The sequence below is a fragment of the Mytilus trossulus genome, chromosome 11 (genome assembly GCF_036588685.1).
Source record: "Mytilus trossulus isolate FHL-02 chromosome 11, PNRI_Mtr1.1.1.hap1, whole genome shotgun sequence".
Classification (NCBI taxonomy): Eukaryota; Metazoa; Mollusca; class Bivalvia; order Mytilida; family Mytilidae; genus Mytilus; species Mytilus trossulus.
In genome coordinates this window covers 9,949,645-10,021,733 of record NC_086383.1, presented here as the reverse complement: position 1 = coordinate 10,021,733, position 72,089 = coordinate 9,949,645, and the positions used below count along the sequence as shown (strand labels likewise).

The 72,089-nt window shown below is 32.1% G+C and overlaps 1 protein-coding gene across 1 annotated transcript; it reads right to left on the bottom strand.

The window, feature by feature from the left end:
* Positions 1-26,512: 26,512 nt before the first annotated feature.
* Positions 26,513-48,019, bottom strand: LOC134691698 (uncharacterized). Its single transcript, XM_063552258.1, has 12 exons — positions 47,981-48,019; positions 42,975-43,039; positions 39,022-39,255; positions 37,337-37,648; positions 35,322-35,431; positions 34,745-34,946; positions 33,423-33,644; positions 31,195-31,401; positions 30,091-30,402; positions 29,279-29,379; positions 27,372-27,573; positions 26,513-26,592 (listed from the first exon to the last, which is right to left on the bottom strand). Exons 2-12 carry the CDS (start codon positions 43,024-43,026, stop codon positions 26,588-26,590), a joined length of 1,959 nt encoding a protein of 652 aa, XP_063408328.1. The 5' UTR covers positions 43,027-43,039; positions 47,981-48,019; the 3' UTR covers positions 26,513-26,587.
* Positions 48,020-72,089: the final 24,070 nt, after the last annotated feature.

Sequence of the window (72,089 nt, the reverse complement as noted above, 5' to 3'; positions counted from 1 at the left end):
AGTCTCTCGAATCTCTCTAATATAAGTTTTAAGAACATATCATTATCTCTATTTGGTATTATGTATACAAAAATGTATATACGAATTAAAATACATAGGTTATTTAACTAACACCAAAGTTGAAATTCCCTTAAATATCACTGACATAACACGAGTACGATAGATCCAGTTTGTTAAAAAAAATTCTACTCGGACCAAGTGTAGTATATTAAATGTATTGGACCTAACGCGGTTATATTCTGAATCGTACACATGCCATGTATACTGAAATTGTTATCAAATATTTCATCATTTTGTGTCTATTAATATGAGGCAGGCATTACCTGTAAATGGGGACGAAGTCTGTATGAATTATTTTTCTGTAACTTAAATATTTGTTAAAAAAAGAAACGGAAATAAACCGTAACTTTTCCGATATTGGTTCTGTTGTTAGGGAGTTTAGTTGTGCGTAAGTTATGACGTCATATGAAATGTAAACAAAGAAACGCTTTCATTAGGTAACGTTTTTTCATATAAAAATGAAATTGATATTGCGTTCGTTCCTATTTATAATAGACTGGTAAATATATATATATTTTACTGAAAGATTCATACAAACAAAACCGGAAAAGGGAAGTACATTGTAGATTTCTGCGCAGGTCCGGGATTTCAAAACATGACATAAAAAAAAAATTGAATGATTTTGAGTTCATGAGTACAATGAAAAATTCGGGAAATTTTCCGTTTTTTTTTATTGAATTTTCTACTGTTATTGGGGACTTCGTCCCCATATAAATTGTCAAACCATGCAGCAAAACGATTCGATCCATTTAAAATTTATACTTTAATCTTACTGATGACCTTTAATGATAAAAGATTTGGCAAACAAGCAAAGTTAAATCGCAGTTTGAATAATACCTTTGAATTCAGATCCATTATTTAAATTTATTTATATATATGCTTACGAGTGAGGTAATATAAAACAATAAACGGCTAATTTAAATTAAAAGGAATCCTTTTTTTCATAAATATCTATTTGTGTACATCTTATTTTGTTTTGTTAAAAAACCGCAGTACACTGGTACGTTGTACATACTATGTTAATTTGATACTCCAGTCGGTGGTGATCAGTATGGAAAAGAGTGCTTAAGTGTTCGATGGCTTTTTGTTATTGATATTGATCTGTATTTCAAAATATCTGATTTGTTGCTATAGTTAAATATAGTACCATAGACTTTATTCTTGGCTAGACATTCCGGTAACATATATATTATATACTGTATAGCGGGTTATTTTCGCTGGGTGCAAATTTTCGCTTATTTTCGCGGATAGAACAAAATCGCCAAAATAATTTCCGCCAAATTAAAGGTGTTTATACAAAGGTATTAATAAAAGATTTTAATCCGCCGAAATAATAACCGCCAAAATATTTCGTATACCGTGGTCAATTAAAATCGTGAAATTTTACACCCGCGAAAATATTCCGCTATACGGTATTCTTAAAAAAAGGTGAAAGATGTTTAATTTGTTTGGTTACATATAATATTCAGATGCATCATAATTTAATGACAGACATGTTAGTTATTTCATTTTTTGTTTTTCTCTAACCATATTGATTGTTGAACTCTAATTTATTTATGCACGTTTAACATTATCACATGGTTATATAAATTCACGTCTTATACCTACCAATTAAACAAAGAAATTTATTTTTAAAAGACAATGACACAATAGTTTAGTCAAGAGCCACAACGGATATCACTTAACAATTGTATCACTATAATACTTGGTTTTTTTTAACATTAAACGATGTGTTTGAGCTTCTGATTTTGACCTTTGTTTATGGACTTTCCGTTTTGAATTTTTGTCGGAGTTCTGTGTTTTTAGTGATTTTACTTGCTTCCTCTGTATGATAATAGGAACATATCAGTGTTCATATGAGACATTTCAAATACTAAATTGATGAATGAACAATGACGAAAATTCAAATACTCTTTCCAAACGTGTTAAACATTTTACAACATTTAAAAAAACAATTACGTCCTTCATGTCTTCAATAATAAGTTAAATTATCTGAAAAAATGGACGACGTTGACTGGAATGCAATGCTTCCTGATAATAAAGACGTGGATGAAGTATCTAGAATATTTACTGAAACATTCTTTAATATCGCGAGGGAGTGCATTCCCACTAAATTAGTTACTATACGTAGCTCTAATAAACCATGGTTTAATGGTGAATTAAAAAGAGAAATTCGAAAACGAGACCGTTTTAGAAAATATGCCCTGAAATCAAAAAACAAATCGGATATTGCGAAGTACAAGAAACAGAGAAAGAGAGTTAACAATTTAAAAAAACTTGCTAAGGAAAGATTTGAAACTAATTTAGATAATATCCTATTGAGTAATGCCCCAAATTCAAAAAAATTTTGGATAATAATGAAAATGCTGATAAAGTAGAATAACAGTTCTGATAGTATTCCTCCTCTACAAAACATAATAAAAGATGAGAATTTCAGTGACATAGTTTACGAGGATAGCGAGAAGTGCGATTTGTTGAACAAATACTTTGGTTTGATATCCAAACTCGAGGAAAAAAATGCTCCTATTCCAGAGTTTGAAGAAAAACTAATAATTATATTCAAGATAGATACATACATGTACATTGTAAGTCAAAATGAAATAATTGATATAATCAAAACTATTAATCCAAATAAGGCATCAGGACCAGATTTGATTAGTCATAGAATGCTGAAAATTTGCCCTAAGAAAGTGGCGGTACCTTGACAAATAATATTAAATAAATCTCTTCAACAATGAAAGTATCCTTTCAGCTGGAAGATTGCAAATGTTATTGCTATTTTTATAAAGGGTGATTCGTCATTACCTTCAAACTATAGACCAATTTCGTTAATAAGCTGTGTAGGTAAAATCGTGGAACGAATTGTCTTTAAACATGTATATAATCATTTACATATGCATAAACTAATTTATGAATATCAGTCTGGATTTTTGTCAAAAAAATCAACTGTACATAAGCCACTAGAAAAGAAGGAAATAAATTGTTTAGTCTTTTGTGAGCTTTTGACAAGGTTTGACATTGAGGACTCTTGCCTAAAATGAAAGCTTACGGAATACATGGTAATTTACTTAACTGGTTTGAAAGTTATCTTTGTGATAGGCAACAAAAAGTTGTGATCAATACATCATCATTCTCATTTTGCAGTCTTTCAGCTGGAGTACCTCAAGGCTCAGTACTTGGTCCCTTATTTTTCATAATATATATAAATGACATAGCATAGAAACTTACATATCTAACTAGACACTATGTGGATGACACTTCTTTTAATTACTCGGGGAACGACCAAGAACAAAAAAAACTATTATTAATCGTGACCTCGAAGAGCTAAACGAATGGTCACGAACACAGAAAAAAATGATTTTTTCAAATAAAGATGCACCCGTTCTAAAATTCTGCTTAAACGATAAAGAAATCCCTATCACAAAATAACACGAACACCTTGAGGTAACGTTTTGCTCTGATGCTCGGTGGATCAGTCATATAGACAACCTGTTTATCAGTGTTACGAAACATTTAAATATCCAGAGAAAAATCAAGTATCAGCTTTGTAGGAAAAACTTAGAAAAACTCTATTTAGTATTTTTAAGAACAATTTTTGAATATGCATCTGAAGTTTGGGATAATTGCGGGATAGGATATGTTTATAAACTTGAAAGTATGCAGCTAGAAGCTGCTAGAATAGTTACTGGTCTGCCTATATTTACAAAATCGGAAATTCTGTATGAGAATATTGGGTTGGAAACTTTAGTACAGGAGGAAAAGACGAGAATTACAAATGCTTTATAACATTAAACATAACCAAGCTCCGAATTATCTATGCAAACTTGTTCCACCTAGTGTACAGAGCACAACTGCATATCCCTTTAGAAATGGCAATGACATCATTGTTCCTTTTAGTAGATTATCTTTTACTAAAGAATCTTTTATACCATCAACTATTAACCTATGGTATCATATCGATTTGTCCCTTCGAAAATCAGACTCTATATCAAAGTTGAAAATTCAATTAAAAAGGTTAAATACAACAATTAAGATGTAACTAAGCAGTATATGTATGGACCGAGGAAACTAAATATGATTCTAACACAATTCAGATGCTACTCATATTTTTTAACTATGACTTTTTAGAGTCAATTTGCTGAGCTATCTTGCTTTTTGTGAGTGTAACATTGAGACTGTTCACCATTTCCTTTTCGACTGTTCTTCATATACACAGCAGAGAGAAATTCTGATGAACAATCTAAGATGGCTTCCTGATGACCTTATACTGAATGTTAAGTTACTTACATCTGGTAATCCGAATCTCTCATATGAACAAAACGTGAAAATATTCAAACACGTATTCGAATTTATCAAAAGGTCTGAGGGATTTTTTGTTATGTGGAAAAATGTATTTACGGTACATCCACGTCATCATTATCATCATCATCATCGTTTTCAATGTTTACATGTATTTCTGTTTCTTTTTTTTTCTCATTTGATAGACTCATAAATCATTGTTTATTTTGATATTGCATGCTCATATTAATATTGTATTGTAAATTATTGTCATTCGGAGATGACTTCATAAGTATGGCTTACTTGTGTCCAATCCTTATTACTTTGAGTAAATAAAATATGTTTAAACTAAACTAATAACAAATTTATTACTAATACACTTAGGCAAATATTGTGTAACAACATCAACATTATAAATTATACAAAATAATAAATTGTTCAATATAAAAAAGACGGTAAAAGTTTTAAGACTTTGTGAAATAGATTCATGATATTAATACTGAGTTTTGGACAGGTGTTTTGAATCCTTGTTACTATTATTTGTATGTTATGTTCCGCATGTCAAATGTGTTTCTTCGTTTTTTTGTATTATATTTGTTTTAATCAATACCTTTAAAACATCAACAATCGGCACTTTGTCTCGGTCTCGGTAAAATAAGTAAATAACATATATTTATATGTTTACAAGTCTAAATTGAAAACATATGCAGCAAATTTACAGAACTAACATGTTTGTGCTTTTATTTATGCTGTTAGTATTGGTTAGTAATATATATATGTGAAAAATGTAAAAAAAATCTTTTCTTTTCATTTGTACCTTTCTTGGTTAAAATCAACTAAACTAGTCCGTTAATGACCTCCTTAAAATCCCAAGATTCGTCTTGCAGAAAACAAAAGTACTTCTATACTTCCCCTTGGAAGGATGCATCGCCGATTAAATCATATATATCTCCCTTGGAAGGCAGGAAACACGAAAGAGGAGGTGTTGCATAGCTAATGATGATTTGTGGTCTTTTAGGATCGATCTTTCATTTGCCTGGTGTTCTTTCGAATGGATTAAAATTTATCTCACCATGTATATGTCTATAGCAGAACCTCACCTTGTCTTTTATGTCAGTCTTCTTATAATTTTCGGCATTTGGTCCGAATCGTTTTGCATTTATTTGGTAGTGAATTTCACTGAACACACGAGAACTTGATCCCTACTGATCTATCCATTTATCATCGCAACTGATGTCGCTGGTGACGGTGACATCTATTGGAATCAAAAGTTTTTAAAGACGGTGAATACCTAAATTTGTTTTCTAGACGTTTCATCTTTAATGAGATATATTCAACAAAGTTACGCATGGTTTGGTCATAACAATGTTTTAGAATATCAAAGATTTCTATTACGCGTGTGCTGAAATGACTGTCCGACCAACTGGAATCATCTGGATAAAAATGTATCATATAAAAAAGGATATTTGTGTGTAAGATCCAACTATCGATTCTTTGCATCGTCTACAATGTTCGCGAACCTCCATATGATTGTGGGTCGAAATGTCTTTACAATTGCTACAGCGTAAACCCTTTGTCTGCTTTCATTCTTCAAAAAAGCTTTCTGGAGATGAGCTTTGCTTGGGCGAAATGCATGGTTTTCATATCTGAAAATTGTATTATATTTTACGATTAATAATTATTTTATTTATTATCTCACCATAATAAAAAAAAAATTGCACAGATAACTCCCTTGCTGTTAGCTAACTTATCTATATAGTACTATATTGTTTTATATTCAGGTTATCTGCATATGGGGAGAGTGTGGCTTTTTCAAAAGGAATCAAAATTGTAACATCGATATCTACTTCAAAGCCGTCTGCGTAACGAACCTAATAGAAGGTTACAGCAGTTTTTCGAGTGAAGAATTCAATTGCCTATCACACTACTGCACTTTTACACGAATGATTATGTTATTTATTAGTGTTCAAATGTTGTTTTTTGATTTGCATATGTACTGTTCAACTATTTTTGTATTAAACATATTCTTAAAGATGTTAAAAATAAGAATGCAAAATCTGTGATACACACTTATTACTTATCACATGGATAAATACACATGCAGTACTTTGAATATTGATTGCATTTTTATACTGAATTAACTAAATATTCACTACTTATTCAATTTGCATGGCGGTCAGAATATATTTTTCTAACAAGGATCAAACATGTTATAAACATTTTGATTGGTTCAATCTAAAATGCACCACTGCTGATTTACGGTTAATTTCGATGGAGATTCAGCAGTTTAACACCCTTGTCATGGTTGATTTACATTAATTTTCAAAGGATACAAATCAAAATTTGTGTTTATGTTAGTTTAAAGTTGCTTTATCACGATTTTTCAAGGATATGTTGTATGCATGTACTTTGATAAGACTGATTTTCGGTTTGTGTACTTTTTCGTGTTTTATTTCTCTATATTATGTTTTGTGTACTGCTATTTGGCCTTTGGTCGATATTAGCTGTGGCCATTGCATTATCAGTTTGATTTCGACTTTTTTTTATATTCAACAACAAATTGCACTTTCTACTGTTAACATTATACCTCATTAGTCCAACAGACTTATACGTACACGTTTTAATTATCATTCGGTATATTTCGCCTTTCTTTTATCAAATTATCTGAAATTAATGAAAAACAGTTTATACCGGTTTGACAATAACATTTAATCTAATTTAGACATATCATTTGGAGGCGGCTTTAATTATGAAGGTTTACGCAATGGGTATTAAAACATCATTAAGTTTAAAACAAATATTGTAAGACAAAGTTAAGAAAAAGGAAAAAATGTACCACTAACACTCAACCAGCAAGGTACTCCCCTATGTGCAGTTAAATTATGACAAAGCTATTGTTTCGTATGTTATGATATTGTCAAATAGATTAAATATGCTCTCAAAGTACTGAAATGATTGCCAGTTCAGTACGAAAAATATATCCTCGTAAGGACTGTATAAATATATAGATTATTCAAGTGATTAAAAGGTAAAGATCACATATATTTTATTCAAATCAACCATTCTTATAAGGCCTTTTCACAATTTTAATTACGAAGTAAACATGAAAATTAAAAAGACACATTGTCCCGCACACACTCATGAACTATTCTTTTGTGTTAAAGAATGTAACGTATCTTATTTCAGTTAAAAGAATAATCTAAAGAAAGATGCCTTTATAACATTGAAGTAAATAATAACTATCAGATACTATATACGATGACAGAGTTATTCAAAGTCGTAAATGGAAATACCTGTGACGAAGTAGGCGGCCATTATTGTTTTAATCAACGAGAAAGACGTACTTTTTCCAATGGTAAGTCTTAATATTTAAGATCGAGTACAACTTGCTCTTACACATTAATTCTGAATATGTAAGACAGTGATGGAAACAAACTCATCATAGATACCAGGATTGAAATTTTATACTTATGCCAGACGCGCGTTTCGTCTACATATTATAAAGGTATCTTTATTTATCTTGTTATTGATAAATGCTGCATTTTAACGTGAAATTATTATGATGCAGAAATTTAAATCTTACACAGAAAAGAATAAATCTAACTATATTGAACTTTACTAGCATGCGCCAAATTTCATAACTTTCAGTCTATATTAATTTTCAAGTATAATGTTTACCTAAAAGTACCCTTTTATTTGCCCATATTCTGTTTCATTTCATCTTTGAACAGATTTTTTTCAGTGATTTATTACGCATTTGATAATGCTTCTAGTATGTTTTTTTTATATATTGTCAACACATTGTTCAAATTAATTTCAAAGATGTAGACATTTTGTACTGTTCGTTTATGTTAACAGTATCTCCATTGGTAATAACATAATGTGATATAAAAACCGGGAGTTAAAGATTGATTCGCTCAATAGGTGTTTAGGTCAAGTTAGATTAGATCAAATTGATGTATACTCAGTTCCGTGTTGACAGCACTTTTATAAGTGTTTGATAAACTAGTAGTTTTATTATTATTGTTATAATTTAGAAATAATACGGTGTTACAGAGCTGACAATTTATCTTATTTTTAAAAAGGTATTGTATTCGTTGTGGTCCTTAATGTTTTTAGTTCAATCACAAATACCTCCTTATTTCAACGATAAGTCTGTACCAATCATTTCTTATACCGATACCTATACCAAACTTATTTCAAATACAAACACGTTTCACAGGATCTCAATATTGACGAATTCAAGTCTAATTAGTTATCAAGTCTAAACCTCTTGATTGCACTTTATCTAGTTCAAAATTCACATATAATCTGACTGGCAACGTTATTACCGGTGACCACAACGTTGTCAGTAACACTTCACTGCAAAATATCGTTAGTCTAAATCCATCAGTACAACGATGTAAATGTAGATACAAGTATCTTTTCTAAGGAAGGAATAAATCCTTCTTTATACAGGATAACTCAGATTCAAACAAAAAAAAACTCTGAAACTGACATTATCAATATGCTTTAAATTTTTGATTGACAACATATTTGTTACGTTCATAGTACTTGTTTTTCAACAGACTGTCGGCTTTGCAATGGGAATCAATCATGCCCCTCTCCTTGCAGAATTGTTTCTCTATTATTATCAGGCTGACTTCATTCAGGAAACTTCTTATGAAAAAAAAAGAAGTTAGCAATATCCTTTAATTCTACTTTCCGCTATATAGATGATGTTTTGATGTTTATTCACTTAAATAATTCAAAATATGGTGACAATGTTGGACGCATCTATCCCATCGAACTAGAGATAAAGGATAAAGGATACAACAGATACAGTTAAGTCGGCCTCATAACTTGACTTACATCTAGAAACTGACAATGAGGGTCAGTTGACAACAAACCTTCATGAAAAAAGAGATGATTTCAGATTTACAATTGCGAACTTCATTTCTAGGTTGCATCAATCCAGCAGCACCTACATACGGGGTATAAATCTCGCAATTGATACGATTTTCTCGTGCTTGCATTTCCGATTATGATTTTCTTGATAGAGGTTTGCTGCTCAAAGAGGGCAGCTATTATACCAAGGGTTCAAAATGGTGAAGTAGAAATCATCTTTTCGTAAATTTTACAGACGCCATCACGAATTGGTTGACTGTTATGAAATAACCGTTATCGAATATGTTCCTTACTTCGTAACTACAACCTCTTCCCTTTCATAATGTGACTTATCGAATTAGACTATTTATCCGATTTGTAATAACATGAGCAACTCGACGGTTGTCACATGTGGAACAGGAGCTGCTTTCCCTTCCAGACCACCTGATATTACCCTAGTTTTTGGTGGGGTTCGTGTTGCATATTATTTAGTTTTCTATGTTGCGTCAAGTGTTCTGTTTGTATTTTTTTCTTTTTTATAGCCATGGCGTTGTCAGTTTATTTTCAATTGATGAGTTTGACTGACCCTATGCTATCTTTCGTTCCTCTTATAAAATGTTTATGTCATTGCAAAAGCTCCAAATTATTTCCGTTCGATGAATAAATGTGATTTTTTTTGCATTGAAATTAAAATATCTTTTTCAATTCACCGGCGACCTATATTTTTTTATTTTTTGTTTCTTTTGTAAAATTTAAGCGATTCTGTAATTAGGTTTATTTATTCGATATTACTTTTTTTCAACAGAATAAGAGTACCTTAACAAAATTCCATGCTTCTTTTGAAATCCGAATTTGGGTTCATTTAATATTATTGGCTTAAATGAACGGTCAACTCAGATTTTTATTTTCTTTTTCCTTTAAGTATAGGATAAAGTTTATTTATAGAAAAAGTAGCGAAATCCTATATTTCAAAAACCAGAAAGACAAACTCATGTGTACCATTTACAGTCGTTTCATTGAGCCTACAATAAATTCAAATAAAGTAACTTTTATTTCAGCAATAATGGATTCACGCTGTTCCGCCACACATAGCAATTTACTGAAATGGCCATATGAGAGCCAACCAAGAGATCACGAACATACTGTTGAAAGCATAACGAATAGTAGCTGGGCTGCTGAAATGATGCCAGATTTATTCCATATCAACCAACATATTTCCCATTTAGAAACACAAGCAGGAAAGATGTTACAAACACATAGTAGACATCTGTCCCCGTTTTTGACAAAACTGTATTCAAAAGAAAATGCTAAAAAAGGGGAACATGGAGATGTTCAAAATGTTCAAACTGATATAGAAAAACTATTAGACAATACTTTAAAATTACTACAAAAAAAGTATTTAGTGTTTCGAAACAGTGAACTACGTCTAGCTGGCAGCATGAGCGAACAAACCAAAGTTGGAAGACCAGATGAATTTGATTTTGTCATTATTTTACCACAGCTATCAGAGATAGATATATTTTGGCCAAACCTAATGTCGAAAAATAAAAATATTCGGAAATATGTCAGGGATTTCAAATTTGGAACCCGAAATGCATCTTCAATTCATATTAGATATTACATACACGAACTCCTGCTAGCAGCGTTGGTTGACAATTTGCCTGATTATTGGAAAATTCAGCTGACTGGTTGCAATTTCTATGTTAGGAAAACTGCTGCCACCTTCCATTTGATACGTACCCTAAACAATTTCAAAGTAGACATTGATGTTACCATTTTGATACCTTTTGAAAAGGACACACTCTCTCCACACGCAAAGGAATTGGAAATAAAGCGGTACTATATAAATAAGTTGGCTAACGAAGAAGGAATAGTCTTTGCCATTTTCAGATATGAAAATCATGCATTTCGACCAAGCAAAGCTCATCTTGAAAAAGCTCTTTTGAAAACAGAAAGCCGAAAAAGGGTTTACACTTTAGCAAAACTCATTGTTAAGACATTTCTTCCAATGATCGAAGTTCGCGAACATTGTACACGATGCATTGAATCGATAGTTAGCTCATATTCACTAAAAAATATACTTTTGTATATGATGGACTTTTATCCAGATGATTCTTATTGGACAGACAGTATCGACACACGCGTAATTGAGCTATTTGTTATACTAAAACATTGTTATGATCAAATCGACTTTAACTTTGTTGAATACGTCTCGATGAAAACTAAACATCTACAAAACAAATTGAAGTATTCACCATCTTTAAAACGTTTGATTCCAAAAGATGCCACTGTCACCAGCGACATCAGAGAAGACGATGAATTTATCATTCAGGAAATAGAGAGGTCAACATTGTGGGAGTTGAGCGAAATTTACTTCCAAATGATCAATGCAAAACGATTTGACTCCGTAGGATGTTGCTCACTGAAGAAGATAAACATGCAAACCATAAATGACAAAGTATTGTTTTCCAATCGACCTGTTGATGTTAAAGACATATATTTTAATCCATCCGACAGTAAACCAGGCAAACGGAGAACCAATCCAAAAGTACCTAAAATTCATCATGACGATACACGTTCTCTCTTATGTTTCCTTCCGTCCGTAAATTCAATACTGGATATTATTGAGGATGATTTATTCAGAAAAGAAGTAGACGAGTACTTTAATTTTCTACAAACAAAACATTGGGATTTTAAGGAAGTCATTACAAGATTAGTTCACTTGCTTTCAACCGAAAAGATGCAAATTGACGCCAATCAACCATCAACCAATCAATCTTCAAACGAGGAGTTGACACTCAATGTCGAAGAACCACGAATCAGTTCAAATTCAAGATGGAGTATTGTTGATTGGTGTTCAATTTTATAGTTTTAAAACCTAATTTCGACAAGAAAGACGATTCAAACATTTTTTTTTCTAAAAATCTTGGAAGATTTGAACATAGAAACATTATTTGAAATGTCTGTCCTTATTCATTTATCAAAATGTTTACCATCATTAGTTCTATATCAAAATGTTTTCATATATACGTATACATTTTTAATTTACGTCGTAAACTAACGACTCGCTGTATTCCTTCAGAAAACAAACAAACATCGACACTTCATTTTACAAAACATAGAAGCTTTGTGGTGTTATGGGAAAATGCTGATATAGTTTAAAGTGTGCAGTCACTTTTTCTGGCAGATAGTGCTGCATTTAGGGCCTAGGTTCTGAACAAATTTTTCAAGAAAATATATCTACATTTCTTGTTTTCAGTTTATCACCAAAAATGCAGGTGTATACATAAAAAGACATAATGAAAACTAACTTCCAAATGGATATTTATATCTAAAACTATCAAATTATGACATAGTGACAAAATCCAATGTTGAGCACAGAAGGTTATTATGTTCAAAAGATAATAGAAATCAAATATTTTGACTTGTTTGAATAAACATGATGTTTTTTTTTCTAAACGTCTGACAAGGACTATAATAGTATTTATTATATTAATTCTCAATAATTTTCTATGTTTTGATGTTATGCTTTTGTTTCAGAAAAAAAAGGAGAAGGCTTGGTACCATTAAAACGTTTAATCCCGCTGCAAATAATTGCGCCTGTCCTTGTTTCTCGTTTCTCGTTTTTTTATATAGATTAGACCGTTGGTTTTCCTGTTTAAATGGTTTTACACGTCTAGTAATTTTGTGGCAATGTATAGCTTATTGTGAGCCAAGGCTCCGTATTGAAGGCCGAACGTTGACCTATATTGGTTTACTTTATTAATTGTTATTTGAATGGAGAGTTGTTTCGTTGGCACTCATACCACATCTTCCTTTATCTATGAAAAGAACATTAAGCTAAGCAGATGATTTAACGCATAGCATGCATCGTCATGAATTATGCAACCTATAATCAACGAACTTATTCATTTCATTTTCATGTCTATAAAGCAACTTTTCACCAGCGCCTGCATACGGAGTTGATATCTCTATCTCTATTGAAACGATAGATTAGGACTTATATATCCTATCCTGATTTCCTTGATAGAGGGTTTCTGTTCACAATGAAACTTTTTAACCAAGAGTTCCTTTTGATGAAGATGAAGTCATACCTACGTAAAAAGCAAGATCATAATAAAACAAAACTCCGAGAATAATTCAAAAAAAGAAAAGCCCCATATAAATTAACAAAATCTAACGCTCAAACACACCAAACGAATGTATAAACAACTGTTATATTCTTGACTTGGTACAGGCATTAGCTATGTTGAAAATGGTAGATTTTACCTGGTTTTATAGGTAGCAAAACTTCTCACTTTTAAGACAGTTGGCATCAAATACCTTTATATTCAAAATGAGGTGTGAACAAAAATAGGGGTACAACAGTCATCATTATAGTATCATCTTAATCACTATAAAAAAAATATACGAATTAAACAACGAAGCACAAAAAGGCAGATAAATAAAGCCAATTAGCATAAAAATAAGGACACGATGACCATAATTTGCAGTAGCACAATAACACAATGACGGAAAAGATACGTAAAGCGCCACGCCATATGTATCAAAGAAACACGTAAACAGGTATATAGAAATCATCAAAAATGAAAGACAAGTTTACAAGTGAGGTTCACGGACGCCATGACGAGTTTGTTGAATGTTATAGAATATCCGTTCATTGGTTGATAATAAATAAGTTCCATACAACGTAACTACATTCCTGTACTTTTTTATAGAATGGAACCAAGCAAATTAGATTTAGAATCGGTTTGTAATAATATGAGCAACACTATGGGTGCCACATGGAAACCATGTTTCGGTTACCCTTTAGTTATTCCTGAGGTCAACACCCTCATTCCTATTACCGGGATTTTTTCCTTTGATGGAGTTTAAGTTCTGTGTACTGTGTTTTGTCATTTCATTGACGATTTGAGGTCCTGATCCAAGGTTATAATCCAGTGAATTTCAATTAATTTGTATTTTTTAATGGTAGGGTTTTTTGCTTAAGTTTGTTAAATCTGTAACGTTGCAATACTATCAATACAATTTAGTTTGACGACTATGTGAGGACCTGTAGCTTATGACATATTGACTTAGCTATTTGTGATATTAAATATTATCCTTATGTTAAATTGATAGGAATTTCTTACAAGACAATAACAATCAAAACCCGGGAGTAAACAGAGACTTGTAAATCCAAAAGACATATACACCAACAGGTATAATTAATACATAAGAAGCAATACGAACTACACTATAAACCGGGAGTGAAATCTGGTGCTCCGGATGAGTAAGCATTTCCTGCACCGTATACGGCACCCGTCGTGTTATTTATTTGTCCATAGATATTTCTATAAACTCTCAGATTTACGTCCATGGTCCAGTGACTGATATAAAAAAAACAATGATGTTGTCCATCAGAATGTTTTTTTTTTTATTTTATGTGTCGACAGGATATTTTTTATCATATGCAAAGATGATCTGAATAATACAAATTTTAAAAGTTAATGCTTTATGTTTGAATGACAGCAATTCCAATTATATCACCTTACATATGTAACAAACCATTATATAAGGTAACACTTTATCGCATGACCCTGATCAATTCAATTAATTTTCATTTGGTTGCAAGGATGGACGAAAAACCCCAAAAAATATACACAAGACGAGAAAATAAGACTTTGGACATGCATCAAGTGCCGTTGATACCTCTTATAAACAATCCTTTTCAGGGCAATCAATATTTAACAAGAAGATACTAACTTTTGTGTATCTCGTGATAATGGTACTTTTTTCTCATATCTTTTCTGTAAACTCAGCTTTTTTTTTTTTTTATTACTGTGTATTTTCAAACCTGGCTACTCATAATTGTTTCTCAGTCATTGAATGTACAATATTGTTCAATACTGGAGCAGCTGACCCTGGTTGTTTACATTCAAATTATAGTGACGTCAAATTAAAACCTCATGACGCATTTAGTCGGAATATCCAATCAAATTGCTGTATGGTCAATTGACTTATTTTGTAGTCTAAGGCAGTTATATTATTTGTTTGCATGATAATACTTAGAAATAATTTGCATTAAATTGGGGGTTTATTCAATAGAAGTATAAGCCAAGAAAAATTAAGTTCACACTTGTTCTGAAATTTACAGCCTTTAATCTTGGGACAGATAAAGATTTCGTAAAGGTAATTTGATATCATTTATACTATAAATAACGTACGATGTAAATGAATCTATGAGTATCATGATATACGATAAAATTGAAAATGAAAATGGGGAATGTGTCAAAGAGACGACAATACGACCGTAGAGCAGACAACAGCCGAATTATATGAGCAATTTTCGTAGATATAAGACTCGTTTGCTACTATTGACTATCATGGTGACATCTTGTGCAACAAAACATTGGTTTTGAAAAATCAGTAAAATGTTTTTATTATATAGTCGCACACGCTTAATAGAGGTTTCCAGATTTGCTACGTATCAGGTACGGTTGGTACGTAACACAACCGTTGGTGCTGTTTTGGAGAAATAATTTAATGAATGAGATCATGTTATTCATCATAATAAAATCTAAAGAATTGAAATGCATATCAGTCAAAAACTAGCTAAACGTTTTATTTGATAACGGCTTGAACGTTTCTATAACACTTTGTTTATGATTCCTTATGAAATTATTTAGTTGTGCATAAGAGCATGAATCAAACAGACCTGAAACGAGTTGACATGACCTTGATATTCTAAATATAGATTTGCGTTCGTTATTGGTATTGTTTTTGTTTCGTGTATTTATAGAAAGAAAAATATTTTGTTTCTTATTTCTATTCGTTAACGTGTTGAAATTGTATTAATTTCATTGCATAATTAGTTTTTGCATGAAATAAGACATTAATATTAAAAATAATAAATTTCGATCGTTTCATCAAAAGATTTTCTTTTAGACGATTGGAAACCCGAGATCTTGCATAGAGTGAGAAAAGGCATATTTTTTATCAACAACTTGAGATATTTTTCTTGAAATGCATTCTGAAAAAGTAACTGAAAACGTATTGATAAATAAGACGTATTTCCCTATTATGTTGTCGATGAAAAACACCAATATAAAAAGGCAGATATGATATGTTTGCCAATGAGACAACTCTCCACCACAGGCACTTTTCTAAAATCCCCCCTCCCCCCATTTATATCTTAATATATATAAAGGTATATAGGGGGAAAACATTCTGAGACAAGTGCATGTGCTCTCCACAGAGACCAAATATTACAGAAATAAACAATTATAATAAATCACCGTACGGTCTTCAACAATGAGCAACGTCCATCCCGCAGAGTCCGCTTTAAAAGTCTCATAAATGTCAAATGCTAAAAAATTTCAAACAAGAAAACTGACGGCATAATTTATTTTAAAAAAAAGAAAAACAAATATGTAACACAGCAACAAACGAAAACCACCGAATTACAGGCTCCTGGCTTGGGATAGGCTCCTAATACGGCGGGGTTAAATATATAAACTTGACAGTGGTGTTACAGTTCAACATAAGAGCATACTATAGAAATCAGTTGAAAAAGACTTAACTCAGATAGATTCAAATAGAAATACACCTTACTAAAACACAGAGTGTACGTGACCTGGTACTTGTACATGTATATCTGAGAGTTCACACAGTTATTACCCGCTAGTTCAAAGCAAGGATTTGTATTCAAACTGTCTCAAAAACAAATAATAATCAAATTCTTGCATCTTAGACTTAATTATTAATCATCATAGAATTAATAAGTCTAAAATAATTATTATATAACAAGTAAACTGTTCTGACATTGTATTCTTTAGATATCTTATAAATGTATTTTTTAATTGACACGTTCCTTTCACTTTTATTGGTAAAATGTCGCATACGTGTATTACAATTTATTTTGAAAAAGCAGAAAATAAGAATTAAATTATTGATTGATTGCTTGTTGGTTGCTTAATGTCCAGTGGTTAGTATTTCATGCATATTCAAGGCGAGAACAAGTTAACAATAAATCAATATGTCTTGAAATAATAGAGGCCATCCGGAATGTTTGTGGGGGAAATTTTGACTGCCTCAGGAAAATGAGGGTATATTGGATAGGGACAGTAATTTTGCTTTGCAAAAAGCCACCTACGGACCCCTCAAAGAGTTGTTGCAAGGGTCTTAATTTATCAGCGGCGTGACACTCTCTTTGCACGAGGCATCGGATTTAACGTCCCAATTCTGTACGGACGTGAATGCATACTTGATACATCCTGCACAGTCAAACGGACGCCCCACTTTGGCAAGCGTTTACTGCCGGTCGGGAGAAGAATAAGTGACCCTGCATATTTGTATTCTCCAGTCACCCCTTGGGTCAGAAAATATACGAAAGGTAGAGACAATGAACTTCAATTCTTAAATAACTTACAATATTAAATTAAACAAAAAAAGAATGCGAAGAATTGATACTCATCATACGATTAAAAGACATTCTATTAAAGTTGTGTAGCTGAATATTTCTTTCTTCAATTATTATTTGTTTTTAACATATAAGTATAGTTTTTTTCACAAGTGAAAACACCGACGCTCTCATGATTTAAAGTTGAATCTGAAAAATGGCTTATGAATTTTACAGTCGTTGATATCCATTGCCCATCCAATAACGAAAGATTGTAAAGGTTTTGCATTTATCATTATCATTCATACATTTTCAATTAGGTGAATTTTGCATGTTAAAATAGCTCTTTTTCTATCATGGTTATGAAAGCCAACCCCCCAAAAATGTCAACCTATTCAATCTATACTATCTTTATAACAAGAGATTATTAGAAAAAAATATGAATGTGTTTTATTTTTAGCTTATTTTTGCCTGTGCAATTTCAAGGGAAATAAAATCTTAATCACAAACCGTTCGTTGCAACGGTTACTTGCAACGGTTGGTTGAAATCATAATCGAGTACACACAATATCGTTTGTCATGATAAGGGAACACATCTACATGAAATTTATATAAAGTAGTAGCTAAAAATCCTCCAAATACTTTTGTTAACAATTCATTAAACATAAGTTGACATTAAGTGCATAAATGCATTCTTTTAAAAAGTTCAATGACGGCTCCCAGTTCGTACTACGGTTGGTACGGTCGCAAATCTGGAAACCTCTAATAGCCTTGAAACAGGTGACGCACACCAAATAAATACTAGTGTATCTTTAACCTGCTTTAATCCTATCTACACACATGCTTTTTGTCATTAACAGGTTAAGTTTTTTGCGAACTTTACGACTAAGCATTTTCGCAAACCGGTGTTCCAGTGATTGAATAGTTTGTATTTTGCTACTGACTGTTATTTAAAATACTTTCTATTTAACAATTTTAGATGTTTGACAGACAAGGGGAACAGAGCTGTACAGTTTGACAGGATACTATCTTCCAGATGATATTTGGTCAACAGACAGTGCTTTCTTTCTCAACTTCACTACTGATTAGTCAATTAATTGCACTGGTTTCTCAATTGGTGTATATAAAACTACATGATCAACGGCTCTCACCGTCTATGAAACAAAGTATCAGCAATAACGTCTCATACATTCCTTGTTATGTAGTTGTTTTTTTCTTTTTTTTACATTGCTTAACCTTAATTCTAATTGATAAAGCATTTTATGTCTGATTAATATGTTTTGATTAAATTGCTTAACCTTTATTCTAATTGTTGTCAAATTTCTTTTTTGTTAGTCGCCGGGATGAAAACATTTTTCGTTAATGCGGCCTTTCTTGGTCAAAAAATCATATTGTTTAGTATGGTTTCTGGGGAAAAAAAGATAAACATTAAAAATAACTTTCGGTTCGAAGGATTTCATTCCAACTATCAAAGACTAAGCCCGTGATAATTCTGGTGAAATAACCTCATCATAGATACCAGGACTAAATTTTGTATATACGCCAGACGCGCGTTTTGGTCTACAACAGACTCATCAGTGACGCTTGAATCTAAAAAAGTTAAAAAGTCCAAACAATTTACGAAGTAGAAAAGCATTGAGGACCAAAATGCCTAAAAGTCTTGCCAAATACAGCTCAGGTAATATATGCCTGATGTAGAAAAGCCTAAGTATTTCATGTCAAACGAATCGTGTTTCTGTATTCATCTTCGCAAGAAACACTCAAACACAAAGCCTATGAAAGCCGTGGAGTGCAAATGTATACATATCTATAAACAGAAGGAGTTTTTTTTAATTCAAACCACAAAGAATAGAACTGTCAATTAAATGTCAACTTCCGCTGATGGAGTTAGAACCAGAGTCGTGTGAAATTCATGAACATCGCACAAAGAAGTCATAGCTTAAAAAATCGGAACATAGAAAAAAAAAGATGTGGTATTAGGGCAAATGTTGGGGGGTTTTTAAAGAGAAAAGAGAAACACTTATAAACTTCATAACCAAAAGATAACTGCCGAACAATAGGTTTCCGAATTAGGACAGTCTTTAAACATGCAGCAGGTTTAAACATTTTGACAGGCGTCAACCTTCCCTTTAACATGAAACAATAGTGTAATATTTCAACATCGAGACAATTAAAAATAGCAATAATAATAGCTCAACTCATTCACCAAATAAATATTTTTTTTATATTTTACACAATAAGCTAAAAACGCCTTAGCTTTAAAAAAAAATCACCACCAGACCCACAATAGAACACACAACACAGAGGAAACTAAAGACTGAGCAACTTGAACACAACCGTAAACAGAAGTAATATCCTGTCTTCCGGAAGGTAGATCAAGATTCACATGTGACAACCTTCGTGTAGATCGTGTTAGAACAAACCCGTTAATAAGTCATATTCGTAAGTAGCTTTAACTATAAGCTTAAACTTTATACCAACCGTGCAAGGGCTGTATAGCCAGTCAAGGTCGTTCAAAACTTCCATTTGTTTGTTTAACTATATCTCTTTGAAATACCATTTTGAATGGTAATTGTTCTATTGTCTAAAATGGAAACGTTTGCTGTTAAATGTAGAAAATATAAAAGTATGTTTATGTAGTGTGTTTACAATTTACACCGACAAACGAAAAAAATAAACCAAATAACGATAAATGCTTTTTAGCATAAAAAAAATGCTGCGAACGCTACAAATATTTGTTTTTGGGATAAATTAATTTATAAAAATTGAAAGATGTGGTTTGATTGCAAATGACATAATTCTACACCAAAGACCAAATGACACAGATCTTAACATTATTTTACAGTATGGCTTTCAACAAAGAACTATTTAATACGACATAGTGAGTAAACACCCAGAAATGGCAAATGTGTAACATGTTAAACATTTCAAACAGCCTGAATAAGGTTCAAAACAATATCCTTAAAACATACGATTTACAGCAGTAAACGACAACCACTGAATAACAGGCTGATGACTTGGACAGCACTAGCAGAATGGTTCAAACTTTCTTCTAAATAAAGGCAACAGTATTATACCGCTGCTCGAAATTCATAAATCGATTGAAAAAAAATCCGGGTTACAAACTTAAATTGAGGGAAATGCATCAAATAAAAGAAGAGAACTACGACACAACAGAAACACAACACTAAAATGTAACACATACAGAAACGAACTATAATATAACAATGGCCATTTTTCTGACTTAATACATGTACAGGAAATTTTAGGAAAAAATGGTGGGTTGAACCTGGTTTTGTGGCATGCCAAACCTCCCGCTTTTATGGCAATCTTAAATTTAACAGTAAAATGACAACATTCCATGACAGGACTACACTATAATAATAGGAGAACATATAGGACAGAGAAACACACGAATTATAACTAACAAAAGGTACCAGGTTCAATTTTCTGTTTACAAAACTTTATTTTTTTCAAAAAACTAAGGATTGTCTTATCCCAGGCATAGATTACCTTAGACGTATTTGGCACAATCTTTTGAAAATTTTGGACCCTCAATGCACTTTAACTTTATATTTGTTTGGGTTTATAAATATTTTGATATAAGCGTCACTGATGAGTCTTCTGTAGAGTCTGACGTACTAAATGATAATCCTGGTACCTTTGATAACTATTTAACGCCAGACGTGCGTTTTGTTCACACAAGACAAGCCAGTGACTCTCAGATGAAAAAAAGGTTCGAAATCCAAAACAAGTTGTGACCAATACGGGTAGGGTTTTCTGCCTTGGATACGCACATCCTTATTATTTGGAATAATTCATACGTTTGCTAACAGTAAATTCTAATAATTGTTGTGTTGACCAACAACAGAATAAAAACGGATACATTACATAAAACAACCTTAAGCAGCATAAAGCAGCATAAGAAATGCACAGCTGAGTAAGCCAAAGCCATCAACGCACAAAGTAACGTCACATTTGAATTTCTAAAAAGATTTTCCAAAAATAAGATAGAATTCGGATAGAATAAAAGATAAGATTGGTGAGATTGATATAACATTTATTAATAACAAATTAAAAATTACAAACCTGATAAATTTGTGAATAAAATGATTCATAAGAAACAAACTGCTACAACGAAATCCCGTAAGCATCTTGATGAGTTTTTCAATTATAATACATTCGTTGGATTTGGAGAACTTTCCAACAGGTTATCCATCGCTTATTCTCTGGGAGTCCGATGTGTGCCCTTCCCTGTTCACATTGTAATATTTCCTTATCACAAATTTCTATAAGGCACTTATAAATCAAGAAGATCAACTAATCTATATCGATTAGTTATTGATGGATTGATAATGTAATTTCCATGAAAAATCCAATCGTGTTTTTTTCTCTGTCCCATTAATATATATTCTTCTGTTGGTTTTGAGTTATATAAATAATGTGCTGACGTTGTGAATTATTCTATCTATCTCTTTTTGGGGGGAGGGCGGTATAAATTATTTATACTGTTTGCCTGCTGTTAGCTTTGTCCCAATTATTGTCACAATAACAACCTGGGTTTATATTGTTTATCCCATTAAAGTGGGAGGTTAAGCTTGCTATAATAAAAAGCTACCCCACATGCATGATAGCCCTTCTTCTTGTTAGTGAGGTTTTATGCAAAAATCATAAATAGTTTCTGAGATACGGCGCGAAATGTGAATAAATTTTTTTACAAAAATCTCAATAACTCTAAAAGAAAACTTTGAATCATTACCAAAAAGTATACAGATCTTAAGATTAGTATAACTAAGAAGTGTGTAAAGTTAATAGCAAGCAATAGTCATAAATGGTATTGAAATACGGTACTACATGTGAACAAGGCCCCCCCCCTTCTTTTACAAAAAAAAATAACTTTAAAAGGAAATTTGAATCAGAACCGAAAAATATACATATTTGAAGATTAATATAACTAAGAAGTGTGTAAAGTTTTAAGCAACAATCAGAGATCGTTTTTGAGATACGGCGAGACCTGTGAAACTGCTGCCCTTTTTTTACAAAAAAATCAATACCTCTAAAATCAAACTATGAATTATCACCAAAAAAATAAAAAAACTTTAAATTAATATAACTAATAAGTATGTAATATTTTAAACAATAATCATAAACCGTTTTTGAGATACGGCAAGACATGTTAAAAAAAACACACCCCTGTTTTAATTATTAAGTCCCGCAACTCAAAAAGTATAAATCTTATTTTCACCAAAAAGTACAATGTAAAAAAAGATCGTTTGACCATTATAAGAAATTTAAATAGGTGTTTCACAAGTAACGGTGCGACATGTGGGCGCCGCACAAACAGACGAACAGACGCCGAACATTTGTTTACCATAATACGTCCCGTCAAATTATAAAGCATACCATTTTTTGGTCTATTGTGGAGATTTGTCTGATTGGCAATTATATCACATCTTCCTAATTTCAAATTGAATTAGAATGATAAAAATAATAACTAGATATTTCGATTTAGACAAAGTTTTATTTCGTTCAGAAAATTAAATATTGTATGAAGCAAAATAACCTTTTTTGTGTTTGTCCTTATCAGATCTCATTTTCGATTTTAACAAATAATTACAATGTATCTAATTCCTGAAGGAGCATTTGTTAGTTTGTGTCGTTGATGTCACTGAACACTTGTTTGATATTCATTTGACATGGAAAACAATCAACTAGTTAGTTTTCAAATATGTGTACTTTTATTTAACCAGTCTTCATAATAAAAAAAAACGTAAAAGTCATTCTTGACATTTTATTAAAAAAGTGATTCGTTGGGAAATCTACTATATAAACTATAAAGAGAAAGTAAATTTTGATTTGTGACTTTTAAACTATCAAAAAATGTAAATGCTAAAGTTGTGGTTTGGACATGTTTATGTCGTTGTTGTATGAAATTTTCTCACTGACTTTGAATTAGGTAAATCAAAACAAACGACCGATGCTAGAAAAAAAAATAACCATCAAACGAATTTTATTTTCTTAAGGAAGGTTTTAAATTTTAGCATTTGTTGTAATCGCATTATATACGTAGCTAAATACTACAGCTGCCAGATGTGTACGTACTAAGAGGGTACTAACAACAGCGAGAGGTATGTTCATTCGAACATACCGAAACTTTTATCTATCTGTTTTCAGACCTTCGCATTAATGTTTGACTAAAATTTGCATTGTTGTATTTAGAATTTGGTAATAAAATATCAACAATGCAATGTTGTGACAGCTTTTAATATATACAAATGGCAACTGTACTCATACATAGGAAGAAAATCGTGCTTGAAATAGGCTTAAGTTCTGTTAATACAAATAGGTCAGGTACCAGAAATATAATTTTATACGCCAGACGCGCGTTTCGTCTACATACGACTCATCAGTGACGCTCAGATCAAAACAATTAAAAAGCCAAACAAGTCTAAAGTTGAAGAGCATTCTAGACAAAGTTCATATACACTTTTAGCACTAAAGAGAAATCCATTGACTACAGTTTTATACAAGGATGTTAACATTTTTCAATTCAGGTTAACATTTCAAACCCTTAATTGCTTCAATCATATGTTTATCTGGAATCAAATATTAATGTATCACAATCAGTTAACTCCATCTCCGTTATTATTTCAATACTTGCAATAGGTTGTTACGAGAATGTTACTAAGATAACAGAAACAAATTATCAGATTACACTTTATTAGTCACGTAGTAACTTTTGTTGCTCTCATCCTGTGAGACATGTTAAAAATACAACCCTGTATGCTGGCGTAAAATAAACCAATAATAGTGAAAAAGTACAATGCATGACAAATGAACAAGTTTAATTATAATTGTAAGTTGGAATTCAGTTAACCAAATGAATGTTTTAATAAAGTATGCAATACAATTGAAATCATTCAGGGAAAATATCCATGTACTTTACGTTTATCGTTATCCTATTACAATAACGTTTATTTCTGGATTCTACTTTCAATTTTTCACAGTTCTTCATAAATATATATTATCAAAAGAAGGTTTATGTTTAAAATCATAAATGATAGCAAATAATTGAAATCAAAATATTTCCCCTCTCTAATTCTGTAGAATCGTATCCCTTTCCGAACCAATTGTATAAAAAAAAAATCAACGTCAGGTTGCCGGTAATCTCAGGGGATTATTGGCTTAGTCAAAGGTTCATAACCTTTTTCAGCTCTCTGAATTAATCACAATGTTCTAACAGGTGTTAGGAAGTAGAAGGCACTCGAAGGGATTTTGTTAAAGAAAAGAAGAAAGTTTATCGTTCAACTATTAGAGAGAATTTATAATTTAACTATCTCCATTGGATAAATCCGATAATCCACTTGTAGCAATGTAATAATCTATATGTATATGTTTCTAGTTTTTCTATTTTTTCTAAGATGCATCAACAAAAGTGGTTTTTTTTCAAAAAAACTGAAGATGATTCTCCATTTGTAAATAACAGTTATTAAAATGAAGTAAATATCAAGAGACACAGATGTTTCAATCATGTAAATACCTTTATAATGACAACTTTACATAACAGGAATACAGTACAAATAAAAGCACGTGTAAGATTTCAATCACTCTGTTCATTTTGTTTTATATATTTTGTGAACAAAACAAGAACAGATACATAAGAGATATTCACAACTCTTGAGTCAAACAGAAACTGACGCAAATATGCATCTAATATGATGATTTCAGAGAGGATGTCGGTTTCTGTGCTTGCTGCATTGTCCTCTTTAACTATTGGTCATATTGTGATTTTCGAACGTTGATTTAACTCTTATCTGTGTATTTTTCCTACCTTTTTACACACAAAGAGGAATATTTCTCGCAAAACTTATTATATGATATGAGTTTTGCTTTAAGATAATAGATGGTAACAAAATAATGCAAAACTAGACAATAGATCATAAAAGTTTTGAAAACTTCGTTAGACCTTGAACTTATAAAATCGAATACTACTATAACCGCATTACAAAAAAATGCAGGTTAAAAACTACAAAACTTGCTAAAATGTCGATTTCAGCGACGCTTACTTCCGAATGTGTTGTTTGGTTTTTCTAAAAACTATACGGACATTGACCCTGGCCTGCAAATAATGTTATTGGCACACCAACCACATCTTTTAATTTACACCATTTTTGCTCTAGATGTAGATCTATGTCAAAAATGCTAGTTAAACCTTCAGTTTTATTGTCAGCAACAGTTGTTATGTGTGTTGACATATAAAGAATAATTTGAAATACAGATTTCGTAACAAACAAGAAAGGACAGTTTTGTAAAAATGTCAAAATCTAAATCTGTCGAGAAGGTAACTTTGTTTATCTCTTAAAAACTCGTTTACATTCCATGATGACGATAGAAACAATACAGCTGCCAACAACGGCTACAAAGATTATCATGAATATCACAAGTCCAACAACTCCAATAGTCTGATCCTTGTCTTTACCCTGGAGTCCTAAACATAAATACAGTTTATTAGAGTATGGTACGATGTTCAAGTATTAATAAATAAATTTGGTGTTTTTACTGTCTTCTGATTGGTTAAAAATATTAGTTTTATTTTCAATGTTGTCAATTTTGATGGCGACACGCCCACTCTGACGTTGTGTATTCATACGCCAACATGTGTGTACGTTGTTATTGTTAATATAAACAATATAAAATGTTCTTTGAGCCTTATTTTTGATAGAAATTTATTTATAATGAATGGCAATAATATATTTTGATTTTATTGAACCATAAAACTAATTTTTGACTCTTCACATTTTACATAATCCGCTTCGCGGATTATTCAATGTGAAGAGTCAAAAATTAGTTTTATGGTTCAATAAATTCAAAATAGATAATAGCCATTCATTAAATAATATTTTTTATACAATCTTTGTAACATTCCTTCTTTGAGTTTATGTTTGACTTATAATCCTATGATAGCTCTGTGTGCTGGTATTTGTTACATCAGCTAGGGAAACGTCAACCTATATAAAGTGTTTATAATTATGATAAAACATGAACTCTACACATTTTTAAACAGAACGTAGAACAGGGTGTTGTTAGATCACTGAAAGACATGCGTGAACATATGATTTAAGATTTAATCATACTGAAAAAAAACAGCTATATACGTTATGATACATTTATTGCCAGCGCAATATTTTCCCACGAACATAAATTTCTTTTGTAACTTTTTCTTTGAGAATATTGAGAATAAAACATGAAGAGCGCATATATTTGTAAAAAATCACTTAACATGATATAAAAATTAAAGTATTCATCAAAGGTTGTTGAAATCAACAAAGAAATAAACCTTATTGTTGAACTTTTTCTTCATAAATATTATGATATGCTTAGGCTACAGCGTGTACTGACGTCAACCCTAGATACTGTAGGTAAAACGTGACGTCGTAACTTCCGTATTTTTGTTTCAAAACTCTCCAATCCCGTAGTTGCTTTTTTAAAATTCGGCAAAACAAAATGACGATTGCGGTCAAATAGTTTGGAAATAATGTTCCGGTCAAACAGTGCAACGATTGCAATTTAAAAAATTGTCTAAATATTATGTACTTTTATATAGAATATAATAATTGAAGTATGATATTGATATATATTCGAAATCACTGAAAAGGTCATTTTGAGCAACGTTTGACGTACTATTGACTTACCATTTATCACATTTTGTTTACTTTTTTTTCGCCTAGATGTTATTCATTTTGCTTGTTTTTGTTTGTTTTTGATACATAACATGTACATGGCTTACCTTGCGTTTGTTTTAATATGGAATGCAGACAATCCGCATTATCTGGTTTCAGGGTGTTGACTATACTTCTCTCTCCTATATTACACGTAACTATCAGTGTCTGCAAACACTTAAATTTGATGGCTGTTCCGAGAAGATATATTCTGTAAGTTTGATTCCGTGAATCAGATGTTGATTGAAGTTCTTTTGAATAGTCTGCTTGCTGAAAAAGTAAAGGATACTGTATAAAAATCACTTAACATGATATAAAAGGATAATGGTACCTTTGATAACTATTTACACCACTGGGTCGATGCCACTGATGTTGGGCGTTTCGTCCCCGAGGGTATCACTTGCCCAGTAGTCAGCACTTTGGTGTTGACATGAATATCAATTAAATGGTCATTTTTATAATTTTTCTGTTTACAAAACTTTGAATTTTTCAAAAATCTAAGGATTGTCTTACGCCCAGGATTACCTTAGCCGTGTTTGGCACAACTTTTTGGAATTTTGGGTCCTCAATGCTCTTCAACTTTGTATTTGTTTAGCTTTTTAACTGTTTTGATCTGAGCGTCACTGATGAGTCTTATGTAGAAAAAAACGCGCGTCTGACGTATTGAATTATAATCCTGGTACCTTTGAAAACTTTAGTATTCATATCTCAGCTAATTTACCATTACACAGACATATTGGCGTTAAGGTTCTGTTCGAATCATGAGTTTTGAATGTTTCCTACGTATCAAGTTCTTGGCTTTTTTATTACAAAATATAAGAAAAGAATGGATTGACCAAAATCTTACACGTGTATTTGTTTGGACTGAATTTTTGTTACGTTATGTTGTCATATTAACATTCCTTACATGGTCATATACCCGGGAGATTTGCTATCCATAACATCAGGTTGAACCAAGCATTCCTCTTAAAATGTCCTGTACCAAGTCAGGAATATTGTAGAAATAGCAAGTTTTTTTTTTCTGATAACAATTCATCGGTTCATAGATAAGTATGACGACTAAACCCAATATCAAACAAACAAGAAAAGTGCATGTTAATTCATTTGAAACATTTATTTTGCCTTCGGCAATGGTATAAGCATGTGCTCTCTCATAAAACATGTTTTTTTTGGCGTCTTTGTCATTTGCTTCTAGAAGCATTGGATAGTGATCGATGGTTGGGAATCTTCCAAGTTATTTGTTTGATACACTTGAAACAATTTTCAGAGCGTTACTTACGCATGAATAGAGTTCAAGAACGTATCTTGTTTTTTGTTGTTTGTGACGTTAGGTTGATGTGGGTTTTTTTTTCATTCATCATTAACGTTACTAAATGTATAATTGGAGTCTTCCGCCTTTTTTCAATGATTAAATATCAAACATAACATGGTGGGACGGCTTAGTACCCAAATTTGACAAAATCTTGCAAATAGGCATATAATTTCAATTAATCAAAAAGTAAAATCACAAAAAAATACTTAACTCCGAGGAAACTTCGAACGGAAAGTCCATAACCAAATGGCAACGTCAAAAGATAAAACACATCAAACGAATGAACAACAACTGTCATATTCCTGATTTGGTACAAGCATTTTCAAAAGTAAAAATTTCAAAAAATTTGAACTAACCATTTTATCATAAAAACTAAACTGGTTATATAGTAGTTTGGTAAACACTAATGTTGATCATTGAGAAGCATCATATTCCATTAACACCACAACGTAATTAAAACGTTTAGCTGAATTTAAAGCGTTATCTCCCTGTAGTTTTAGGTACATCGTTACTCAGAGTTTTACTAGAGTGGATTATGTTTTCTTATTGGGCTCATTTTTTTTTAAAAAGACGGACGAACGATCGAACGAACGGACGGACGAACGCACAGACCAGAAAACATAATGCCCATAAATAGGGCATAAAATAGTTATTAATATTTACCCCATAAACCACTGAACACTGTGGAATCTGTGTAAAGTTTTTAAATGTAATCGAAAACAGATCGTCTTCATGGTTGAGTAACTGGTGGACATTGTCGATATCTGAAAGAGATGCAGATAAAGGTTTAACTATAAATGAGATAACATAACGAAAACTATATTGATTTACTAAAATGTTAAATAACAAAAGTAACTACCTCTGAGGAAAATCAAAACGAACAGTCCATAAGAAAATGGCAAAATTGAAAGCTCAAACAAATAAAACAAACGAGTAACGAATGATATATTCCTGACTTGGTACAGTCATTTTTCTATGTAGAAAAAAGAAAGATAAACCCTGGCCAGAAAAAAACATTAACTTCCATGACAGTCACAATAAATTTCATCATCTTTACAACGATATGTAAACAAAACAAATAGACACAATTAATTGAAACGTCAGAAATGGGTTTAAAGCAGTCAACATTGGCTATAATCTGTATCACTATAAAAACAATCAAATATGTCAGCAAAGCTTAACAACAAATTGCAGAGACATGATAAAAAACGAAAAACTACAAAAATTAACATAACACAAAAACACGATGATGGATTATACAAGTATCAAACCACGTCAAAGGGATATCGCCAAAATTACACGAAACACTGAAATTATATTTAAGACAAAAACAAATGAAAGAATACTTTCACACGTAGTTTTGTTGATGTATTTATTCAGTTCTGTTTAAATTTAATGAATTTTAAAATTTAACGAAGCTTCAGAAAAGCTAAAATTCAAGCTGATACTGTAATATTGTTCTATTTTTAACTTACACTCATATGATTCAATTGTCATATTCAATAAATGCCCATATCTTGTGTTACCATGGCCACACTCGTACTGGACATTGTTTCCATCGTTATTGTAAACAGAAGTTGTTAATGTATACATGCGGTGAAATGTATGCCGCTCTCCTAATTGATTTTTATCGTTTACAGGTTCACCGTCTAAGACATTAATGACAATGCTACCATCTATGTTTGATTGGCTGTTCTCGTGTCTCCCCGTGGAAGATATTGAACAAGTCAGATTAAAAATTTTGCCGAAAAGTTTTGGATTTGAAGAAAAACTCCATGATGGTAAACCTGTAAGGAAATAGTACGCTTTTATACATGTACATATAACATATTCGCTTAAATCTGAATTGTGATTTATTGATTAAAAAGCATCAATTTGTCAATATTGTGATTATTATATCATTGCTAATAAATGTGACATCTGTCAACGCAATAAATATGTATCGATCGGCAATCCTCGACAGATTCCAGTATGCTACATCAAAATTATTTTGCATTATTTGTTGAAGTGTGCCAAATGACAAACGAAATACTAGTTGCAAAATACAACAAATTCAACACATTCACTGATGTATAATGAAAGCGTAGTTCTTTCTTATAAGGATAAATGTGCATTTTATTGGATATAAAGTAGATTTTTTCTCTGCAATGTTATTGATTTGGTTTTTTTTTCTTCTAAGGTTTTGACAAATATATTTATTATATATGTAATAGAGTACATTTAATATTAAAACATGAAGAAATCGATCTGTTACAGTTTTAAAATTGCCAAAACAAAAAGTAAGCTGGTAACCATGTGACCTGAATTATTTTGCACTTCAAAACCAACGCAGTCGTCAATCCTATATATCCAATCAATTGGAAGTATTATGAATGTTTTTATTTCTAAGTAGTTTTTATCATTTGATTCTCCCTAGTCCTTTTCATTGCATAGTGTATCTATGCTCTAACTACACAACCCTTCTAGCTCATGCTTTCACAAAGTAAGGCCAGAGAAATGTTTTTATGAAAGGGGACTGAAGCTAGAAGTACAGCCGCTGGAAATATTTTCTTTCTCATCATTAATAATACAAATACTACTTTCACAATCCAGTGATTTCTGCCAGTTTGTCGTGGATACTCGTGTTCCCATTCTTTCAATTCCATTTTTGTCAACACACCAACATGCTTGAACGTGACACTGAATTTCTTCGTATTCACCATCATCTGTACAGTGTGGTTTAGGTGCTCCTAATAAACTGCTGCTGATCTTTAATAGCTCAAAAATACAAGGCTTTAAATTTGTTCCTTGATAAAAAAAAATGCAATTCAAAATTTTTAAATCATCTTATAAATAATATGAGTCAGGCAAAACCTGTGAATGTGGACGACGTCTGTATGTATTATTTGTTTAATTGAAACATGTTAACTTAATAAAAGACACGGATATACCGTAACGTTCCCGACTTTTGTTATGTTGTTAGGGATTTAGCTGTGACGTTCTGAAAGTTATGACGTCATATTCAGTGTAAACAAAAGAAACGCTTTTCATCAGGTACAGTTGGAAAGCAAGTCCTTCGATACGGCCGTTGTCCTCAAGCTCTATCAGCAACAATAGCAGGGGGAATTAATCAGGCGGCGCCACAGTTGTCCGTAACGTCAAAAAGTCCGCCAAATCAATCGTCTAAAAGATTGACGTTTAAAGTATTTTTTGCAACTTGTCATGCTTTTATTATAATTGAATTTTAAAATTTGTAGGTTTTGTGACCAATATAATTTCTTTACGACGTACAAACATTACAAAAAATAGCTTGTTATTGCTACTCCTTTATCCTGTCCGTTCTAAAAACAAATAGCCATCTTTTTTGTTCGCCAAAAAAATCGATTTTTCCTAATTTGAAAATAGAATATAAAATATATATGATCAGTACTATTTATTTAATAATTATATCAATTTTCAGAAAGATTATTGAAATTGTATAAACTATGTTTTATTGCATTAAATATAATCAGAAGTGTTAAAAAAATTTGCTAGGAATAATCCCACATATATATAAAAATTACATGTAGTATATCTCATCCGCCGGATCTAATTTCTTTTAATATAGCTAGGTTTTTAATTTTAGGTGTCATTATCCACATTTCTGAAATTTTTTATTTTAATAAAGTAATATTTTGTTTTTTATTTTTTTACATTTATTCCTTCTCTGAAAAATAGGGAAGGTTCTCTTATTATCATAACATAGTTATAAATGGAGTTTCGTTTATTTTCTTTCTAATTTTGTAAAGTAAACTCCTTTTTAATTTTTTATGCATTTTGCTGGGGTTTTGTTTTTGACTGGTGATATTAAGGGGAGATAACAACTTGCACAAATCGGCATAAAAACCACCGCTTCGTTTTGAAATCAATTTGACGTTTGCGTATCCAACATTCTATTGCCGAGATATTGATATCGAGTGTTTGTCTTAATGAGATGCTTCATTAGATTTAAATTCAGCCCATCATTTTTAGTTTCCTCGTTAATATTTAGATTTTTCGATCAGAAGACTTGACAATTTTCACCCAAACTCCAAGTTTGCAGATAAAATAAAGAATAAAGGACTTTGATTTGATGTGTGAGCTTTGACGAGATAAACGATGGATACTCAAGATTAGTTAGGTCAATAAGTTTTTATTACGACAATAGTATTTTTTGAGTTAAAATGAGGTTTGTCTCGTCCGTTTTTTTACTGAATTTTCACGGTCACGTGACTCTATTGTTGCTGATAAACTTGGGGTCAAACCGTGACCTGCTTTCCAACTGAGGTAACGTTAAAACGGCGTAAAAATAAATTTGTATTGAGTTCCAATCTTATATTTTATACTAGTTCGATAAATATAAAAAAGTCCCCATAATAAACACATGCACATGTTCAGCATGAAATCAAGAGTGTTGATGTTTTTTTTTGTCATTGGTTATTTTTGTAGTTGTGATAAAAAAAAATAAGGTTACAGATACGGAGGCATATTTTTCTGATTATTTTTGTTATTGACGATCTCAAAAGAAAACTATTCATCAAAAATGCAGCATATCAATTGTATTTATCGGATGTTTCCTTGACAGTAAAAAGAATGTAATTTTAATAAATGTTTTTCGGCTATCATAATTGAATGTTATGAGTTTTCTCTGAAAAACAAAAAACCGACACAATGAGTCAAACATTGAATTGAAGCAGGTTCACTGCATATCACCCGAACCGTTTCTTTACAACGATACAAATCACACTAGTATGTATGCATACAATCTGTCACAAACATATTAATTCTAAAATAATGACAGATCTCCCACCTGCATCACAATCTGGAACTTCAGGTTCCATCATTTGGGAACTTTGTATTTCTCTTCCCTTTGGATCAACACACCAACACAGTTTAGACCCGACTTTTCCTTCACACTGTCGTTTTTCATATTCACCAGTTATCGTACACTCTGGAACATAGAAATCGGAAGAGAAAGTTTTCGTTGCTGATCGTAGCTTTTGACAGGCTGTCATCTTCGTTGTTGATGGTTCTTTTGTTGTGGTGAAATCGAATATGAAAAATATACCCGTGTGTCATGAAAAAGTCACTTTATGTAGCAAAAATTTGGAATTTTAAATCAATGTAATATTTTACACTTTGAAGATGTTTCCTTTTGATGACTATTGGTTGTTCGAATAAATGGACTGTTGCCCACCTTAAACATAACAGGTTTATCTGTAAAGATTTTTAGTGAGTTTTAACAATTTGTTGGATAAATGACTATGTAAATCAAAAGACTCTAGCTTGGCAAATGATTATATGAAACTATAGAAAAGTATTTGAACTGTTCCTCAAATTGAGGACAATATCATGTTGAGTTGGTGTATAATATAGTCTGACAACTTCAGATCCAGACATATTGTATTTTGACCTTATCAAACTGGACATGATAACTTATTTCCATGCGCATAAAGATTGTTATAAACTCTTTATACATGAGTTCACCTTCATATTTCTATATTATGCATAAAAGTTCAGGAAATAAATTTGAAAGATGTATGAAACAAATGTTGCAAATGTCGTGTTCCTTATTACAAACCAAGTGAATAGTGAGTTCTTTTTTTTTGTTACTGTGAATTCATTTTGTTTCGTGCACTGAGAAAAACTTTTGTGAATATTTGATTTGGAGGGTTTGTAATCTCTTCATACACAGCCTAATAAAATGTGTTCTTTGTTGAAAATTTTAATTCATGGTTCACCTGTTCCCATGCCATATTTTATCCAATGAATGATAATGAATTCACAGTAATTTACATTTTGCAATTTTTTTCAGCTTTTTTTCGTTGTTTCTGGTGTTGCATGTTTGCTACATAGATTGTGCATACTAAACTAAAGTAGCCAATTTAAGTTATCCATTTTTGTTTAACATTTCAACCGATTTATCATTATTCATTGTACTTGTTGTTGCATGTGTATGATAAATAGACCATACCATATGTAGCGGCCAATCAAATTTTGTCTGACAATTGACTTACCAATATTCAACTGTTGCTTGCAAATCGATTGGATATACGCATTGGTAGTTGGTTCAAATGTTGTTGCATGGTGTGTTTTTGGGTTCTTTTAGTATATAATTTTAGCAAATATTACCTTGAGTGTGTTTTAATGCATACTTGTGACAATCCACATTAACTAGTCGTAGATTGTTTACTATTCTTCTTTCTCCTATATCACACGTGACTTTCAGCGCTTTCGGGCACTCTGATTTGATAACTATTACTGGACGATATATTCTGTAAGTTTGACTTGTTGAATCGGATGTTGAATTTAGTTGTTTTGAACGGTCTGATTGCTGCAAAATTTCAGATATAACATATATCAGCATTACACAGCGAAATGATATTAGTTTTTCATAATACTCATTAAATGTCTCCTACTTATATTTTTCACAAAATTACAAAAATGAAGGATTTGACTGAAACCTTAACCGTGCATTAAAAATATGATAAACAAATAAGAAAACAAAATTTAACATGGATTGTTTTCTGATTTAAAATTATTGGTTGATAGATAAGTATTACTACAAGCAATGTCATTAATAAGAATGAACATACAGTAAAAATAGGCACCTTTACAAAAGAATAAGAGTAATTACAAAAGATTTTCATTGGACGTTTTAAGACATTGCAATCTGTTTGCAGAAAAAAAAACAATAGCGAATCGTTACCCCATAAACCACTGTACAATTTGGAACATGTGTATAATCTCTAAATGTTATCGAAAACAGATCTTCTTCATTGTTGACTAACTTGTGGAAATTGCTGGTATTGTCAGTATCTGAAAGAGATAAAATGAAAATTAAAATTAAATATACAAACATAAAGATAACTATATAAATTTGCTAAAATTTGAAATAACAAAAAAACTGAACTCCAAGGAAAAATTCTGAATCAGCAAGCAAATGGCCAAATCAAAATCTCAAACAAATTAAAAAAATGCATACCAACTGTCATATGTACAGTAATTTTCTGACTAACATAACAGTCGACAAAAAATCGTTAAATTAATATCGATATGTGAACAAAACAAACGGACTTAAAAGATAAAAGTAGGATTAGGGAAGACGTTAATGTGGTGTTTTAAATTTTAATTACTGCCGAAATAAGCAAATATGTGTAGATAAACAAAAAGACATCTAGTCATTAGAATAAAATGATATACAAGAACATAAAAATTACCATAGCAGAATAACACATTGACGGTGAGTGCAAGTATTGAGCACGTCAAATAGATATCGCTATTAAAAAAAAAAGACGAAATTGTAAAAGGAACAATAGACAATTCACAAAAACAATATTACATGTATGACACCTTATTAGGAAAGATAAACAACACCAGTGAATAGTTTCTCTTTATTATGAGGTTGACTTCATACAAGAACTTCTTAGGAAGAAAGATAAGAAGTTAGCAATATCCTTTAACTCTACTATCCCATCCAACTAAAGATAAAGGAGACAAACTATTCAGTTAAGTCGGCTTCGTATCTTGACGTACATCTTTAAATTGACAATGAAGTCGATTGAAAACATAACTTTACGACAAAAGAGATGATTTCAACTTTCCAATTGTGAACTTTAAATTTCGAAGTAGGAACATTTCAGCAGCACCTGCATATGGGAAAAATATCTCACAATTGATACGATATTCCCGTGCTTGCATTCCCTATCATGACTTTCTTGATAGAGGGTTTTTACGGACGCCATCAGGAGTTGTTTGACCGTTATGAAATAACCGTTTACAAATGGTATCGGATATGTTCCTTACGTCGTAACTAAAATTTCTTTCTTTCATGAATGTGACCTTCCACATTAAAATATAGAAAGGAAATGGTGAATATGTCAAACCACCCGACCATAGAGCAGACAACAGCCGAAGGCAACCAATGGGTCTTCAATGTAGCGAGAATTCCCGCACCCGTAGGTGTCCTTCAGCTGGCCCCTAAAAACATGCATAATAGTACAGAGATAATGGACGTCATACTAAACTCCGAATTATACACAACAAACTAAAATTTAAAAGCATACAAGACTAACAAAGGCCAGAGGCTCCTGACTTGGGACAGGCGCAAAATTGCGGCGGAGTTAAACATGTTTATGAGATCTCAACCCTCCCCTATACCTCTAGCCAATGTAGAAAAGTAAAAGAATAACAATACGCACATTAAAACTATTTACCGGATTAGTTAATAAGAATAACATAAGAAACACGACGGATGCCACATGTAGAGTAGGATCTGCTTACCCTTCTGGAACAACTGAGAACCTATTTTTTGGTGGGGTTCGTGTTGCTTATTCTTTAGTTTTCTATGTTGTGTTATATGTTGTCTTGTTTGTCTGTTTGTCTTCTATCATTAGTAACCAGGCGTTGTCAGTTTATCTTCGATTTATGAGTTTGACTGTCCCTCTGGTATCTTTCGTCCCTCGTCTTTAATAAAATGAAAACTAAGCTTAAGATCATCCCGCAAATATGTGTAAATGTGTGCTGTCATTTTGTCAACGTTTAATTGTGTTTTGTCATTGAAAATTCAATTAAGTTTAACCAATGATTAAGCTTTTAAAAACTAAAGCTTATTCTGTAATATCTGTGCTATTTTACAATTTCGTATTATTTAGAAATTTACATTTTCAACAAACTGAGTTATTACTTTATGTGTTTACAATGCTATTTATTTTGATTACTTACATTTAAATGATTCAATTGTCATATTCAATAAATGCCCATATCTTGTGTTACCATGGCCACACTCGTACTGGACGTTGACTCCATCGTTATCGTACACAGAAGTGGTTAATTTATACGTTCGCTGAAATGTATGCCGCTCTCTTAATTGATTTATATCGTTTACAGGTTCACCGTCTAAGACATTAATGACAATGCTACCATCTAATTTTGATGAGCTGTTATCATTACTCATAGTGGCAGACAGAGAACAAGTCAAATCAAAACTTTTACCGAATATGTTTGGATTTGATTTAAGACTCCATGATAGAAAACCTGAAATGATACAAAACTCTTTACATTATTAAATAAGTCATCTATACACATTAATAATGGCTTAGTTATGGCTTATGAATCAACGAACATTTATTTGTTGATAATTTTTCAAAAATGATTTTTAATTTCAGTTTCTCGTGTATAATTCAAGTTTAGTATGACGTTCATTATTACTGAACTAGTATACATTTTTGTTTTGGGACCTGCTGAAGCACACTTCTGGATGTGGATGTTTCTCGCTGCATTGCAGATCTTTTGCGACCTTCTACTGGTGTCTTCTCTATTGTCAAGGTGTAGTCTCTTTGACACATTCCGCATTTCAATTTACAATTTTATTGTTATAAAATGTGAGATATCTTTCAACACAATGCAAATAAATCATTCGCAAATCTTGACAGGATCCGGTATTCTTCATAAAAGTTAGACTACGTAATCTATCGAAGTTTACCAAATGAAAACAGGACTAGAGGCTTCAAAGAACAAAAAAGACAGCATGTATACCACACTATGGCGATAATGTAGTTCTTTCATATAAAGTATACATAGGCATTTTAAGTTATTATTGTTGCAGTACATATGAATTGAAAAAAACTGCGATTATTTTTGCCAAATTTCACGTTTATCTCTTACTGTTTCAACAAATTATATAATGGAAGTATGTCTTTCACTTTAATGACTCGTATCAACATCAAACCAACAATGTTAAATCTGAAAAAGTTGCTTTCGCAAATTTTTGGTTCTTCCCTCAACGGGATACGAACCCATGCTACTGAGATATTGTGACACCAAATCGCCTGTACTGCAGCAGTCCCGCTAGACCACACGACCACCTGGGATGCACAAGAATAAAGCTTACGGTGGCCGTGTGTTACCTATCCTCGTCAGTTTTAATTTAGCGACGTACTACAGTACATTATATATAAGGCATGAAAATGTTGTTGTTACAGATCAGCTCAATTATCAAAAGTAAAGGATCCTACAAATTAATGTAAGTTACAGTCACAGAAAATAATTATCTTTATAATTACGTCTGAGTCAGTGACAACTCTACAACAGACTTATCCATCGGATCACCAGCAATGATGGTGATACATGGCTGTGTACATTTCACTTTAATGATATATGGGTACTTTAAGTAATTACATATGAGGATACATTTTAACTTTTTTTTCTGCGATGAAACTGCTTTTACTAATTCATTTGTCTGCCATAACATAGATGTGTGCAAATACACACCAGAGTTGTTTGCATTTGGTTTGCATGCTAAGTTAGAAATGTATGTATTCATATTATCATGATATATGTCCCAAACATATTAGGAATGAACATGGTGAAACACTCAAATATAAAAAACAAAATAGGAGATCTCCTACCTCCATCACAATCTGGCACTTCAGGTCCCATCATTTGTGATCCTAGTATTTGTCTTCCATTTGAATCAACACACCAACATTTTCTATATCCTATTCTTCCTTCACACTGTCGTTTTTCATATTCACCAGTGTTTGTACATTCGGGAACATAAAAAGAGAAATGTATTGATGACAATCGTAGCTGTTGACATGATGTCATATTCTTTGTTGAAGGTTCTGTTGTGATAAGATCGACTACAAAAACATACCTTTGTTTCATGAAAAAGGATTTTTTTTGGCAAAAATTTATAATTTAAAATAAATGGAATATCTTGAACTTTGAAGTTGTTTTCCTTAAATAACTATAGATTGTTCTTAGCAGAATGACATTGGCTGCTGACCACCTTAACATAATAGGTTTAACTTTAGTGATATATTGGTTTTCACCATATTTTTGTTAGAGGAGGACCATTTATATCAAAAGTTTTTAACTTTGGTAAGGATTAAATGTGGACTAAAGATTATACTTCGTACAAACTATACATATTACAAACAGAAGATGTTTATCCTTTCGCAAGCCCTTAATTGTAAATTGAAATATGTATCCCTTTTAAACCACTTGTGCAACAGAATCGGTTATTATTTGTTGCATTTCAAACCTGGTAAATATACTTTTTAAGTCCTACAAAAGGCGGAAGATACTATAGGGAAACAAAGGTAAAAAGACAGCATACATTGTTTGTCGAATACAGTTAACATACGACCAGGCTTATAATTCAATACGACAGATGCGGTTTCGTCTACGAAGACTCATTAGAAACGCTCAGATCGAAAGTTAGAAAGCCAAAAGGGTTGAAGAGCATTGAGGACCCAAAATTGTAAACAGTGGTGCAAAATACGGTTAGGTAATCTTTAGTTATCAAAGGTGCCAGGATTTTGATTTGATACGCCATAAGACTTATCAGTGACGCTCATACCTCAATAATTATAAAGCCAAACAAGTTCAAATTTTTAGAGCATTGAGGACCCAAAATTCCAAAACGTTGTGACAATTACGGCTTATGCCTTGGGGTAAGAAAATCCTTCGTACTTTGAGTAATGCATTATTTTGAAGTTAACTTATACAAATTACCATTAAACTAAGTGATAAATTCTGAGCTGGTGATACTCCCATGTTATAGTATTTAATAATGTTCAGGGTAAAATATTTGTCATAAAGGGCCAATCCGTGGTAAAATCACGATATATTCAAGCCTCTGTGAATTATTTCTTAATTTTGAAAGTAGATAACTTTTGTAAACTCAAAATCATTTAAAGTGTTAAAACTTTCTGAAGATACTTGTATGTGCTTGAATGTTGTAGGTCATTTCTGCTGTTTGATTGTTGTCTCATTTGACTTTACATTGCATGCCTTTTATTCACAGACGGTATGATCATTGATTCATTCTTGTTTTCCAACTTCTTTCTGCAAGGGATTTTTTTCGAAACATATGGTGTTTTTTTTAATATATTTTATTTTGTAATTGTCTTTTATATCTTTGTATTTTTAACTATGAAGTTAATAAAGTATACTTTATTAAAGAATTAACCATGTTAAACTAAGAGGGAAATGCAAATATATGTATATCAATTTGACGATATACATATGCAATTTTCTGAAAAAATATATTATGATTTTTCTCATGAAAATGCTTTTTTATTTGAAAAATATACAAAAATGTTATCAGTTTCGACTGGTTTACCTGTTTTATGTATTTTGTTCATTGTCCGTACGGTGACTTTTGCATCCATCAAATTTCGTTGGAATCAATTTTTAAAGAACTTATCATAAAAAGTAAAATCACAAAAATACTGAACTCAGAGGAAAATCAATTAGGAAAGTCCATAATACATGGCAAAATCAAATAACAAAACGCATTTAAAAACGAATGGACAAGAACTGTCATATTCCTGACTTGGTACAGGCATTTTCAAATGTAGAAAATGGTGGATTAAACATGGTTGTATAGCGCTAACCCTCTCACTTTAATAACAGTCTCATCAAATTCCGTTATATTTACATGATGCGTTAAATAAACAGTCACAATTAATAAAATAGTCAAAATATGGGTACATCAGTCATCATCGTATAACAATTTTAAAAGGGGACATTTAACCGAACACACAAACATATTCTATCTACGAACACATTAATTGATTTGAGTGTCTGACGTCAGAAAATTTTATACGTCACATAAATTTGTCGTTCAATGTGCATACAACAGTTTTAAAATTTACATAGGCAATGTAAGCATACATATGTCATATTAGAAACAAATGCTTACTTGAGAACGGAAAAAAATATTACAAAATACTTGAGGCTCTAAAGAGTCTGTGTCGCTAACCTTGTGCATATTAAACAAAGGGAAAAGATGGATTCATGACAAAATTGAGTTTTGGTTAGGTTATATGTTTGTAGATCTTACATTACATTCTTGCTGCTTAACATTATCGCTATCTACATCAAATGTAGTATCTTGGCCAAGTAGTGACAGTGGAAAATATTTTGTAAAAATTTACAAAATTGAATTATGGGCAAAAACTCCTTAAGGGGTCAACTGGCCACTTTGGTCATGTTGACCTATTTGTAGATCTTACTTTGATGAACATTATTGCTGTTTACAGTTTTATCTCTAGCTATGATGATATTCAAAAAAATAATTAAAAACGGCAACTCCCTTAAAATTATCAAATAAGGTGTAGCAACCTAACAACAGGTGCATATGAAAATCTCAGGGCAGATAGATTTGGACCTGATAAACATTTTTTTCACATGGGAAATGTAATCTTTATGCTTTTGTTTCACAGATATAATCTGCAGTAGCCAGTGTATTTTTCGCATATTCTTACATTTTTTCCTCATTTCAAACGAATCTGCCTGTTTTTCACCACTGCCGGTGAATATGCCTCAAATACCATGGTATTTGCCATTTTGGATATTCCTTTTTTACCCCCGCGAGCATCTTCCCGCCAAAAGATTTCGGATATGACGTTACATAATGCAAGCGAACTAACGCGTATTAGTACATGTATAATTCCCGCGGTTCTATGAAAATATCCACTTATACTCAAAATTATGCATAAACATGTTTATGAATTACAGTTTAATAGTAATTATCTGCACGTGTACAGAGAGTTTCAATCCAAATATATTCAGTGTAATTAACATTATATCATGTTATTGAGGGGTTTTTGCGAAAAATACCAGTCTTGGGACAGAATTTCCCTCGCCTGCCTGCTTGGGAATTTTCACGGTCCCTTGACTGGTATTTTTCGCAAATACCCCTTCATAAAAGGATATCGTACTTTAACCTATAATGGTTTAATTTTTAAATTGTTATTTGGATGGAGAGTTGTCTCATTGGCACTCACACCACATCTTCCTATATCTATATCTGTTCAATACCCGTTTGCGCATATCAACGTTTTGATACATACATGTTATATGCGTTCATATAAGTATACCACGATTCAAACGTCATCAGCAATGTAATAATTGTCTATATATTGAGTTCCGCACTCCTTTTACAAATAAAAAGAAATATGTGCTATTTTGTTTTAAAGACTGTTAAGTTCAACAGGAAATTATGAGTTTCTAACTTTACAGGTGCAATCTGACCGTAAACAGTTTATGATCTGGGTTATCCACTGACCAATATGGGACACAATGAGGGGTACAGGAAGATGAGTATAGATTATCAAGCCTTTTTTTTTGTAACATATACACTATGTAACATAGATTGACATAAAAAATAAAAACACCATAAGCTACAAGACAAGGCTTGTTTAGACAACACACACAGAAGTGAGATCAGGTAAACATGGTAAAGGAAACTTGGTATGTTTTTTTATCTGTTTTAGTAATCTTTTATGATAACTTGCTTCTTTATACAATGTGAACCTTTTTCCTTAATATGCAGTAATAAGTTAATCACCTTGTATAATCAGACAGTTGATTATAATCAGTATTGGTAGCAAATACTGCATACCTAGCAAATATCTGGAAAAAAAATTAAAGACTATCAATAGAGAATATGAAATAGAATATTTACTAAACAAGTTTTAAACATGGGATATTAGTACAATCAATGTTAATAGTTTACGCCCAATTTGTGAATGGAGATTCGCATAAACTTATTTATTTGACAACAACTATTGGTGTACACATTTAGCAGTTGATACGATATAATTTCGAATAGACTGGTGGCATCTGAATTAAAATCAAGTTAGTCTATGGCATAAATCATGCTTTTTGACATTTTGTTTTTTTTTGCGTAGCACACTTGAAATGTTGCTTTTTTATTTGTCTTTTGGCTGATGTTACTTTCTCTTCTTGTTTTTGCGGATACACTTCTGTTTCAGTATGAAAACATATAGTCCAGCGGATATCAGAATAATTTATCACTTTATGGTAAAAGCATGAAACTTGGCATAGTGAAAGATTAAGGGGTTTAGAAAAAATTCAGATATGGAGCCACGAAAAAAAAATCCAATATGGCCGCCAAATTCAAGATGGCCGACATAAGTATAACATAATTCACTTGATGAAGTATTCCATTTTTAATGAGTTCAGAAGATGTCACAAACTTAAGGAAATACACTTAAGATATGTCAATTATTATTTTTTTAAAACTTATAATACAGAAATCATCAAAATGGCGTCCAAATTTAAAATGGCGGGTCAAAATGTCTAGTTAGACAGTATTCGTATGTATACACCATCATTGTGTGATAGAAAGTTACCAAATCCGTGAAACTGATCAAATTGATATCGACAAAGGCCTACAATGTATCATTAATACCTGGGTGCATAGATAATGTTTCCAAAATGGCGGCAATATTCAAAATGGCGCCGTTTAACATGTCAAAAATTTGACGTTTGTTATAAATATGGTATAAAAATAATTGAAAAATAATGGATCAATTATTTCAATAAAAGCACGTATAAACAAACATATTATTATTCACTGTAACAGGTGACATTAACTATGACATAAAAATGGCCGATACAACTCAAAATGGCGTCTTTGGCGAGTTCTTATTTTTCACAGTTACAGGTAATGAATGACCTAAGAAAATTTCACAATTTTCCTGAAATGAAAACAAAATTCAACATATGCAGTATTGAATCTGTGCAAAGAGTATTTATTTTTTAGAAATGAGATAAGAAATAAAGAAAAACTAACAAGTAACTATTTAACATAACAACAGATTAAAATTATAATTAAAATATATTACAAATGCAGGAAAATCAAAAGAAAGCATAGTCTCAATCAATTTCTCTTTCACAGTCCGGTAAGAAGTTGCATAATGCTGTGCATTTAAATGCTGCTTTCAAGAGTTTACATGCATGACATTGAAACTTCAGCAAGCACAGACCAGAATGGTACCATCAAGTTTTTGCCAACCAAATAAATCTGGTGATGACATACTTGGATTTGCAACTAAACAATTGCCCCAAATAACACTACCTTGGTAAGCTGCACGTTTCGTATGTTCAATGAAGAAGTGCATCTCGTCTTGGAGGAATATTGTCAATTGTTCTTGTCTTCTGCGTGAATAATATAATTTAGTACGCTACTCATTCACCATATTAGCTGTACTAGACCGATCATACAAAAGCACAACATATCGTTCTATTACTTTTAAACACTTTTAAAATTTCCACTTCATTTGAATTCTCAATAACCTGCAGAAATGCTTCTGACTTGTAAGTCCTCATATACGAACCATGTATCCAAAGCTGATTTCTAATCTTTCCCAGAAAAAGCTGAGACTGTGTCACAACCGGTAAATGAATGGAACAGATGAAATAATCTCAATTTCAATGGTCCTAGAGCAAGGCACACTCCATTATTAAATTGAAATATATCGAAAGTTCTTTCCAGTGCCAAATCCTATCCACAGCTGTTCAGCCATTTGAATTCCCCTTTTAATTCAGCTGGGAATAAGGACATATCAATGGAAAGTTCTCCTTCAACTAATGGGATATCTGGTTCACGAATCTTAGTACAGCTGGTGGAAGATTTGAATAACTCTCTGGTAAAAGAGACACTCTCTTTGACTGGCATTTCAACATAGGTTCAGATTGGTCAAATGTTTGAACAACGCATTGAGCACCCTCTGAAATATGTTAGAATAAAGATATACCTGTACCATGGTATGAATCTTTTAACAAGATACTGCTTGGATTGTGATAAATGTTGTCTACAGCATATGAAGTAAATACATTTTGTAGTATATTGGTAGGGCAAACAAAACCTTCTTGGACACAACGACGACAAGTATCATTGGCCATGAAAGTTAAAATTTCTAACACTCGGTCGTAGTAGACAGTCAGTCCAAGTTTAAAGAAAGTATCTACTAGATCATGTTTTCTTGTCTTACAGTGGATCATGATTCCCAAATAAGCTCAAATTGGAGGTTCACGATCTTTCATGTGACGGTTGGATAGTTTCTCTGTACAACTATAAATCAGAAGTTGTACTATTGTTAATGTCGACTGAGAATATGGACGATCCTGAATGTTGGGTCCAGACTGAATCATACTGACCAAAGAAAGCAATGACTGGGATACAGAAGCTTCATGAAAACCCTTTAGGAAGGTTCCTTTAAATTCTGAATTTGATGCAAAAATATATTTACGAACAAACCTAGCTGCTTTTGATATGTTTACAAACTCGTTATCAAAGTCTTCTAAGCAGACTCTCTTCAATGCAGGACCAATGTCATCTTTGAAAGCAATAATGTTTTCAAGGCCTTGTTTGTAAGCATTTAAGTAAGGGAAATTAGATACAAATCTGTGTTCAGTCGTGTACTATTAAATCGAGATGAAACATCTGCACATATACATGTTATTCTTTCCGTATAAAGTTTACATAGATCTGACAACTTGTAAACACTTATGGTCTCATTGCATGACCTTGTTTCATTTATATAAGAGACTAGTTCTAAAAATGCAATACCATGGATTTGACTTTGATCCTTCTTAGATTCGACATTATCATTTTTCATTTCAATTCGAGATGCACGATTATATAAGGAAACTAAACATTTAAAGTGGTACTTTGCTTCCTGTGGAATTAGATCACCACCACTTAACTTTGCAAGTAACAATGTGTCATTTAATTTTACTGCACATTATATCATAGGTGTATCTTGTTCAAACGTTGAGGACTCATGAAGAGCTTCTTGACCATTTTCATTACAGAAAAAGCACGCATACGGGTTACTGGTGGACTAAACTGAAAGGCTTTGTCTAGTTTTCTTTTAGATGTGGTTGCTTTATTATCTATTCTCTCATGTGAGGTTCGTTTCTCTGCTCTATTCAACTTTGTCCTGTACAGTTTTAAGTTGCAAGATTTGTGCCAACATGTCTTTTGGTCAATGAAAGACTGCTATTCCAGATTCCTCATCTAAGTTTTCAATGCACACATTAATGCCTTCAGGCATCAATCGTTATTCATGAAACTTCTTAATATTGTCAGCTAAAGATTGATAACCAGCACCAACATTGAGACGTTTAGAATCAAATAGGCATATAAAAGAGGGACGAAAGATACCAAAGGGACAGTCAAACTCATAAATCTAAAACAAACTGACAACGCCAAGGCTAAAAATGAAAAAGACAAACAGAAAAACAATAATTTCTTGACATAGGATGCAATTTGCCCAATCAATATTATTTGATTTAGTCGGTTTGTCTTATTCTACTCTTGATACCCTGTATATCTTTCCAGTAGCCATGTTGTAAGAACTATGACCGTAATTCAAGATTTGATGACCTGAAATCCTGAAAGTTTTGCAAAGCACAAATATTTGTTGATTGTTAATAGCTTTCTAGATATACACGATATAGTTTCTGATAATAATACTTTTGGCGGCCATTTTGAAATTGTCAGCCATTAAGGAATTATTTTTGATTGTTCAATATTAAGAAAATATTAATTAGCATCATAACTAGCAATATGCTTTTATTTTCAAATGATCAATTATACCATTTTTTGGGGAACTCTGCCTCATGACTGTTGGCAGCCATTTTGAATTTGTCGGCCATTATGGAATTATTTTTAATTGTTCCATATACATGAAAAATTAATAAGCACCATTACTAACAATATGCAAAGTGTTGTGCTTCATTTTCAAATGATAAATAATACCATATTTTGGACTCTGCCTCATGACTGTCGGCGGCCATTTTTAAAATTGGCGGCCATTATGGATTTTTTTTTATTGTTCCACATTCAGAAAAGATAAATAATCATCATGACTAGCAATATGCAAAGTTTTATGCTTTAATTTTCAAATGATAAATCATACTATAGTTTTGGACTCTGCTTCATGACTGTTGGCGGCCATTTTGAAATTGGCGGCCATTGAGGATTTTTTTTTTATGGCTCCATATCTAAAAATGTTTATAAGCATCATAACTAACACTGTGCAAAGTTTCATGCTTTTACCATAAAGTGATCAATTGTCCCAAAATATTGGACTTAGCTGCTGGACTAATATGAAAGTAATGAAAATAGCACAATGAACACGTATTTACACTTATTTCATATGATGTGCACTTAATAATTATAAGTCGGGATAAAAATCTGTGCATAAAGTTTTTTTTAGAGCGGTTAGTTGAGTTGACATTTTGATAGTTGTTAGTTTAGGCTTCGTCAGTTCCAAATAGTTCCATGTTGAAGAACGTACTTTGACTTACAATTGTTTACCTTTACAAATTGTGACTTGGATTTAGAGTTGTCTCATTGGCACTTATACCACATTTGTTATATTTATTAACATGTTTGTAGCAATGCCCCTTACTTAAATCACTTTAAGATAAATTTTATCTAGAGATTGTAATTTTTAAACAAAAAATATATCTATAAATAAGTATAAATGGGCTATTTTTCAAAACGCAAAAGTTGAATTACATTATAAAATCACTTACCTAACACGGCTGCGATAGATCCAGTTGTTTCATATTTTTTCTACGCGAACCAAGTGTGACTGAATTAACGTGATTATTGTCTGAATCGTGTCCATGTCATACACACTGTCGATATCTAACGTTTCATCATCTTGTGTCTATAATAAATTGGCAAACCATGCAGTAAACCATTATTATCCATTTAAATATGATTGTTAAATATAATTGATGACCTATTAGGATAAACAATTTGGCAAACGAGCAAAGTTTAAACACTGTTTTAACAATGCCTTTCAACTATCATTAAATGATAACCATATTAAGAGTGGTGTAACTTGAAATGGTAAACGAAGATGAGTAAAAATAGAAAACAGTAGTTCTAAAATATTTATTTGTGTACATCTTATAGTGTTTTTGTGAAAAACAGGTGTTTATTTATATACACAATGTTAATTAAATACTACATATGGTTACACAACATTATTGATGAATATTCAAAGTGTGTTAAAGCGTTTAAAACACACATTTTAATAACAGTCGATTGATTTTCTTTTCAGGTGAATATCAATCTGAATCTTCTAATATCTGATTTATTATAGTCAGCCTATGGAAGAAGCGATTCGATAAAAGCATTTCATATATCAACGAGCGATATTGTCTTATATCAACGAGTTGCATTGTGGGAAATTTCAGACGAATGTTAGCATTTGTACGAAAAATTGAAGATTTCTCGGTATAAAGTAATGACTCTTTTCTTAAAACAGGGTGACATTTAACACGACATACGTCTGGTGTATAATTTTCATGAGTTATTTTATGTAATAACAAGCAAGGTGTATTTAAACGAGAAAATTGAATTATTGAATAAATGAGACATACATGCACGATTTATCATTTGTAGATGTACACATTCTATAAATATCATGTAGCTAATTTAGTGGAATGCAATTGATATCAATTCAATTGTTTGTTACGCCAAAATCACTGCTATATTTTAAAATATCAATGCGATATTTGTCTTAAATCATAGCGAAGATTTTTTAATATCAACAAATTATGAATGCGATACTTTTCTAATATAACTGCTATAGTTTTCTAATATAGAATGAATACGAAAACACGTCACAATGCATGTAAAGAAAACTGCAAACCTAATTCACAAACTTAGATCATGACCGGTTTAATATTTTAGGATCAAAATCGCTAAAATTTCGTAACTGTAACAAAATTTAAGCTTACATGAACTTGTCATTTAGAAAATGTTGCTTGACCCTATTGATAGTTGAAAGTGTTACCAACCTGTTCAGTCTTTTGTTTTGAATCACATGGTTTAACCGACTAACTTACATGTTTAACCCCGCCACATCATTTATGTACGTGCCTGTCCCAAGTCAGGAGCCTGTATTTCAGTGGTTGTGTTACATATTTGTTTTTCGTTCATTTTTGTTTTTATAAATAAGGCCGTTAGTTTTCTCGTTTGAAATGTTTTACATTGTCTTATTGGCTTTGCTCATTGTTGAAGGCCGTACGGTGATCTATAGTTGTTAATGTCTGCGTTAAATTGGTCTCTTGTGGACAGTTGTCTCATTGGCAATCTTACCACATCTTTTTTATAATTCTATTTGAAGTGATAATGCAATGGCGGAATTTAGAAGCAGTTGCAAATACGTCTACCGACCTATTAAATTCGAATATACTGGTCACACTGCTATAGCCTACCCTCCTTGGTAATATCGAAATAGTCAAAAAATATCATTACTTAAAAGAAACATTCATTCAACAATCCAATCCAATACAGCTCCAAGTTACAATGAATATTCAAATGGTAAAGTAAATAATCCAAACAAATTAAAATGTAAAAATGCTTATGTCCCGAACTTTGAAGATACCAACTGAGTAGCCTCAGACTATAAATTGGACAACTTCAGATACAACGAAAATTAAAAATCTTGTCAAACAGAAAATGTATTTATTATTAACATATAAAAAGATATTGAGAAGGAAAACAGTTCTTTTTTTTTGGATTTCAAAGACTTTTCCTGTTGGTAAATCGATATCTTTATGAACATAATCAGCTCGCCGCGTGGACGCTCTTTTACATCGCGATGACCGTCAGGGCATTTCGATGTATTGTTGCCACACATATTTAACGTTCGTTTTTGACTAGTAAACCGATCATATAAATACACGAACATTTCTTAGTGCAAAATAATAATCCGTATCGCTTGTTAAAAATTCATTTCTTCAATGAGTACCTCGAAAAATGTTAAGAACACAAATAAATAACATGTAAATGTCTTTTGACGTTAGAAATGTGTATATATCTTTTTTATCCTTGTAAAAATTTAGATCGTTCAGTTTGAGGACTGGAAAGCAGTTTTTTATAAGGGAATATTTAATGATTTAGAGATAAAAGAAGATTGTGCATGAGTTCGAATGAGATAACTTTCCATCAAAGAAATAATTTGTTTAAAGTAAACCATTATAGATCAAAGAAGGGCCTTAAACACGGAACCTTGACTCACAGCGAACACCACTCTATATAGGATCAAAAACATAACTAGTGTTAAACCATTCAAACAGGAAAACCAACGGTCTAATTTGTATAAAAAGGAGATTCGAAAATACAGGTCAGATTTTGTCGAATCAATCTGAACAAGAACAGTATGATTAGTTAGTTTCATTGTTATAATAAAGACAGTCTTCCATGCGTGCGTTGTGAGCATATCGGATATATATATTATTTCGGTGCGTTCATTGTGAAATTTGCTAAATTCAATTTGCTAATTTCAGGACGAGAACAAGTTCACAATAAATACAATAGGTAGGTTGATACAATAGAGGCCATCTGCAATTATCATTATGAAATTTGCAAAATGTTATATACGTGAACAATCATTTGATACTTAGCTATTTGATTACGGTATTGTTATTAAACCGCTTATTTGATTAGTTTTGCTTCCAAAACTAATTGAGAAATTTGTAAGATGCTAAAAATAATTTGAATTTAAGCAATGGTCTTAAAACGGCTTATTTACATACAATACTACTAAGAAGTAAAATCACAAAAATACTGAACTACGAGGAAAACTTAAAACAGAAAGTCCCTTATTAAATTGTAAAACCAAATGATAAAACACACCAAACGAATAGATAGCAACTGTCTTAATTTTGACTCAGTACTGGCATTTTCAAGTTTTGAAAATGGTGGAATGAATGAATCTTTATTGCATTAGCAACAACATTGCTTTAGCATAAAACAAGGTATATACAAATATGACATATATGACAAATATGACAGAATACAGAGAACAATTAAATTCAATTAAATAATGCAGAGATAACTTATAATAACATGAATAATTATATATATTAACTGATAATTTGCAATCTTAGTTTGGTGGATTGAACCTGGTTTCATAGCGCTTAACCTCTCACGTTTATGACAGTCTCGTCAAATTCTGTCGTATTTACAACGATACGTGAACAAAACAGACATAATAGGTAAAAATGTCAAAATATGGGTACAACAGTCTAATATTAATACTAATCGGTACTAATATTGATATAACAAAAACACCGCTACGATATTTTAAAAGTATCGCATTGTTTATTTATGTATATAAGAAAAACACAGCACTTAAAATTTTACACGGACATAAACTTTAGCTTCTAACTAACTGCTGAATGTTTATTTAGACTCAATTGTTGTTTATATTTGAACAATAAGTTTTAAATTTAGTATTTTCTTAATATTTCGTTGCCGAAAACAACATTTTCCGCATGGAATGTCTGGCATGTTTACAATTGATATTAGACAATACCGCTACGTGATATAAGAAAAGTTTTTTATCGATACGCTTCTTCCATAGACTGATAGTAAAAAATTACATAAATGTCTTATTGAATACTTGAGTTGAACAAAATACAAAATAATTTTAAACTTTGATTTATTCATGCATCTTTGAGCAAGATCACAATGTTATGAACTCACGTACATTACCTTCTAATTAAAAAAAATTTGAAAATATATCGACACAATAGTCAAGGTTAGCGCCACAAGAGATATCTTTTTATATTTATACACAAACGAAAGTCATTAATCAAATAAAAAGATCAAAAGCTCAAAAGCTCAAACACATTAAAAATAAACTGTCATATTTCTGTTTAATACGCTATTTTTTTATTCAGAACTCATTATTCTGTTATGCTTAAGATTTGAAGATATGAGTGTGGACTCTATCAATAAAGCATCTTCTGATTTTAACTTTACTTGATTTTAATACAGAGAAAAATGTAACTTGTAATCTCTTTATATGAGTGTCGAACCTTCATAAACACAGCATCAGTTTTCTCAGAAACAAAAATGTCCGCAAACTTATAAAACACATAAAAAAAAATTGCATCTACTACTCTTTGATATCAAATTTAAGATACTACGATTTAGATCGGAGGCTGTTTAGTAAGGTCTTTTTCACCCGATTTTTCAATATAGTGAGCTGAGAGCTGATGTATGTTAAGAGTTCGCCATGCTAAAATCTACATACGAAAATGCCTGTACCTAGTCAGGATGATAACTGTTGTTATCCATTCGTTTGATTAGTTTGAGCTTTTGATTTTGACATTTGAATAAAAACTTTCCGTTTTATTTTTATTTTTTAATTCGATGGGTTTGTTTTTACTTTTTCAATATGATAATATGAAAATGTCTTTGTCCTTAGGAAATAATTTAAATACTAGTTGTTGATGAATGCACCATGACAAAAGTTGTGTCCTCAATGCACAAATCTTTGTTTAGTAATAAAATTAACAAGTTTAACAAATTTATTACTTATATAACCAGGCACATATTAACATGTTTAGCATACCATCGTCATTGTTATTCATTGACCAAATCGATCTTTTAAATATGATAGTTTATCTTTATGACATTTAGTTCCACTGTCCAATATATACACATGAAAAAAAGTATTGCAACACCTTGATTTTTTAAAACTTGAAAAATCAGCCTTTTATTTTAGATGGAATAGGAAAAAATATATGTAAAATAATATTGAAACATAGTCTATGATTATATTGGCATATTAACGAACAAAAAAAAAGATTTATCTAACCACAATTTTAATAACAAAATGAAGTGTTTTTTTGTACATAAAAACTGCATTTTACAACTTTTTCTGTAGTCAAACTTTACAATGTCAGACATTTCAAAATTGATCTTAAGATGATTGTTCACATCATGGTTGATCGTTATACGCCAAAGAATTAGTTCTTTGTGCGCAGCCTAAATTTAAACGGTTAACCTCCACTTAACGTCTTTTGATTCTTGCCATAAATCGACTTATTTGTTGCTAAGGTAGCAGCAACCATTTCTGATAAAGGGCATTGTTTATTTCATCACGTGTTTGGAATTTGGTGTCCTTTCGCGCACATTACGCCCAAAGGTGTCCCATATATGCTCAATATGGTTCAAATACGGGCTACGATCGTGCCAAAGAAGATGTACCGAATTCCATTGAAGCAATGGATCTTCCTTCACGATGCTAATTTCCAACTTTGACGAGCTCTGTATATATTGGATAAGAAGGACAACTGAATGCTGTTCGTAAGCAAAGGTTCCCGAAATGGTCTTATCGCACGATAACTAGTAGCGATGAGGCGATCTCGAACAGTTTTTGTTAAAAGGCTCCTGTATGCCCACCACTCTAATTTTAGGATTGTATTGTATGCGATGGGTTCCTTTCTGACCAAGCTTCATTTTGCTTGATTTTCCCTAGCAGATGGCATAAGGGGTCTTTTTCTTTTATCTCGGATAGTCTTTAACATCGTTTATTGCATGATTTTATTCTCAAAACGACTAATAGTGGAATGGGGATGACAAACAATACGTGTGGTTGTCACAGCGACATTCCAGCTTTTCTCGTGCTGATAATCTGCCATCTTGCTACGGTTAAGAGTTGTGGAGGACCCAATGCAAGGTGTCGAGTAAATAATTATTGATCAAACTCAGTTGTTATTTAAAAAATGTTTAACTTGTTCTATTTTAACAAATTATATATAAAAAAAAATAAAGAGTGTTTTTTTAATTTTAATTTCAATTTGGTATTACAATACTTTTTTCCATGTGTATATTTCCCTTCTTGACATGAACATTCTTTGTCAACTTACGTTTTATGTATAAATTATAATAATAAGTCGTCGTCATTTGTAATTATTAATTACCCTTAAAGATAAGAAATGAATTATGAGTCTTTCACACAAGAAACTAATTATCACTTTCAATTACCTATCACACTATTACACAAACGATTATCATCTGTTTTTCTTAATGTACAAGTACGTGTTGCTTTTTAATTAGAATTTGTTTTTGCCACTCGTATTGTATTAGAACACTAAATATCTTTGCATGAATAACTACGCATGCAATTTTACGAAGTATTGGTTGCATTTTTTGTACTAAACTGACCAGATATTCAGTATTTCGTTAATGTCAATGGTGGGCATATTACTTTTTTTTAAAAGGACTATACATGCCTATAATATGAATACAATAAAACCTTGCATATACATTGTGTATATGATGGGTTTATTGTTAAGTTAACATATGAACAGTTGCCGATTAGGTACGAAAAAGGAAAAACCCTTAATGATAATCACTGATATTGTGTATTCAGATGTTTTGGCACATGTTATTTCAATGGAGATTTATTAGCCATGTATTCACGGTATTGGTCTATTGACCATGACTTTCTAGATTAACTTTTTAATGATTGCGATAAGGTTCATTTTCATGGAGATTCTGAAGTTTACCACCTTTGTCAAGGTTCGTTTACATTGATTTGCGATTTATACAAATCAAAATGGGTCTGTATGAAAAAGAAAAATCACAATAAAAAGAGGAAAATCAAATTCGAAAGTTCCTTATCACATGGCAAAATCAAATGACAAAACACACCAAAAACGAATGGACAAGAACTGTCATATTCCTGACTTAGTACAGGCATTTTCAAATGTACAAAATGGTGGACTAAATCTGGTTTTATGGCGCTTAATCTCTGACTTTGTTGACAGTCTCATCAAATTCCGTTATATTTACATTATTGCGTGATCTAAACAGACATAACAAACAAAATAGTCAAAATATAGGTACAGCAGTCATCATCGTGTAACAATTAAAAAAGTAAAAATTTAACAGAACACAAAAACATCTATCACAAACATATGCATTGCTTTGACGTTAGATAATTTTATACGTCACATATTTTTGTCGTTAATGTTCATATAAACACGAGAAATGTTAGCATACAGGGTTAAAAAATGAAAAGTATGTTACATTATTTACTGAAGTAGACCGAGATTTAAAATAGTCCAACAGTTATATAGAATTTATAAGAATCCACAAATAGTTCATTCTACTACGCGATTGAATAATTTTGACGTTTGTGGTTCAGCGTATTTTCAAATATAGCATAATGACATATTATAAAACAATAACATACTGACATGATCTTGTAAAGTAAAGAGTCACGTTATAAGAACAAAAGAAACACAAAAAGTCGCATATACAAAACAAACTAGCAAAAATGAAAGATAATACAAACACATTGACTGGATGTTTAAATATCGAGTCTCGTTAAATGGATATCATATAAAACAATCCAACAGTAAACGTAATTTTAATAAAAGAACAAAGACCAATGAAATAACAATATAACACATTGTGAAGATATAAAAGTGTCGTGATAAAGAGGTATTGATTGCATCAACCTATCGAGTATATTTAATGCCTCTACCATTCAAAACTTTATACCTTCCTATTTAATAACACTATCATTTTGTATAAAATTGAGAATGGAAATGGGGAATGTGTCAAAGAGACAACAACCCGACCAAAATAAAAAAACACAACAGCAGAAGGTCACCAACAGGTCTTCAATGAAGCGAGAAATTCCCGCACCCGGAGGCGTCCTTCAACTGGCCCCTAAACAAATATATACTAGTTCAGTGATAATGAACGCCATACTAATTTCCAAATTGTACACAAGAAACTAAAATTTAAATAATACAAGACTAACAAAGGCCAGAGGCTCCTGACTTGGGACAGGCGCAAAAATGCGGCGGGGTTAAACATGTTTGTGAGATCTCAACCCTCCCCCTATACCTCTAACCAGTGTAGAAAAGTAAAAGCATAACAATACGCACATTAAAATTCAGTTCAAGAGAAGTCCGAGTCTGATGTCAGAAGATGTAACCAAAGAAAATAAACAAAATGACAATAATACATAAATAACAACAGACTACTAGCAGTTAACTGACATGCCAGCTCGAGACTTCAATTAAACTGACTGAAAGATTATGATTTCATCATATGAACATCAGGCACAATCCTTCCCGTAAGGGGTTTTAGTATCATACCATCATAACATATATGAGAAGAACATAACCCGTGTCATGCCAACAACTGTTTTTAGAGTAAATGTGTTTAGTTCCGACGCAAAGACCTTATCAGTGACTCAATATTAACGCCAAAATATGCAATCTTTAATGACTTGACAACAGTATCGTAATTATATCCCTTCTTAATAAGTCTATTCAAAGGTTTTGTAAGTTTATGAGGTGAATACTGACACCTTTGTGCTTTATAAAGAATATTTCCATAAAAAATTGGATGTGAAATACCTGAACGTATAAAAAGTCTGCATGTTGAGCTATATTTACGAATGATGTCTTTATACCGATGATAAAATTTAGTAAATGTTTTGACTAGTTTGTGATATCGAAAACCCTGGTGTAATAATTTTTCAGTAATACATAAATTTCTCTCGTTAAAATCTAAAACATTGTTACATACACGAGCGAATCGTACAATATACATACTACGACAAAAACTACAGAAGTTAAATTTCTAGTTATACGTCGGTAACATCGGAAGTCAGTGTGGAAAATTATACTTCTCTCACTTGACACTGCAAATCATCTCATTTGGGAATATTATCTATATGGTCATCTTATTACAGCCGTCAAGGCCGAAAGGTTAAAATCCTTTTGAAAAATTACCAAAATATCTTTTTCCATCTAAAAAAAAAATTGGAAACAGCGTCGTCAGATCACAAGAAACGTTCTTTCATCGTTTTGTAATAATAAGTATGAACGGGAAAATCTTATAAAAGATCTGATAAAAAATCATTAAGAATTGGTTAAAACATAACTTAATACGTATATATTTAGAATAAGAAACCAACTGACCAACAAGCCAGCCAACAATGCTGTTACGGTATTTTGTACTACAAATAGAAGATTTTAACGATCTTGACTGGCTAAACAGCCCTTGGACGGTCGGTAAGTGCTGTAAATACTACACGGACGTTGTAAAAAATGAAATTTTAAACTAATCCACATTCAAGTTCATGCGATTACAAAGAGTTCTATATCGCAACCAAAGTTATAAGAAAAATTCTGAAAATGTGAAGGTCCTTACTATGTATTATTGCATAATGTACCCAAAAATGAATACTTACATATTGTTTCATTTCGGTTTATAGTAAGGGTTCGACAAGTAATCTTTCAGAGATTTTACCAAGTTTCAATGAACGTATCAAACATTTTGTAATGAAACATTTGAAAAAACATAGTGGAATTATGTAATTTTTGAATGAATGTGTATTACTCGATTGACAATTTTAACTCTACAAAACATTATCAAGCAAGCGTTTTCCTATCCACTTAATTGATGTTTTGTAAATCTGAATAGACATAAGAAGATGTTGTATGAGTACCAATGAGACAACTTTCCATCTTAATTAGTAAAAAAAATCATTTTAGGTTAAATTACGGTCACCCAAGTTATTTGCTGTCGAATATTTAAAGCCTGATGTTTTAACGCGAAATGTAAAAATGCTAAATATACTTACCGCTATTCAGAAGTAAAAAAAACTTAAACCGCGGGTAAAGACATCAATTATTAGAGGAAAACAAAAACAGGTACATTAACCTGCAACAAAAATAACACCAACATACCAAGATGTATGTACACCTCGACAATTAATATAAGAAAAGCAAATACAGTTGTGTACCGATAAGTAATAGGTATACCTATGGCACCAACTGTGCTCCTTTGATAGAACCATTTGTGTATACTGTTATGAATCACATGGCCAAACTCAGAAAATACCCGTCTCTATTGCATTTAATTGATAAATTCAACAGCACTGATCGTTAATCATGATTTCTTAAATACACTTCTGACATTTGCCCAGATGAAAGTACTTTCAATAAACCAAAAATAAACCGAAGTGATTGTCCTTTCCTAGATTAAGATATTTCAGCCTTACAAGGAAAACTCTACACTTAAATTTATTACAAAAGGGAACGAGTTTCCGTTCCCTAATGTTAATTTCCCTTTTTTGAAAGGCGATATTCTTTTGGCACAATTTCACGGAAATTATATATACTAATAGAAAATAATTAAATTAAGAAATTCGTTACCACAATTAACTTTAGATATTTCTTAAATTTTTCAAAAGAAAGAGAAAAAGATTTGGTTTGACTATAATGGTGTATATGATGAAAATATATTTCAACGGGATAGCACATTCCAGTTTCAACAGAGATGTTGTTTACTGAGTCCGATAATTTACAAAAGATACGGTTATTTTATCGTTCCTTTAAATTAGCATTTTTTGAAAGGATACAAATTCAACCCTATATAATAAGATCTTTGAATGTAGTTTCTATTATTCTATTATTATTATTATTGATATTGCTTTCAGTAAATTTAAATCAAACTAAATATCATTTTTTTATAAACAGGCACATCTAACCTGTTAGAGGAAGGCTTGCTAACCCTGCTGCAAGGTTTATATCAGGAGTCCGTTATTAAGTGGTTGTAGTTTGTTGCTATATACTTTATTTGTTTTTCTTTCCTTTTTTAAACGTAACCCAGGCCATCAGTTTTCTCGTTTGAATTGTTGTATTTGTCATTTTGCAGCCATCTATAGCTAACTGTGAGATATTGAGTGTACTCATATTTGAAGACCTTACATTGACCTATAGTTGTTAATATCTGTTTCATTTGGTTTGTTATGAAGAGTTGTCCCGTTGGCAATCATACCACATCTTCTTATTTTTATATTATTTGTTAGTTTACTAACTGTTAAGTCGAGCCGCAATTCAGTGATGAATGGCAAGAATTCGATGTTTTACTGTATAACATACAATGTAACATATTTGTTGATGATTTACATTTTAAAAAAATTTGAAAAAGCAACGACAAAAAATGTAATTACTCATCAAGTAATGTGATCATTTTATCAATATTTCAGAAAAAGGTTTTTCCTCTTTTTTCTTCTCAAACAAATATTTGTATAACTATAGAATTAAACAACACGCTTTGTTCTCGCATAAAAGCAACTGAACTAATCTGGTAATGACGTCCTTAAAATCCCAAGATTCGTCTCGAAGAAAACAAAAGTACTTATCTACTTCTCGTTGGAAGAAAGCATCGCTGATTGTGTCATATGTATCTTCCTTACAAGGCAAGAAACATGAAAGGGGAGAGGTTGCATAGATATGAATAATTTGTGGTCTTTTGGGATCGATCTTTCGTTTGCCTGGTGTACTTTTAAATGGATCAAAATCTATCTCTCCTTCATGATGATCATAGTAAAACCTCACTTTGTGTTTTAATCCTGTTCTCGTGTTAATATCCGCGTTTGCTCCAAATCGTTTTGCATTCATTTGGAAGTGTATTTCGCTCAACTCACGAAATGTTGACCCCTCAAATTCTTTGTCAATCTCTATCCATTTATCATCATGTCTGATATCCCTAGTGACTTTGACATCTTTTGGAATCAAAAGTTTTAAAGAAGGTGAATACCTAAATTTGTTTTCTAGATGTGTCATTTTCATTGAGACGTATTCAACAAAGTTACACATGGTTTGTTCATAACAATGTTTTAGTATAACAAAGACTTCTATCACGCGTGTGCTGAAATGGTTGTCTGACCAACACCAATCATTTGGATATGCATGTATCATATACAAAAGTATATTTTTTAATGTGTACGAGCCTACGATCGATTCCTTGCATCGTCTACAATGTTCCCGGAACTCCATCGTCGGTAAAAAGTATTTTACAATGAGTTTTGCTACAGTGTAAACCCTTTGTCTGCTTTCTTTCTTCAAAAGAACTTCCTCGAGATGAGCTTTGCTTGGGCGAAATGCATGGTTTTTATATCTGAAAATTGCATAGATAACTCCCTTGTCGTTAGCCAGTTTGTCTATATAGTATTGTTTTATATTCAAGTCATCTGCGTGTGAGGAGAGTGTGACCTTTTCAAAAGGAATCAAAATGGAAACATCAATATCTACTTCAAAGCCGTCTGCGTTACGTATCAAATGGAAGGTCACAGCAGTTTTTCTAGTAAAGAAATTGCAACCTGTCAGCATTATCTTCCAACCATCATTCAAATTTTCAACTAAAGATGCAAGTAGTAAGTCGTGTATTTCTAATCTAATATCCCCTTTAAATGCATTCGGGTAACCGAAATTGAAATCTTTGGCATACTCACGGATATGCTTATTTTCATTCATTCGGTATGGATAAAATATGTCAATCTCTGCTAGTTGTGGTAGAATGATAACGAAATCAAATTCATCTGGTCTGCAAAATTTTGTTTGTTCTCCTATACTGTCACCTAGATGCACTTCGCTCTTTCGGAAAACAGAATACGTTTCTTGTAATAATGTTACAGTGTTGTCGAAAAGGGATTTTATATAAACTCTTGCATCTTCATGTTTACGTTTTCTCTCATTTTCTTTCATTAGCAATTTTGTTAAAAACGAGCACCTATTGTTACCATGTGTTTGCATCCTCTGTCCTGTTTTTGTTTCTAGGTGGGAAATAAGTTGGTAGATACATTCTTCTTCCGAATCACTACTCACGCTTTCAATAGAGTTTATGCTTTCAAAACTAAGAGCGTGGCCTCCAAATATGACTTGGTATGGCCATTTTTGTAAATTGTCATGTGAAGCTGGAATTGAAATAATTTTGTTTGTAGTTATGGTATGTATAATCAAACTATTGTTAATGAAATGAATAATGTAAGACTACAATAGTCAATGCTTCGGTAATGTCATGATTTAACAAACTTTACTAGAATTGTCCGTTTATAAATTTATAATTTTTTATGAAACTATGGTTTCAACTCCCTCAGGCAAAGTTGGCTTTAGATGAATTTGGCTATTTACTTTAGGTAATTTTGACATATAGCTCTTCAACGATTTTCTGTACTTATACATGTTCGGATTTCAAATGTTTGGCTTTGAGCGTTCCTGATGAAGGTAAATCCAGAAAAAGCACTTCGGACGCAATAAATAATTAAACGTGTTGTTTACCATTTTTTACACAAGGTAGTGCTACATGGCAAAGCGAGTCATGATACTGGAAAAAAGGTAAATCAGGAAAATACAATGAATGGTCAGTTGTGTTGAACAATGTTGTTTTATTTTATTACAAATTACAAAACGTTACATCACACAATACCAAAAAAGCATAAAAATGAATGTAAGTAAACAAGAAATAGCACCAACCTCACTAGGGGAGGGTTGGGATCCCACTAACATGTTTAACCCCCCCCCCTCCCCCACATTATTTGTGTATGTGCCTGTCCCAAGTTAGGAGCCTGTAATTCAGTGGTTGTCGTTTGTTTTTGTATTACATATTTGTTTTTCGTTCATTTTTTTATCTTAAAATAAGGCCGTTGGTTTTCTCGTTTGAGTTGTTTTACATTTTTCTATTGGGGCCTTTTATAGCTGGCTATGCGGTATTGGCTGTGCTCATTGTTGAAGGCCGTACGGTGACCTATAGTTGTAACGTTCTGTGTCATGTTGGTCTCTTGTGGACAGTTGTCTCATAGGCAATCATACCACATCTTCTTTTTTATATATACAAACACTCCTTAAGATAAATAGTAATACGGTATATTGATACCCAAGATCGTGTAAGGTTTTAGAATTTCACTTTCGTTTAGATACAACTGGGCATATAGTTACCCTTTATATAAGACAGATATCAAATAATATTAGGAACATAAATTTTGTTAATCAGATGAATTTCTTTATACCGCGATTTACATCTTTCGACCTTAGGCGTAGCCGAGGGCAATATTCGTATCCGTGGTGACAATACATTTACTATTTTCGCGAACATTCATTCAGTGAGTGTTTTATTATACCGAAAGAGGCAGACACAATTGTGTTTACTTTATTTCCATCTATCGGAAAGCGACGCAAGTCTCCTTGATTGAGCCAAGATATTGCCCTCTGTTGTCACCCAGTGTGTGTTTGAACGACATAAGAATCGACGTCAATAATATATAAATTCATCATAGTTACCAGGACTAAATTTAGTATATACGCCAGATGCGCGTTTCGTCTATAAAAGACTCATCGTTAATAATAGATATGGATTTGATAGTCCTGAATGACTTGTTAAATACGTGTTAGCCAATATCGTAGCTGCTATTGAAATTCCACATTCTAATATGGCGTGCTTCTCTCGTTTTGTGAACATCACTGTGATAAAAATTCTCGATAAATCTATACTAAGAGCAGACTCAGAAATATATAATAAATAATGTTACAATTTACCTCCCACGTAAATCTACATGTATCGGAACCCATTTCCAAACGCTTTGCCGATTTTATGTTTTAAAAATTGCAATTAAAAAAAGACTACAGAATGTTTATCCTTATTTGGATGCATAACAAATAAAAATTAATGCACAAATGCATGGCGAAATCAAAATGAAATCGAATTCCGCGAAAGTTTATAATGCTTTTGGTGCATTTGAATCCTTTCAAAACATGACGTCATACAAATTAAAACGCTAAAGGTGAAGGTTTTCCGTTATGTGAACCATCGAAATTCATATTAAATTCAATTGAAATACATTTTTGAGGTCGGTTTTGGATTGTGTTCTATTCTATTCTATTATTCTATTCTGTTTGTTTGTTTTGTTTGATTTTTCATTACGAGGGCCTCAGGGAAGATTAGATACATAGCTAACTGTGTAACCCTCTTAAAATAAAGTATTGTTGTTGTTGTTGTTGTTGTTATTCGCATATTTAATGAGTTCAGCAAGTCAACATGGCGGCTCCTTGGATTTGACGGTAGCTTTCGAGAATAACATGTAATTAAATTTGACAAATGTTTGCCTTGAAAATTTAAAGAATTAAAAACAATTTGTCTAGCTGTAATTTTCGAAAAAAATTATGCAAGCTACTGGTTTAATAGAATGATGTAGCTTCATCTAACAGGGAGCAAAATATAACAGCCCCTTAAACGGGGTATACCCACTCTCGCTTCAGTTTTTTAATGACCGTATTTGTCCTATTAGAATCGAAATAATTCGTGGAAGCCATATAGTATTTGTTGGAAATTTACACACGGCCTGGGCCGTGATATTCGAATTTCTCTAATTCTATGGAAATTTATCCCTTTCTGAACCCATTGTATAAAAAAATTTAATCAACGTGTGGTTGCTGGTGATCTCAAAAGATCATTGGATGATTTTCAGGGTCATGACCTTTTTAGCTAACCGGATGAATCAAAATATGATAACAGGTGTTAATGAAATTGACAACTTCGTGCAATGTGAAAGGCACTCGAAGGGGATTTTCGGTAAACAAAAAAAGAAAATGTCTTTTTAATCATTAGAGAAACAGATTCTTACATAGTTAATCGTGGATTATCATGGTCTCGATAGTTAAATGATAAATTTTAAAGTCCTCGCCGAGGCGGCTCGGACTTTAAAATTGATAATTTAACTATCTCGATTAGATAAATCCGATAATCCACTGGTATCAATGTAAGAATCTATATTTATCCATAGCGTAAGCGAGGGAAAAAATTAACGAATATCACGGCCCAGGCCATGTGTAAATTTACAACAAATCTATGGCTTTCATGAACTATTTCTTGCGTGCGGTTAAATAGTTTCATCGAGGGTGTATGGTTGCAAACTATGGGCCGGTCAAATAGTTCAACCCTTGCTATTTAGAAATTTGTATAAATATTATGTTCTTATTTTTTAGTATAATTATTATTGTTGCCGTCTTTTTTCAACTGCCATAGTTAAATAAAAAAAATAATAATAATTTGTCATTTTTGGCATGTCAGATTGTGCTTATAAAGCCTAATAATTTACTATAAAGAGGCAAACCTTAACATCTTTACAAATTGAATCATATAGTACTTTATAATAATCAATGTATCCATGTGTATTGGTTTTGTCAGTCATACTGTCCTCATAAAAGGACTGAATCACTAATAGATATAGGAAGATGTTGTGTGAGTGCCAATGAGACAACTCTCCATCCAAATAATAATTTTAAAAAAGTAAACCATTATAGGTCAATGTACGGCCTTCAACACGGAGCCTTGTCTCACACCGAACAACAAGCTATAAAGGGCCCAAAAATTACTAGTGTAAAACCATTCAAAGGTTGAAGTCACAATATAAACTGCCTGATGCCACAAGAGAAAGCTGATTAGCATGTGACATAAAACATTAAGTGGCGCAGATTCTGCGAGTGCCGCATAGTTCCAAATAGCGATAAGGTCTGTTAAGGCGATATATAAAAAAGAAATATCAAATGAAAACAGCATAAGAAGTGCACATATTTATTATACCTTTACAAAACGATGTCAAACTATTCCTATAAAAAATTATCGATGTCAGTCTAAATAAAGGCAACAGTAGTATACCGCTGTTTAAAACTCATAAATCCATGGACAAAAAACAAAATCGGGGCAACAAACCAAAATCGAGGGAAACGTATTAAATATAAGAGGAGAACAACGACACAACATTAAAATGTAACACACACAGAAACGGACTAAGCATTAAACAAAATCCTATGAGAATAATAAATATAACATCAAAACCAAATACATGAATTTGAGATATATAAGTACCATGACACGTCTTATAGTAATGTGAATTCACACTCAAAAATAGGAGAAAACAAACGACACAACGTTAAAATTTAACACACAAAGAAACGAACTATAATATAACAATGGCCATATTCCTGACTTTTTAAAGGGGAAAAATGGTGGAATGAACCTGGTTTTGTGGCATGCCAAACCTCCCTCTTTGATGGCCATGTGAAATATAACATTAAGATGACATTACAACATTACAGGACTACAATATAAATAAATAGGAGAACACCACAATTGACAGGGAAACACACGAATAATAGCTAACGAAAGGCAACATGTTTAAAATTTTAATACGCCAGAAGTGCATTTTGTCCACACAAGACCTACTAGTGACGCCCAGATACAAAAGTTTGAAAGCCGAAACAAGTATAAAGTTGAACAGCATCGAGGATCAAAAGTTCAAAAAAGTTGTGCCAAAAACGGCCAGGGTTTTCTATTAGGTACCAGAACATCCCTATTGTTTAGAATAATTTATACTTTTGCAGACAGTTAACTTTATAAAATGACTATACAAAAGATATATGATAAAACTGAAGTATAAACTAATTACAGGTAACAACCGAAATACATTACATAACCCGACAAAAACAGTTAACATGTTTCAATTGATAATCGGTTGAATAAATTCGATTGCTCCTATTAATCCTATGTAATTTATATTGATTCCTATATACGAGCATGTTTATTCCTCGATGTTTTGTTTGTAGCAGATATCTAAAAAGTTATTTATCCAAAATAAAAAAAAGGTCGATTCTTAATATAGACAATTATATCTGTACGTCATTATCAATCACTGCCTTCCTTATTTAGACATTTTGTGTGAAGATGTTGCTAGATCTTATTTTACAACTTACCATCGGAAACAGACATATCTTTCCCGACTATATCAAAAAAATGAGGCTCAGAGGAATTTCCATTTCCAACTTGAAATCTCTTTGTCACGGCATAATATATAATCAAGGTCATTAATATTTAAAACTACTAGTTCCCTTTTGAAATAAGACATAATTTATTACAACCTTTCAAAAGAAAGCAATTATCACTTTCAATAACCAATTACACTGCAACACACAAGATAAATATACAATCTTTCTTAGTGAAACCCTTTCTTTATATTTTTTATGACTTGTTACTTTGCCACAAATTTTGTAATAAGCATTATCTTCTAAATATTGCTGATCAGAACACAAAACATGTGCATGTACTTATTTAGTAGCTCATTTAGTCGCTTGAATGAATTTGTTATGGCATTTTGTGTATTGAACTGGCCAAATATTCATGAAATTTATTTGCATGACGGTAATATAATTTTTTTTCTTAAAAGGATCAAACATGCCAGTAAATTTAAAAAAACTCAATCCTATTATGATATATGGTGAGTTTACTGACAATGATATTTTGTATGAAGATGTATAATTATTTGCATGCGCATCCACGGTATAGTCTATTGACCTTGACACTTTTGCTGGATATACGTTGGTGATTAGGTCAATTTTAAATGAACCACTGCTGATAGTTGTATTAGCAAGTTAGTGTAAGGGGGACTTATTACGATTTGTCAAGGATATTTGGTATGCATTGCCAAATGTTCTTTATGAAGAAATTATTTTGATACTTGTATGTTGTTTCTTCTCAAGCTGCTTACTAGATTTCAACAGGTGTAATCATTATTGCCTAAATTATGTCCTGCACATTTAGTGGTGGTTAATCAACCGTATGTTTATATATTGAATAACATTGAAAATCGAAACGAGGAATGTGTAAAAGATACAAGCCGAGAAATAAGGAGAAAACCTGCCAAGGCCACCAATATGTCTTCAACACAGCCATATATGTTACACTCGGAGGTTTTTTTTTAACCTTTCACATAAAGAAATGTATACTAGTTCAGCGAAAATGGACGTCATACCGAACTTCGAAACATAAAAATATACACAATTTAAAAAAAAAATACATACAAGACTAACAAAGTCCAAAGGTTAGCAATATCCTTTAACTCTACTTTCCGCTATATAGATGACGTTCTTTCACTAAACAATTCAAAATTTGGTGACTATGTGGAACGCATCTATCCCATCGAATTGGAGATAAAGGATACTACAGATACAGTTAAGTCAGATTCATATCTTGACTTACATCTAGAAATTGACAATGAGGGTCGGTTGAAGACAAAACTTTACGACAAAAGAGATGATTTCAGCTTTCCAATTGTGAACTTTCCATTTCTATGTAGCATCATTCCAGCAGCACCTGCATACGGGGTATATATCTCTCAATTGATACGATATTCCCGTGCTTGCATTTCCTATCATGATTTTCTTGATAGAGGGTTACTGCTCACAAGGAAGCTATTAAATCAAGAGTTCCAAATGGTGAAGTTAAAATCGACCCTTCGTAAATTTTACGGACGCCATCACGAGTTGGTTGACCGTTATGGAATAACCATTTCACAAATGATATCGGATATGTTCCTCACGTCGTAACTACAATCCCTTCCCTTTCATGAATTTGACCTACCGAATTAGACTATTTACCGGATTTGTAATCATATAAGCAACACGACGGGTGCCGCATGTGGAGCAGGATCTTCTTACCTTTCCGGAGCACCTGAGATCACCCCTAGTTTTTGGTGGGGTTCGTGTTGTTTATTTTTTAGTTTTCTATGTTGTGTCATGTGTACTATTGTTTTTCTGTTTGTCTTTTTCATTTTTAGCCATGGCGTTGTCAATAGATATAGGAAGATGTGGTGTGAGTGCCAATGAGACAACTCTCCATCCAAATAACAATTTAAAAATTAAACCATTATAGGTTAAAGTACGGCCTTCAACACGGAGCCTTGGCTCACACCGAACAACAAGCTATAAAGGGCCCCAAAATTACTAGTGTAAAACCATTCAAACGGGAAAACCAACGGTCTAATCTATATAAACAAAATGAGAAACGAGAAACACGTATATAGTACATAAACAAACGACAACTACTGTACATCAGATTCCTGACTTAGGACAGGTGTCAGTTTGTTTTAGATTTATGAGTTTGACTGTCCCTTTGGTATCTTTCGTCCCTCTTCTTTTACTAACAATGGACGGGCGCAAAAATGCGGAGAGGTTAAACATGAGATATCACAAACCTCCTTCCATGTATCGAGCTAATAACAGTAATATTCAGTTTAAAAGAATTATGAGTTCGATCTCAGAATAAGTTACAGAAGGACCTAATCAAAATGACAATGATCAATATGAATTACTAACGGACTACTAGCTGTTACTGACATGCCAGCTCCAAACCTACCTTCCGGAGAACCTGAGATCACTCCTAGTTTGAACGCGCAGTAACACATATTTTAGAAGAATCATCAGTTCGATCTCAGAATAGGTATCAGAAGGACCCACTAGCTGTAACTGACATAGAAGCTCAAGACATCAAATTAACTGGTTGGAAGACTGGAGCATCAGTATTTCAATTGCAACATATGCATTATATTGTAAAAATGACATGCAGATATTAGATATATCTGTGCCAGTGGTTCATGTATACTTATGCGTAGTAAAACAGCTCTATCTGAGTTACTTGCTAAGTCATGGTTCTATAGATTAAATTAAATTTGTTCATTATAGATTTTTTTAAAGATATTTGTTTGTTGATATGATCTCAATTATAGTTTTTAACCTTGTCATAATCCACGACACCGCTTTTGATTTTGCTCGAAGTTCAGTATTTTTTGTGACTTACTTTTAATGACTCAGCGCATTGTTTATTTATAACTACATATGCAACATGATATATACTTTATGTGCAGCAGAATCTCCTCACACTTCTAGAGCACTTGCGATCATCCCTATGATTATTTTGGGTTCGTGTTGCTCAGTTTTTACTTTTTTTCTTGTTGTTATGTTTTGTGTACTACTGCTTGACTGTCAGTCCAATTTAGTCTTTTGTCATTGCTCAATCAGTATTATTTCGACTTATATGTACATATATATATTCCTTCGGTATATGTCGCCCCTTTTTTAAAAATTATATTACAGTGTATGGAGAACAGTATATACACTAACTTAATCTGATTAAGACACTTAAACTGCAGTATCTACAAAAATAGATGGTCATTTGTGGGCGGCTTAAATTAGGCAGGTTTACGCAATGTAAATCACGACTACATTAGGTTTTAAAAATATTTTAATAAAAAAATAAGAAAACAGGTGAGGTAATATGCATGTACCACTTAAACTTAAACCTACAAGGTATAACCCCATGAGTAGATAAATAATAAAAAAAACAATCGTTTCGCATCATTTTTTTTTATTTTGTGGTTTGTATTAGGCCATTTCATGATCGCAATTGCGTTATCAGTTCATTTTGAACTTCATGACATTGAATGTCTATGTTAGTATCTTTCAACACTCTTATACTTCTGTAACAATTCCGTTCTAAAACTCAACAGGCCAATTGATTGAAAAATGTACTATAAGAAAACCATTATACGTCAAAGAACGGTCTTCAACACGGAACCTTAGCTCATTCCGAACACCTAGCTTTAAAGAGCCATAAAAATGACTAGTATTAAACCATTCAAACGGGAAAACCAATCGTATAATCTATATGAAAAATGAAAGAAACACTTATGAACCACATCAACAAACGACAACCACTGAACATCAGGTTCCTGGCCAGGTACAGGTGCAAACAAATGCAGCAGTTTCATTTCTTAATATGATAATTTTTACACATCCAAAGGGTTTAACAGTGGCTTATTCACATATAAGCGAAAAGATATGTATTTATTTAACGGGAAATTACGAACATACTGTTGAAAGCATAACGAATAGTAGTTGGCCTGCCAAACATATGCCACATTTATTCCATATCAACCAGCATAATTCCCACTTAGAAACACAATCAGGACAGATGCTGCAAACACATGGACACCAAAGGACCTCATTTTTGCAAAAATTGTATTCAAAAGAAAATGCTAGAAAAGGGAAGCATAATGATGTCAAAATCTATATACAAACACTTTTCGAAAAGACTGTAAAATTACTTCAGAAAACATATTCAGTGTTTCAAAACAGCGAACTAAGTCTAGCTGGAAGTATGGGAGAACAAACCAAAGTTGGTAGGCCAGATGAATTCGATTTCGTTATAATTCTACCACAACTATCAGAGATAGATGTATTTTGGCCTGACCGAATGAGGAAAAATAAACATATTCGTGAATATGCCAAAGACTTTAATTTTGGATACCCGGATGCATTTACAAATGATTTCAGATTAGGGATCCATGAATTGCTACTAGCATCTTTGGTAGAAAATTTGAATGATGGCTGGAAAATAGTGCTGACGGGTTGCAATTATTTTACAAGAAAAACTGCTGTAACTTTTCATTTGGTTCGTAGCTCAGACAGTTTTGAAGTAGATATCGATGTTACCATTTTGATTCCTTTTAAAAAGGCAACACTCTCCCCGCATACCGATTTCTTAAACATTAAACAATATTATATAGATATGTTGGCTAACGACAAGGGAATTATTTATGCTATTTTCAGATATGAAACCATGCATTTAGACCAAGCAAGGCGCATCTTGAAAAGGTTCTATTGAAAACAGAGAACAGACAACGGGTTTACACTTTAGCAAAGCTCATTGTCAAGACATTTTTACCAACGATGGAGGTACGTGAACATTGTACAAGATGCAAAGAATCAATAGTTGGTTCATATACACTAAAGAATATCCTTTTTTATATGATACACTTTTATCCAGATGATTCTTGTTGGTCGAACAGTCATTTCAGCAGACGCGTTATAGAACTCTTTGTTATACTTAAGCTTTGCTATGACCAAATCGGTTATAATTTTGTCGAGTACGTCTCGATGAAAACTAAACATCTAGAACATAAATTGAAGTATTCGACCTCTTTGAAACTGTTGATTCCAAAAGATGTCACAGTCAACAGCGATATCAGACATGACGACAAATGGATAAATCAGGGAAAAGAATATGAGGTATCAGCATATTGTGAGTGGGGCGAAATACACTTCCAAATGAATGCAAAACGATGCGGGCCAATCGAAGAGATATGCAAGAGGACAGGCATAAAAGACAAAGTGAAGTTTGGCTATGGACACCTTGATCGAGAGTTAGATTTTGATCCACTTGAAAGTACACCAGGCAAACGGAGGTTTGATCCAACAGAACCAAAAATTGTCCATAACAAAGAGGCAACTCCTCTTTCATGTTTCCTCCCCTCCACAGATGAATTATTTTTATATCGTAGACGATGCTTGCTTCCGAAGAAAGGTAGAAGAGTACTATTGTTTCCTGCAAAAGGAACAATGGGATTTTAAAGAAGTTATTACCAAACTAGTCCAGTTGCTTTTAACATAGTGAAGTATAAAGACGAGAAGAATGTTTAACATTATTTTCAATCGAATACAGTATTAGTTGTTATAAATAGTTACTGGATAGAAAAGACTCATTAAAGCGTTTTCGAACGAATTTTGAACAGATTTTTCTCTGTTGGAATAAAAAAAAAATGTCAAGCATTGTTCATTTATTAACCTTTTGTGTTTAATATGTGTCCCATCAACAGTATATGTTTTTGTTATCATATAAAAGTAACCTAGAAAATCAAACTCCGTCGTTTGTTGCCATATATCATATTTGTTAGTGACTATTGTTTTTTGCTTAAATCTCGCCATTAGTTTTCTCGTTTAAATATTTTTTTACATTTTTCTTATCGGGACCTTTAATAATTAACTTTGCGGTATGGGTTTTGTTCATTGTTGATGGCCGTACGTAGACCTTTGGTTGTTAACTTTTGTTTCGTTTGGTATTTGGTGGAGATTTGTCTCATTGAAATTATACCACATCTTGTTTATTTATCAACGTCATTAACTAGCGGGAAAAAAAACTCAAGTGACACCAACGAACTATAGATTCTCTGAAAATCGTTTTGTGTTTTAGGAGACACAGGTGTGGTTTTTGCTTTATTTGTTTGTTGGTGATCATCACGCTTTCAGCACTATTAGCTATATCTTGGGGTCAGTTTTTAGGAGGAGGAAATTGGACTGCCCAAAGAGAACCTTCAAAACTGACAATATTTGTCAATTAATTTTGTTAACG

Coding starts and splice junctions, on each gene's coding strand:
- LOC134691698 (XM_063552258.1), bottom strand. CDS start 43,026: ATGCAGTATTTGCTACCAATACTGATTATAATCAACTGTCTGATTATA. Junction 30,403..31,194: donor GAAATCACTGGATTGTGAAA/GTAGTATTTGTA, acceptor ATTTCCTTACAG/GTTTACCATCATGGAGTTTT. Junction 27,574..29,278: donor AGTGTTCAGTGGTTTATGGG/GTAAATATTAAT, acceptor TTACTTTTTCAG/CAAGCAGACTATTCAAAAGA.